The sequence below is a fragment of the Tamandua tetradactyla genome, chromosome 23, assembly GCF_023851605.1.
Source record: "Tamandua tetradactyla isolate mTamTet1 chromosome 23, mTamTet1.pri, whole genome shotgun sequence".
NCBI classification, from domain to species: Eukaryota; Metazoa; Chordata; class Mammalia; order Pilosa; family Myrmecophagidae; genus Tamandua; species Tamandua tetradactyla.
The window spans coordinates 3,620,930-3,692,106 of record NC_135349.1 but is presented as its reverse complement, the minus strand read 5'-3'; the positions used below and the strand labels follow the sequence as shown (position 1 = coordinate 3,692,106).

The following is a 71,177-nucleotide window of genomic DNA, read 5'->3' as shown; positions in this document are numbered from 1 at the left end:
CCACAGGAGAGAGTGTATGAGATGGAGAAAGGTGCTTCACACAACCATGGAATGTAAGATTCCAAAATCCGCAGGGCAGGCCATGGAGCTGGCGGCTCCGATGCGGGGTCTGGGCGAACCCCACAGGGGAGGCTCTCTGGCTGAGGAAGCAGGGGAAGGGTCTCCTCCTCCCGTAAAAGCCTTCAGCCGAGTGCATCAGCTCACTGTGGGAGACCTGTGTTAGCTGAGTTCAGATGGAATCAGCCACAGACTCAATCAACGACTGATGACTGTGCCAGTTTGAAAGGATTTATGTACCCTAGAAAAGCGATGTTTTAATCCTAATGAATCTTGTGGAGCTACCATTTCTTCTAATCCCTACTCAGTTCCATAGGTTGGAAACTTGATTAGGTTATCTCCATGGAGATGTGACTCAATCAATTGTGGGCATTAAACTTGATGAGATGGAGACATGTCTCCATTCTATGTGGGTTTTGATTAGTTTACTGGAATCCTATAAAAGAAGAGGTAATTTGGAGAAAGTTTCAGAATGTCGCAGAATCACAAAACAGAAAGTCCACTAGCCAGTGACCTTTGGAGATGAAGAAGGAAAATGCCTCCCAGGAAGTTTCATGGACCTAGAGGCCTGGAGAGAAAGCTAGCAGACACCGTCATGTTCGCCACGTGCCTTTCCAGCTGAGACAGAAACGCTGAACGTCATCGGCCTTCCTGAACCAAGGTATCTTTCCCTGGATGCCTTAGATTGGGCATTTCCATAGACTTGTTTTAATTGGGACATTTTCTCGGCCTCAGAACTGTAAACTAGCAACTTATTAAATCCCATTTTTTAATTCCATTTCAGATATGTTGCATTCCAGCAGTAGCAAACTAGAACAATGACTTAGTGCACCAGCCTTCTAGTTTATCAACCAGCTGTGAAATAACCTTGCAGCACCAGTCAGGCCAGTGCCTGCCTGACCAGACCCCTGGGCACATCACCTGGCCAGGCTGACACCAGACCCCAACCACACAACAGTCGCATTGCTCATTGTCACTGGCAGGTTGTTCTCTCTGCAGGTGTGGCCATGTGCGCTTGATCCCAGAGGGCCAAGTTCAGGGAAGGGGCTGAGAGCTGGCTGAGGGATGCCTCATTGTCATCATTTCCCATAGAAGCCACATGCAGTCTTAGGGCATTAGAACTCACTCTCTACTTAGTTTTATAAAACACACTTCTTTTGTTTGGGGCACCTCGAGGCTGGTGCCTGGGGCCAGCCTGCAGGATGACCAGCAGGCGCCACGTCCCGTGACAGCCGAAAACGTCTGCAGACGCTGCCAAATCATCCCTCGGGGACGGAGCAAAACCGCCCCTGGTGGAGAGCCGCTGCCCAAGTCCAATCTGGAAATAATGTTGCCGGCAGTCAGCAGAGTGACATAAATTAAAACGAGAATTAAATGCCATTTCTCCCATCGGGTCTGTGAAAATATCAGCCGGATAATGTGGAGTATTGGCAAAAGTGCAGGGCCACAGTCTGGTGCTTGAGGGAGGATGGGGACAGGTATTTTGGGGGCAACTGGTAGTTTCTGCTAAAATGAAAAATGCACATGCCCACTGACAGAAAAAGGGACGCTTTTACACAAGGGAGCATTTGAACGATGTTCGTTGCAAAGTTACTTGTGGTGGGAAATGGAAAATCTCCGCACAGCCACCAGCGAGGACGAGCCAATCACAGGGTCCTGCCCGGCACGAGGGCACTCTGCAGCAGCTGAAAACGTATGCTGGAGCTGCAGGTACTAGCATGAACGGAAGGCCAAGACGCAGTGTGAAAAATAAAAAGCAAATTGCAGCGTGCCGCATGCAGCCTGCTAGCATCTAGGCTGACCACCCCCCACCCCAGCCCCATCGCCAAGGTGTTCCCTTCAGGTGCATGCATCCAGGGAAATAGGAGGATGTTGGGAATGTCCAGAGGCACTTCCTAGAGTGGCAGCCCAGTGGCCCTGTCTCCTTCCAGGGTGGGGAAGAGGCTTGGAACTGTGCCAGGAGTCTGGGGGGATCAGATAGGAGAAGGTGGGGACTAGGCTGGGGGGAGAGTGGAGACCTTGAGACCACCCCCCCACCTTTCACAGTCATTGCAGACATTTGAGAAGGAGAAGGAGAAGGACTCTGGGGAAGGAAGGGGGGAGTGAGGGGTGTGGGGCGAGGGGGGACCAAAGGCCTGTGTTTGTTCAAAAGTGGGACACACCTCCGTGACAGCTGGGTTCCGTGACTGCCCAGACAATGTCCTGCACTGGGGACACAGACACGCCCACTGGAAGTTCCTTCGACTTCCCCACCCATGTCTCTGGTCTCCCTACATCTGCACCGTCCTCTCCCCTCCCACCCACAGCAGTGGGGTGGGTGTACCCAGCTACGGCCCGGCCGTCCCCTGTGCCTTGGAGGCCTGACATCCCCAGGGCCTCTCCTCCCCTCTGTGCCACCGCCAGCTGCAGCCTCCTTACAGCACGTCAACACGGGCAAGTCGGGGCACTGCATTCCCTTCCCCTGCGCCCCTTTCCCTCCTTCTGCCTCTATTCCTTCTCCCCCTGCCCCCTGCTCACTTTCCAGCTCGATCCTACCTTGCTGCTGCCCTGAGTGCACCAGGACTGTGGTTCTCAAAGTGTGTTCCCTGGGTTGCCCCCCTGGGAACCCCTTAGGAAGCAAACTCTCGGCAGCCCCCAGACCGACTGGACCCGGCGATGCCGACACACTTTCGAGTCTGAGGCCCACAGCGCTGGAGAAACAGCTCTGGACAGGCTCAACCCACTCAAGGGCAGTGAGAAGCCCCTTCCTGCTCCCCAGGAAGGCTGAAACCAAACCGTTGGGTGAGAATAGGTGCTGGTGAGGAGGTGGGAGCCCCAACCCCTCAGACACTGCTGGCAGGAATGTAAAACAGTGCAAGACAGCCTGGCAGTCCCCAAGTGGTTAAAGGCAGAGCTACCTGAGACCCAGCCACTGCATTCCTAGGCATCTACCCGGGAAAATGAAAACAAGCGTCCACAAAAAACCTCCTACCCGACTGTTTATGGCAGTGTATCCACTATAGCCAGATGTCCTTCCACTGAGCAATGGAGGAACATCACGTGTCTGTCCTCCCCACAGAAGACAGTTTGGCTGTGAAAGGGCGTGAAGCTTTGACCACACCACGACACAGGGGACCCTGAAGGCATTCTGCAGGGAGAAAGAAGACCTCACGATTCCACGCGTGTGCTTCCATGCATGTGAAAAATCCAGGGAAGGGAAGCCCACAGCCACACAGGGCTCGGGGAGGGGATGCAGAGGCAGCTGAAGGAAATGGGGCTTTGTTCTGAGATGATGAAAATGTCCTAAAATTGACGGCAGGGACATTGGCATGCAGCTGTGAGCCTGCCGAAGCCTGTCGAATCGTCCCTCAATAAAGTAGTCTTTAAAAAAAACACCCAAAGGCTTCTCCTTTTTTTTTTTTCCTTCTCCAGGACTTGTGACCTGCTTATTTTTCAAACAGTTTCATTCACACACCATGTACTCCATCCCAAATGTACAATCAATGGCTCTCAGTATAATCCCAAAGTTATGCATTCACCACAACAATCTGTCTGAGGGCATTTCCATTTCTCCCACAAAGAAAGAAGAGGAAAAGAAAAAGAAAAGAAAAATGGCATCAATGATCCCATACCCCTCCTATTTAGCCCCTTTTATTGCTGTTGAGCTTTGGTATATTGCTTTTGACACACTTAATGACAGATTATTTCAGTGTTACTATTAACAATAGATTGTAGTTTGCATTCCCTGTATTTTTTTCCTTATTCCATCCCATTTTGTGAAAATATTTTTATTCAGAAATCTTCACACCCACAGTCCATACATGGTGTCTAATCAATGGGTTATAATATCATCACATAGTTGTGTATTCATCATCATGATCATTTATAGAATACTTGCATCACCTTAGAAAAAGAAATTTAAAAAAAAAGAAAATTAAAAAATCCCAGACCCTTAGCCTTCCCTCTTACTGACCACTAGTATTTCAATCTGCCCGATTTTTTTAGCCTTTGTCCTCCCCTATTATTTGTTTATTTTTATCCACCCCCCCCCCCTTTCTAAACCATCTTTCTATACCCTGGATAAAAGGAACATTAGATACAAGGTTTTCACAACGGTTAAAGCTATATAGCTATATAGACTTCTTCAAGAATCAAGGCTACTAGAACACAGCTCAACAGTTTCAGATACTTCCTCCAGCCACTCCAACACACCAAAACTAAAAAGGGACATCTCTATAATGCATCAAGATAACCTCCAGGACAACCTCTGGACTCTGAAATCTCTCAGCCACTGAGATGTTATTTTGTCTCATTTTTCTCTTCCCTTTTTCGGTCAAGAAGTCTTTCTCAATCCCATGATGCCAGGTCCTGGCTCATCTCAGAATTTCTGTCCCACGTTGCAAGGGAGGTTTACACCCCTGGGAGTCATGTCCCATGTCCCATGGAGGGGGAGGGCAGTGAGTTCACCGGCCGAGTTGGCTGAGAAAGAGAGAGGCCACATCTGAGCAACAAAAGAGGTTCTCTGGAGTGACTCTGAGGCCTAATTTTAAGTAGGCTTAGCCTGTCCTCTCAGGAATAAGTTTCATAGGGCCAAACCCCAAGATCGAGGGCTTAGCCTATTGAATTTCTTGTCCTCACTGCTTGCGAGAATATCAGGAATTCCCCAAATGGGGAAGTTGAATATTTCCTCCTTCTCCCCATTCCCCCAAGGGGACTTTGCAAATACTTTTTTGTTCTCTGCCCAAATTACTTGGGGATGTATCATACACTAACCTGTACAAACCAACAAGATCTCAGGCCCTATTCAATATTCCATGTACTTTTGGTGTTCAATTAAATTGGCCATACAAGTTAAATTAGGAAACGTGCTACCCAAAATATAAATTTTGCACCAGATAAACATCTCTCCTTTTGGTCTCACATAGAATATGGAGCTTTGAAATATGGGCATCTCATCCTTCACCCTGTGTTCTGATTTGTCCTAGTCCTATCCAGATCAGCTTCATTCGCATCTGTAGTCGAAGTTTGATCACTTTTTCAACTTTTTTAGCAGTTGCTGTACCATCCATCTTTAATGCCTTGCAAAGGTGACTTCACATTGCTTTGGAATGCCAAGTTGGGAATCTCTCAAGTGGCCTACAGACCCAGTGGTTAGAGCCCACCTGAGCTCTTCTCCTCCTGGACCTCCTCTCCTCCCCCTCCAGGCCCTGGGGAGGGGTGTGTGGGGGGGGGGGGGTGAGGTAGGCATCCCAGGGGGGGAGTTTCTCAGCCCATGGGTATTCTCAGATGCCTTAGATCCCTGTTCTGACCTCAGGCACTGCCTTTCCCTTCTTTACAATTGTCAGAGTTTGGGAGGCATCTTTGTGTTTGTCTCTTCAGTGTGTGGTTCTCCCACTAGACTCCAGCTCCACTGGGCCAGTCCCCAAATCTCTTCTGCTGACTTTCTTTCTGCAGCACTATACCTGAGAAATCAGGATTTAAGGGATGATTTTGAAGGATGAATTAATATATAGATATTCCTTTTTGCTTTCTGGTATATTAGAGAAGAGGGAAATTCCTGAAATCTCTACATTGCGATCCAGCTGCCTTGATGTCAGGTAATGATGGCATCGCCCTTGACTTCTGCCCCTGTGATGGGAAGTACCTTGTGACTAACCTTCATTTGAACCCAGTTATCCAGTTCTTCAACTTTGGAGTCTCATGATCACCAAAGACAGCCCTGAATTTATTAATGAAGGGTCTTGGGTCAGCCCAGAACTAACCCACCCCAAGTCCAAAGTTATGATGATAACCGAGACGGGACCTAACCAAACTGGGCTGCCTGACAAGCGCAGTGGCTTAGACTGTACCCTACAAGTCACCTCTACCTCTTTCCTCCACTTTCTTACACACGCTCTGTGACTAAGCGTGTAATCAACCTGTGCACACTCAATAATCAGATCGCCTCCAATTCCATTATCTGGGGCTGCTGTGCTCATTATCCTAGACCCTGCCTACCTTTTCTCTAACAAAACCATCAGAATTAGTGCAGTTCAGGAGACAGATTTTGGGCTGCTAGGCCATGCACTCTCCTACTATGCACCTAGTAATAAACTCTTTCTTTGAAACCCAGGTGTCTCAGGAATTGGTCATTGAGCACAGCCTTTGCCCTGTAGCAGCACCAAGCACAGTGCCAGGAGAAGCTGCTCGATGAATATTAAGACTTTAACGGATAGGAATAGAAATCCTAATTTGTTCCCACACACCTGCGGGCAATGCATTCATATTCTCTAAATGAGCATGAAGATCTTCATGGCAGCTTTCCTTTTCCTTAGCTGAAAATAATTTTCATATACTCTCCGACCTGAAATAAACTTGGAGAAGGCATTGTCATTGGTGGCATTATGCTAAAAGTCCAAAACACAACTGACCTTTTCATCTATAAAAGCTTGATGTTGGGGGAAGGGAGAGGAGATGTAAATATGTGCTGGCTTTAAAGACCTGCAAGACAGAAAGTGGCAGTAATGACCGTCCCTTTCCTGTCTGAAATGCAGGGTCTGTCAGAATCCTGACAAACATTTGTCAAGGCTGTCCACTTATATTGGTCTTAAGCTTCAAGATATTTCTTATTTCCTGAGGGTTTGTTACATGAAGGTCAAAGAGAAGCACAGAGATGGGAGACTGATGTGAGGAAAACAAGATTTTCCAAGGATAAGCTGAGTCAATGCTCATCAGTGACGCTCTCTGAAGAACTCTTCAGTCCAACCACCAGCAGATAACCAGCTTCAGACCGTGCCCCTAAGTGACAGGGGCACAGAGAGCAGGGCTATGGGGCTCTCCACAGAGAAACAGAACTGTGCCTTGAGTGATGAATGGCCCGTGTGACACATGCCCTCTTATAGGTACAACAGTTTTACTTATTATCTAAATAAGCTGGAGTCCCTCACCATTTCAGTAAATATGACAACCCACAAGTTCAATAAATGTTTCAAGAAGGTGTCAAAGCTGTTTCCATTGGTGGTTGGTTCACATGTTACAACCAGCCTGTGATTCATCCAAGGGGAGAGATGGATTCGGTCCTTGCGTTTTGTTCTGGCATCTTCACATGCCTTTTGGAGGCAATCCCTCCACTTTGCTTTTCAGCTCCTGAGGGGTGGGGGTTTCCTAGCCCTGAAGATGGCTGTAAGAGATGTGTTTGGGTGAAAGGAGCCTTTGGACTCTGGCTTGGCCCTATTTTCACCGGGGATTTTAAAGAGCTGCCTTAGTAAATGGGCTGTGGCCAAACTACCCTACTTGACATCTTTGGTTTTTTTCTATTTTAACATACAAATTACACTTTGCCTTCCCGATTCTTCTCAGTGGTAGGCTCAGGAGAAGACCTTTCTTTTCCGCTCTGCATCCTTCTGGAGTGTAGATGTTTGCTAAGCATAACGGAAGGTGCTAGTTTTCCTGGAACCCTTGTCCTTATCTTTGATTTGGGGCCAAATCTCTCCTTTCATTGATGAAAAATTTCTAGATATTTTTCAGAGTATGACTCGTAGACCTCTTTTGGCCAGTGGGGACACTTAAGTGTGCAGATTAGAGTTCTCTTATGAATATAATGCGAAACTAAGAATTCTCCCCAAAATAAGAAAGAATAATTTAGAAATGCAAATGTCATTTCCAGCAAATGGAGATAGAATCCAAAATATAGGCAAATGCTGCCCTGCTGAAAGCCACTGAGTTCCTTCTTGAGCTGTCGGAAGGAAGGGAGAGATGATGAGGAGAGAACTAAGTGGAATAGTCCAGATGCAGCAAATCTCAGAAGACACCAGCAGAAGAGACAGTCCCGTAAGTAGGAGACACACCCTGACGGGGCCACGCTGTCGTCTGCTGCTGCCACGGAGCAAGAGGCAGCGAGACCAACGCTCCCGCTGAAACATTCCAGCTTAGGGAAGTCTTTCCACAGAAGTTTTAAATAAGGGCAGCCTGTTGCTTACAGGAAGCAGCCTGTCCTGATCACAGCTGGGAAGAACAGGGACTTTGCATCACGAAACCCTGCGAGCCTGGATGCAACCCACACCCCATCCTCACCGCAGGAACATCTTGAAATGGTTATGTCAAAACCCGAACTCATTCAGTAATAAGTAATAACAAGGAGAACTAGCACAGCATCTGCACAATACAAGAAAAAAAAATGAGAACGCAGCCAAACATATCACAAAGAACATTGAGCGGATATTTTGTAACGTGTGTTAATTTCCTAACTGCTACTGTAGCAAATCATCCCAAACTTAGTGTCTGAAAGCAACACAGATGTAGGGTTCTATAGTACTGGAGGGTGGATGTCTGAAATGAGACCTGCATTGGGAGAGAACCTGTTTTCTCGCATTTCCCAGCTTCTAGGGGCTGCCCACATTCCTCGACTCACGGACCCCTCCATCCTCCAAGCTGGCATTGCCCAGTGTAATCTTGTGCATGTGGCGTCACTCTGGGGCCGATGCCCCTCTGCCTTCCTCTTCCACTGTTAAGGATGCTCATGATTATGCAGGACCACCCAGATGATTCGGCTCATCTCCCAGTGCCGATGGGCACCATGTCCCTCTTACGGGCATCAGCACAGCCACAGGGTCTGGACAGCAGCCTGGGGGACACTGGGCTGGGTGACGTCATCTGCCTACCACCCCGTGATGCAAAGATGAAAACAGCAAACAAACGTTTCACCATGTTTTTTTAATCAATGAAACAACAGTCAAATGAAAAAGATAAAAAAAATTTATATTTCACATGAGAAAACAGATGATAAAAAAATTGTAAAAATCAGGAAAAAAGTAGAAGAAAACAGTGAAACCATCTCAGAAGTGTAGATGGAGGTGGAAAGAGAGGAAGGGCTAACAGACAATGCCAAAGATAAAACATTTTATAAAATACTGATTTTAAAATATCTGTCGCCTACAGGTGACATAGAGGAGATAAACGGAAAAACAAACAAACAAATAAAAACACAAAGAGAAAAGAGAAACAGCTTTAAAGGGGAGTATACAGCTAACGATTCAGAAGTCATACAAGGAGGTCCTACAAACAAGCAATTGGAACCCCTTTAGAAAAAATCCAAATGGGATTGAACAAATATTTGAAGATACAATTCAAGAAAGCTTCCTTTAAAAAGAAAGACTTGAACCGACATAACAAACCAAAGCCCACACTATGTGACTCGCCACGGTCAGTGCCAAAACATTCCTGGTTGGTTGCTGCACTTCAAAGCTGAAGACAAAACCAAAATCCCTTTGGGCATCCAGGCAAAAAAAAGCAGGACACTGAGAGGGGAAAAAAACAACACTGACCTCAGATTTCTTCACAGCAACATTCAAAGCAAAAAGAAAACGGAGAAGAAGCCCTAAAAGACTCTTAAGGAAAGAGAGAATGAGCCTGGATTTTATATCCAACCGAACTGTCCTTGGAGTATAAAGGCTGCCCGCAAACGCTTTTGATGTGAAAGATCTAGGAGAGCACATCCTGCCTGGGGCTCTAGAGAGAGTTCTGGAAACATCCAGTCTCTGCTACTTTTTAGGAGTGTATTTGTCTGCAATTAAAAGAAAATTTGAATAAGACGGGTTTTTAGAAAAGGGATTATTTTTTCTCACAGAAATACAGAGGTAGAAATGGGTTGGCATTGTTTTAGCTGCTTAATCACATCATCAGGGACCCAGGCTGTGTTAGCGCTGAGGTTCATGATTTTTCTTTTTAATATTTTTATTGAGAATCTTCAGCAAAAGATGCTTGAGCAGGTTCCCCAAATCCAATGGAATAGAGTAAAAATACCATGAAACAAGGTCAGGAGCAACAAGGGTGACAATTCTGAGTCCCACGTTGCTGGGCCAGAGTGACGTGAGAGCTTCTGTCCAAGGCCTCGCTCGGCCCTGGCGAGCAGGTGGACGGCGAGGCTGAGCCTGCCCACCTGGGGGTGGGGTGGGGGCAGGACATGCGGCGTCAGCTGGGGTATGCGGCACAAACATGCCCTAACACAGAGCTTGGAATCAGTCCCCGCTCTACTACATAGAGAATTTCCCAGGGAGCCATCCCTTCTCCACACTCAGCCCACAAGATCCGGGCAGCTGGGTTTGCTCCCTAGCTCATGGGGGGGTGGCATGGGACCCAGGTCTGGTCAAGCTGTATACTCCCTTGTTCTGGGTACATGTGCTGGTTTTAATCTGTTCTGCACCTCAGAAAAGCCAAGTTCTTTAATTTTCATTCAGTATTGCTGGGTGGGACAAAAATCTTTTGCCAAGGAGGTACAACGGTCAAGTGGAAACCACAAAGATTTAAGATTTTTTTTTTGGCCTCATGATCACAAAATGGCTGCTGTAGCATCAGATATCATATCTGCTAACAAGGTGGTGAGAAGGAAGAAGGATGAGTCATGCTAGTCACATTCTTCCTTTTAGCACAAAAGAAGCAAAACTTTCTCAGAGTGCCCTCCTCTTTCCTTAGGTCTCATAGGCCAAGAGTGGATCACAGGGCTTCCCGTCTCTTCAGGAGAGGCTGGGGAATCAGGAAACTGCTTTGTCATGAGTGCCTCGAACAAATCGTAAGTCATCACTTGGGGCTTGGTACATCACAGCCCTAAACACACTCAAATTCCTCTCAAGGAGAAAGAAGGGGGTGGCAGCTTGTAGGCCTGCAATTAGCAGTATCTACCCTCGCCACTCACCTGGCTTAATGGCTCAATGGTTCGTGCAACCTCACCTGAGCCCTGTGAGTCTCCATTACCTTATCTGTAAAATGGGATGACAGTGTGTCCTCAGTCCTAGCAGAGCTCAATAAATAGGTACTGAATGAAGGATGCCATGGAGGAAAGCAGGGCTGCTTCATTTTTTTCAGATCCTTTGCAAACACGTCTATAATTCACCTTCTGTGGGGCCCATAGAGGGACACAGGGGCAGTCACAGTTCCGGTGCTGAGACCACAAGCTGCTTCAAAAGGAGCAAAATGTGGACGCTTGGCGCAGCATGCCATAACGATGCAAGGAAAATGAAACGGTGCTGAGCTCTTGCGTCTTTATTGGGTTATAGTTGCCAGGTGGGGGCAGGGTTAGGGCCGTCTCTGCAGCTCATCTCCTGCCTCAGAGGTGGGTCTGAGCCATGCCCATGTTGATACCAGCTTACGCTGTGCCTCAGGCAGTGTCATCAGGTGTCCAATGTGGCCCAGGAAGACCCTGCCTTCCTCCCCAAACTAGATGCTTTCCCTCCATCCCTCCCGACTGACCTCGTTGAAGTTAATCAAGGGGATTTCCTGCCACTGGCCTAGATCGGCACTTGCTGCCATTTCTTCATCCTGCAGAGAAATCCTTTTTACCAGTTATCCCAAGAGTAAAGTGACTCATTAAAACATCGCATCGGCTTTCGGAATGAACACGGCCGCCTACGAGCGTTTTTCTACTTCAGCCCTGGCAATGGTACATAAGGAACAAGGAGAATTTTTAAACCCCATAAATTCTATTCTTAGGGAACCCAGAAAATAGAGAGGGTCCGGAGTCTTTCAAGCACGAGTACAAACTGACAAGGCCGCAGAGGCTGAGCAGAACTGCACAGCGGACAGGGAGGGAGGGAGGGCTGTGAGTCTCGCTTCACACAAGGGGACCCAGGGTAAACAGCATTAAAAGAGGTTAAAAAGGACACTTCACGTGCTGATGGATGTATCTGCAACCACGATACACGGCTACGTGTACTTCTTCAAACACTCACTAGGATAAAACTATAGGAATACCAGAGGATGCCCACAGAAACGGTAAGTGATGGGATTTTATTCACCTCTCTCAGTACACAACAGATAAGATAAGAATTAAATGATAAAGAAGAGGTGGTAACTATAAGAAATAATAGAAGATCTAATTCATGCATGGCAGACAGTGTACCCTAGAAATTAGATATGTGTGCATATATATGTGAAGACACTTACACACATATGTGTACATATATCCATGTATACCCATATAATATTAACATTCACTAATTCATATGTGTATATGCACACACCTTATTTTAAAATCTCCAGTCATAAAATATAAGTAGTACTAATCACATTGTTATAAAACTAAAAATTTGCAACAAGGTCAGAAAACTTGGCAAGCGAAAAACTTCTCTGTTAGAACTTGGGTCAAAGAGAGTTAAATCTCAGAAGACAAAGCAGGAGGAGGTAAAACAAAAGTCAACAAAAATTCAGGAAAAAGCAGAAGAAAAGTGAGACCATCTCAGAAAGATGGAAATATGAATCCAATTGCAATAGATCTAGGAAATAATGATAATGAAACACTATATGTCAAAACTCATGTGATAGAGTTGAAGCAGCATTCATAGGGAAATTTATGGTTTTAGGTATTTCCAGCAATAAAAAGGAAATAATGAAAACATATGCATTCAGCATCTGTCTTAAGAAATCAGAAAAGGAAAAGCAAATAAATCAAACAAAAGCAGAGGGAATGATAAAATAAAGACATCACCAGAAAATAAAGAAGAAAAACTTGTAAATAAATAAAAAACTGGTTCTGTGGAGGAAAACACTAAATAGGTAGAGTGCTACCTTACTGAATTAAATCAAAGGGAAAAACACAGATACAAGAAATGACAAGACAGACCTAGCCAGAATTAACAAAAATTAAAAGAATCAGCTCTGTAAAAAAAATAAAATAAAATAAAGAAAAGAAAACCTGGAGGAACTGTAAAATTATCTAAAACATATAATTTAGTAAAACTGATCCCGAAAGAGACAGAAATATTTGAATCAATTTTCATAAAATAAAATAAGTTGCCCCGGAGCTACCTTCATGAAAAGCACCAGACCCAGATATTTTCACAGGGAAATCCTATCAAACAATTTACGAACAGATCGCTGGAAAGCTGACAACAGAAAGGAGAAAAAGTTTAGATTTGTTTTATGAAAAGGCTATAACCCTGATACAGATTGCAGCAGCAGAAGCTGTGATAAAAATACTCTTTTTACTTCTAGTGATAAAAATAATGAACTGCAATCTATTCTCATTCATGAATGTAGATACAAAAACCTAAACAGGGTATCAGTGAATGCATCTTCTAACATATTCAAATGCATCATGACCAATCACATTATTATGTGAGAAATATGAGAACAATTCCATTTTAGGAAACCTAATAACGTTGTAATTCACTGGAAAATTAAAACACACATCCCCATTTCATTGTAAAACGGCATTTGAAAAATTTCAATCTCCACCTAAAAATTTTAAAAGAAAACACTCAAAGAAACAAAAATAGCTACTACAGATACCTGATAAAACATATCTATCCCAGCTCAAAATCCAGCTTCATTCCTGATGGTAATGCCCAGGGGCATTTTGGCAGTGGGCCCCAGCCACTGTGGTTATTTAAGATTTCAGTGGCAATTCTAGCCCATGTAGACTGACAGGAGCTAACACCTCGAGTCCCATGAGGCCTGGGTCTCATCAGGCCCTGGATCCAGCTGCCAATTTCAGGAAATGCGGAAACCAGAGGAACAGGCTGAACAGCACATGGGGATGCAACCAGCAAAACACAACCCTGTTTTTTTTAAACAGGTAAATCACAAGAAAAAAGAAAGGGAAGAAGGGGGACCTCTAGAATAAAAGAGATGTTAAAAGGCATCGCATGCATTAAAACAACAACACATATATATATGCGGGTGGGGAGAGAATGAGAGAAAGAGAGAGAGAGAGACTAAACTATAGTGTCCTAGGGATATACACTGGGTATTACATTTATTAAGAAATACAAAGAGGTGATGGCCATTAAGTCAGGAGATTGGTCACTTCTGGGAGGAGAGAAGGGGCTGAGGTTGAAATCGACAGATGAAGGAGTTTTGGGGAAGCTGAAAGGGTTCATTTCTGACCTGGTATGTTTGCAAGTGTGCTTGCCTTACAAGAATCATTAAGTTTTTCAGCTATTTTGTGTGTTTTCCTGTACCTATGCTTTATTTTACAATAAAAATGTTTTAAAAAGTGTTACATTCCATATGGTATAAAATACCATAAAAAGACAGAAGGCAAATTGCAACACAATATTTGCAACTTTTAGTAGAGGCAATGGGTTTACTCCTATGTAATATGCACTTAGAAATCAATAAGAAAAAAAAGCAACAATTTGCTTGGTGAAAGATAGGAACAAACATATGGTGGCATACATCAAGCTGTCCACCAGTATTTTTGGTTTTCCTCCTTGCTGGCCTTTGGGTAATGTCTTTTCCCCATCCCTTGAGGTCAGGATGGCTGTGTGACTTGCCTTGGCCAATGAAGTGAAGCAGAAGTGAAACAAGTTAATTTGCAGGTGGGAGCATTTGAGTGCCTTGGAAGAGGCTCTGGTACTCTCTCCCTGCCCTTGCAGTGGTGATCATGGTAGCACGTTTTACAGAGAGGAGCAAAGATGAGCCATTACGTGGTCAGCAGCTGCCAGAGTATCACGGAGCTTCACAGGGGACTGTGAAGCAACAAGCCTGTGCTGTTCAAGCCACTGAAATCTCAGGGTTGGTTGTTACTGCAGCTCTAACCTAGCCTGTCCTTGAGAATGTGCGCTGAGAGATTGCAAATGTTCTCGGGCTGTCCTTTCACAATTACTATCTTGGTTCAGACCAGTAAGCAAAATGCTGCTGTTCTAGCTAGCAAGTGAACAAATGTGTTCTGCAAAGCGGGAGGAATTCCAAATGTAGCTGATAAGATGAAACAATGACTACTGTTTTTAGCAAAGCTGGACATCATATTTCAAAATGTTATGCTGCAGGCAATCAGGTTTGATGACCACACAATTTCATTTATTTTGCGGTCTCAACAAATGTACTATATTAGGACAAAAATAATATCCACTCTTACGTCACTTATTTATTCAACAAATACTAAGTGCCTCTCTGTGCTAGGTAATAAATAACAGGGAAAAGCAGGCAAAAATTCCTGGTGGCCTCAAGTTTACAATGTGTTAGTGAGGCACAGAGACTAAATAACAGAGTACATAACTAAAGAGAAAATATGATACGTGTGTGGAAAAAAATAGAGTAGGGCAAGCAAGGTCTGAAAAATGGGGGGGAGGTGTTGCAAGTTTAAATGGATGCTTTGGACAGACCTCACTGAGACAGTGACTTTGGAGCAAACATTTAAAGGGAAAGAGAGGGAGAGATATTGGAGGAATCTGGGAGATAAAATAGCCTGTGCAAAGGCCCTGAGGCAGGGGCAAGCGTGTGGTATTAGAGGGGCAGGGAGGAGCCTTGTGTGGCTGGAAGGAAATGAGTAAGTAAGAAGAGAGGGCAGAGAGAGAGAGAGAGGTCACAGGCAGCCATGCAGAGCATGTAAAGACATAGGAGAGAGACAGAGCCAAAAGGAGGGGGTTTCATGCGGAGATGTCACGTCATCTGATTAACATTTTAATAGGTCACTTTGCCTCTGTGGTGAATAGACATAAGGGCGCAATGGAGAAAGCTGGAGACCAGGGAGAGGACCTGCCAAGGACAGGCTGGCCTGCATGGGAGAAGCAGAGCAGGTGAGGGGAGAGGCCGGGTTCTGGGTACACGCTCGACGTGGGGGCTACGAGATTTCCTGAAGTTTGACTGAAGGGGGGCATCAGGGATATCACCAAGGTTTTGGCCTGAGCCCCTGGAAGGCTGGAATCACTGCCAGTTGGTATGGAAGATGCCAGGAGCTCGGAGAGGAGGCAGGACCTCTGCTCTGGACATGTTAAGCTCGAGATGACAATTAGCCGTGGCGTTTGCTTCCCGGGGCTGCTGCAACGAAGCACCACAAACTGGGTGCCTTCAAACAACAGAAATGTCCTCTTGCACGGTTCTGGAGTCCAAAGCTGGAGATCAAGGTTTCGGCTGAGACTCGCTCCCCCGGGGGCTCAAGGAGGGACCCCGTCCTTTGCCCCCGGGCTCGTGGCCCCACCCCGCCAGTCTGTGGCTCCGTGCTCACCAGGCTTCCTCGTCCTCTGCTGCCTCCTCACTGCGTGTCTTAGAAGCCCACCCGTCATCGGTCGCAGGGACTGTTGGGGATCGAAGCACGCACCCCACAAAGGGCACCTCCAAATCTCAACCTGCTTCCTGGAGCTGTGACCTCTGGAGAGCCTCACACTGAGGCTTGAAGGTGGGGAAAAGGGAGCCCCGCTGGAGGAGGAGGGCCTTACCCAGGGGCTCAGGTCCCTGACAGCAAAGGGCTCTGGACGCGGAAGGAGAGGCCAGAGGATGAGGCAGAGGCTGTGGGGCAGGCAGGGCGTTCATCCGACCAGGCCCCAGGACCTTGGCAGGCCGTGCTGGGCGCTGGAGGAGCCACGGCCTGCCACACCTGGACGCCGGACCTCTGGCCTCCAGGACCGAGAGCCAATAGGCTTCTGCTGCCTCAGCCGCGGGGCTCAGAGCCCAGGAGGGATTGAGCACACAGGCTCACAAGGGGTCACAAAGGGAAACGTTTAAGGCAACGGTGGTGGTGGCTCAACTGAGTGCATCTGGCCAGCCCCTAGAGACAGGCGCTAAAAAGAGGAAAATAAAATGGTGGAAGATGTCTTAAAGGAACGAGAAAAACAGGACAACCTAAGAAAATAGTTGGAAAGTATGGATTAAGGATCATTCTCCAAATAGGGAAGAGGCTGGCTCTCCTCGGAATGCAGACGCGTTGGTCTCTCTGTCCTCGTGAGCACCCCAAAACTTGGTCAACGTGACTTGGAGACCCTGGACTGAAAATGCCTCTTTCCGCACAGCTTACAGCGGATGGCTACTGCTTGGTGGAGCTCACCTCCATTTACGGTCTTTTGCTAACAGCAGCAAGGATTAGCCAGACTTCACAAACATTCTGAGATTTTCCAGCCGGTTTCCCTAGAGTGGCAGGCCCAGAGGCAGACAGTGTGCCTGCTGGGTCATCACGGGCAGCTGCTTTTGCAAATAGCACGTCTCATGCCTTCCAGAGGTAAAGCTCCTTTCTCTGGCAGCCTAGCTACCTGGCTGGTCAGCCGAAGACACTATTTTAGGTCTTGATTCTGACCCTACCCACTTCCTAGTGCAGGTTTCCAAGAAGGGGGTGGAATGCAGGCTGCAGGGCTGGTGGCTGAGACGAGAGAGCAGCTCAGCTCCTCCACAGCCCTGCAGTTCCCGGCTCAGGCGCTGGGGAGGCTTCCACCATGCCCGGTTCCCAAACTCAGGGTCGCTGACCTTAGGGAAGCCGTTGTTTGTCCACTGCGGGGAACCCCTCATCTCTCGGAGGGCATGTGGGTCCCCGGGCTCTGCAGCCACAGCTGGGCCCTTCATCCTCCCTCCCTCCCTGCCCGCTGTGCAGTTCTGCTCAGCTCTGTGGCCTTGACAGTCTATACTCGTGCTTGAAAGACTCCGGACCCTCTCTATTTTCCCGGTTCCCTGAAATGGAATTTATGGGGTTTAAAAATTCTCCTTGTTCCTTATGTACCATTGCCAGGGCAGAAGTAGAAAAACGCTTGTAGGCGGCCGTGTTCATTCCGAAAGCCGATGCGATGTTTTAATGAGTCACTTTACTCTGGTTAGGACACGGCCTCATGGGATAACTGGTAAAAAGGAATTCTCTGCAGGATGAAGAAACGGCAGCAAGGGCCAATCTAGGCCAGCGGCAGGAAATCCCCTTGATTAACTCCAACGAGGTCAGTCGGGAGGGATGGAGGGAAAGCATCTACTTTGGGGAGGAAGGCAGGGTCTTCCTGGGTCACATCGGATGCCTGGTGGCACTGCCTGGGGCACAGCGTAAGCTGGTATCAACACGGGCATGGCTCAGACCCACCTCTGAGGCAGGAGATGAGCTGCAGAGACGGCCAGGCTCCGAGAGAAATTAGTGTGTGAATGCAAAGAGGATTCTCGGTGGGCACTGGTGCTGCCTACAGGGCACAGCCGCCCTGGCCACAGAGCAAAGGGCAGTGGAGGCTGGCGGGCACGCAGGCACGGCCCTAACCCTGCCCCCACCTGGCAACTACAACCCAATAAAGACGCAAGAGCTCAGCACCGTTTCATTTTCCTTGCATCGTTATGGCATGCTGCGCCAAGCGTCCACGTTTTGCTCCTTTTGAAGCAGCTTGTGGTCTCAGCACCGGAACTGTGACTGCCCCTGTGTCCCTCTATGGGCCCCACAGAAGGTGAATTATAGACGTGTTTGCAAAGGATCTAAAAAGATGAAGCAGCCCTGCTTTCCTCCATGGCATCCTTCATTCAGTACCTATTTATTGAGCTCTGCTAGGACTGAGGACACACTGTCATCCCATTTTACAGATAAGGTAATGGAGACTCGCAGGGCTCAGGTGAGGTTGCACGAACCATTGAGCCATTAAGCCAGGTGAGTGGCGAGGGTAGATACTGCTAATTGCAGGCCTACAAGCTGCCACCCCCTTCTTTCTCCTTGAGAGGAATTTGAGTGTGTTTAGGGCTGTGATGTACCAAGCCCCAAGTGATGACTTACGATTTGTTCAAGACACTCATGACAAAGCAATTTCCTGATTCCCCAGGCTCTCCTGCAGAGACGGGAAGCCCTGTGATCCATCCTTGGCCTATGAGACCTAAGGAAAGAGGAGGGCACTCTGAGAAAGTTTTGCTTCTTTTGTGCTAAAAGGAAGAATGTGACTAGCATGACTCAGCCTTCTTCCTTCTCACCACCTTGTTAGCAGATATGATATCTGGTGCTACAGCAGCCATTTTGTGATCATGAGGCCAAAAAAAAAAATCATGAACCTCAGCGCTAACACAGCCTGGGTCCCTGATGATGTGATTAAGCAGCTAAAACAATGCCAACAAATTTCTATTTCTGTGAGAAAAAATAATCCCTTTTCTAAAAACCTGTGTCATTCAAGCTTTCTTTTAATTGCAACCAAATACGCTCCTAATAAAGTAGCAGAGCTAGGATGTTTTCAGAACTATCTCAAGCTAAAGTCCTTGTGGTTCCCACTTGACCATTGCACCTCCTTGGCAAAATATTTTTTTTTAATATTTTTATTGAGAAATCTTCAGCAAAAGGTCCTTGAGCAGGTTCCCCAAAGTCAATGGAATAGAGTAAAAATACCATGAAACAAGGTCAGGAACAACAAGGGTGACAATTCTGAGTCCCACGTTGCTGGGCCAGAGTGATGTGAGAGCTTCTGTGAGAGCTTCTGTGTGCTGAGGTGGACGGCAAGGCCGAGCCTGCCCGCCTGGGGGTGGGGTGGGGGCAGGACATGCGGCACAAACACGCCCTAACACAGAGCTTGGAATCAGTCCCCACTCTACTACATAGAGAATTTCCCAGGAGCCATCCCTTCTCCACTCTCAGCCCACAAGATCCCGGCAGCTGGGTTTGCTCCCTAGCTCGTGGGGGGGTGGCATGGGACCCAGGTCTGGTCAAGCTGTATACTCCCTTGTTCTGGGTACATGTGCTGGTGTGAATCTGTTCTGCACCTCAGAAAAGCCAAGTTCTTTAAATCTCATTAAATATTGCTGGGTGGGAACCTTTTGTTTCTATGGAGATGTGACCCACACAATTTTGGGTGGTAACTTTTGTTTAGATGGTTTGCATGGAGATGTCCTCCACTCATTCAAAGTGGGGTCACTTACTGGAGCCTTTTAAGAGGGAACACTTGGAAAAAGCTCAGAGCCCACGCAGCCAGAGACCTTTGGAGATACAGAAGGAAAATGCCCCCAGGATCTTCATGAAAGAAGAAGCCTGGAGAGAAAGCTAGCAGGTGTCACCACGTCTACCACATGGCTTTCCAGCTGAGAGAGAAACCCTGAATGTCATCGGCCTTCTTGAACCAGGTATCTTTCCCTGGATGCCTTAGAATGGACATTTCTATAGCCTTAGAACTGCAAACCTGCAACTTAATAAATTCCCTTTTTAAAAGCCATTCCGTTTCTGGCACATTCCAGTCCGATAGCTACCAAACTAGAACAGTGCAGAATTTGGTTCAGGGATGGGCTTGAGATCCAAGGAAGTTCAGTAGTGCTCACTCCATGATGTGTGGACCCACCGGGGAGGAGACATTCTCCTTTGACGAGGGCTGCCACCAGGGCTGAGGACCTTCCTGTTGCTGGGAGCGGTTTTGCCACCATGGGGGGTTGAGGGGGAAGTATACAGAGAACAGAGAAGACCCAGGGAAGCCAGAGCCCAGAGACGGAGGGAGTGCGGCTGCAGCAAGCTGGGTCATCTGCCCCTGGATCCAGCAGTACCTGAAGTCAATGCACGTTGACGTTTTTGGTTGCATGAGCTATCAATTCATTTTATAGTTATATAAAAAGGCAAATATTCCAAGGCTGGAAACTGAGCAGGATCTAGTCTCCCCCACTATCCTACCTCGTCCTGTGGTTTCATTTCTCGGTTCTGGTCACCACGGGAGGCCCACCCTGTCGTTAATGAGTGGGAGTCACTAACAGGCCTTCTGAACCCACCAGGGAGCCCCTCTCCATGTCTCAGTGAAGAGCTACTGCTCCAGCTTCGGCAGAACACATGCCCCTGGGCCCAGTGCCATAAACTGACTATCACTGCATTCTGCGCGGGCTGAGAAGCGTGTGGGTCTCTCGTGCTCATGCTTTGGTCCCTGAGACCTGGCTGGGCTGGAAACCCAAGACGGCGCCCCCCCAGGGCTGGCGGTCAATGGGGTGGACACTGCGGCACCCGCACAGGGTGACCTCAGAGCCCTTCTTCCTCCAGATGCTTCGGAGCAGGCGCCAAGGACAGAGGCGGCAGCGCTTTCTGACCTGGCCTTGGGAGAACTCGGTTTCACTCCTGCTTCGTTATGCCTTTACGAGCACATCAGCCAGTCTGCCCTCTTCCAGGTGCATGCAGGATCAAAGAGTCCAGGGGTAGGCTTTAACACCGCCACAACCATCCATCAGGGGACTTCCCTAAAGGCATGGGTGCCAGGAAGCCATTACTCATTTTCTGAGCAGCTACTGCGTCTTCTCTGATGAGCAGATAATCCGTGCCAGTTGTAGAAACTGCAAGGCAGAAGGAGAGTTAAAATCTTCTCATACACAATCTCATCAGAGGTGTGACTGTTGTCGCCATCTCAGTGGCTCTTCACTGAGACATGGAGAGGGGCTCCCTGGTGGGTTCAGAAGGCCTGTTAGTGACTCCCACGCATTAAGATGGGGTGGGTATGGGCAAAGTCTTGACTGTGCATGGCAAAGAGTGCAGGTTTCATCCGAAGGTGGCGGCGAGCTTCACGTGAGGAGAAGGGGCCTGATGGTGAAAGGGTGCCCCAGGCGGAGTGTGGACAGGACTGCGGGAGAAAGAGTGGAAGACAGAGGCCTGGCTCGGTTCATCCTGTTGCAGATGGCGACAACAGGATGTCTTTATGTTGCAGGATGGCGCATGACATAAAGAAGACACTACAAGAGCATTAGCAGGAATTTGAAATCATAAATAGAAAAACAGCAGATATCACAGAGATTAAACTCACCGGAGACCAAATAAAAGATAAACCTGAGACACACAGAGCAGATTTGAAGAGGCTGAAGAAAGAATAAGCAAACTAGAGGACAGGACAACTGATTTCGAACACTCAAAACAGCAAATGAAAAAAGATGGAAAACTTTCAGTTGGATCGCAGGGAAATGATGAATGAAACAAAGCGCAGTAGAAGGATCATTGGTGTCCCAGAAGGAGAAGAAAAGGGTAAAAGGGTAGGAAGACTAGTTGAGAAAAACAAGAAATACAGATTTCCAGAAGTCTAGGGAACCAGGGGAAAAGGGAGAGGCATTGCCACGTGATGGGAGGCGGCGAGAACTCAGGAGCCCCAAACTCGCCAGCAGCCAGCTCCAGAAGGCTCCGACTTTGGGAGGAAGCTTTGTCTTTCTGATGCCTCAATTTTGGACTTGCCCTAGCCTTGAAACTCCAAGCCCATAAATTGTCATCGCTTAAGCCAGCCCACTGTGTGTAGTGTTTCTCTGCACAGCTTGGAAATCTAAGCCGGACCTCTGAGGGGTGACCCCTTAAGGTCCTGACACCCTAAGTTGTGACAGAAGTCAGCTGCTCAGCGGGTCGGGCTACGGGGCTGGGAAACCGAGGGATGGAGAGATCCGGCAGGTGTGGTGTGAGCAGGCTCAGAAGGCAGAAGCTGGTCGGGGGGAGGTGCTAGAGCTGAGGGTGGTTTTTGCCATGGTGAGTCCCCAAGATGGAGCTGCGATGATAAAAGGGAAAGGGGCTGCGAGGAAAGCTCTGGCGCCACGGGTGAGACTGGCTGGCACACGGTGTGACTCTCACAAACCCATCCTTTCCCAACGCGCAGACCGGAGACACCGGCTTAACCTGCCGCCCCCTCCCCTGAGTGCGCTCAGCAGGACTCGGCCCCCCAAGGGCCTTTATTTCATAGTCACGACCACCGCTACGGATTACAGCGGGGGCGGGCTGGGAGCCGGCCCTTTTCCTCTCTGCAGCTCCATAAGCCCACAGCCCGCCAAAGCGACTGGCCGGGTTTGCAGGCGCAGTGCCTGAAAGCCTGGTCCAGTCCCGCGGGAGACAGACACAAACCATCATTGCTCTTTGAGACGACATTTTGTTGAAATAATTTGTTTGAACTTTGCTTTTATTTGTAGTCACCTGGAAGCAGAGATGTCTTTCTGTAAAATGAACCGTCTACATTCCCAGAAGACAGAAGAGAGAACTTGAGCAGATTTCCGGAAAGGAGAACTCTCTTAACAAAAGAGGCCAAGACTGCATTTCCCTGGGAGGGGAAGGAGAAAGTTCTTTTACCTCCACATTCACTCTGGGTTCTGAAGTCTGGATAGAAAGTGCCACCAACACCCCCCCACCCCCCCACCCCCACCCCCACCCCCACCCCCGCTTCTCCCAAATAAAGGGCCCGCGTGACTAGGGATAACAGGCGGGGAGGGAGTCGGGACTCAAGATGAAGGACCAGTCAAATTGGGAGAAATATCCATTCTTCCGCTATTGAAATAAGCTCTGAATTTTAGCCCGGCACTCATTTGGAGAGAGAATCAACGTGGGAGGGGGAACAGGACAAATCGCAGCAAACTGATTCAGCGCAATCATATGGGAGCTGGTTACTGACCCCCGCAGGGGAGAGAAAACCACATCACGCAGGCATCAGCCCAGGTGAACCGGGCGCACCTGGGCGGCGCCGCCTCCGAGGCAGGAGCGATTGTAAAGCCGCGTGCGATCAAACAAGCGCGGCCCGTAAACAACACTCAGCGTCTTAAAAAAATGAAGCCATTAGTGTAACTGCATATGCTGCGCGTCCTTTCCCTGTGAAACGTGTGAGAAATTCCGTCACCGGGGCCAATTAGGACCCCCCACCCCCCGCTTGCGGGGGGAAGCGCTACTTATTATCGGTGACAACATAATGCGAAAAAGACGCTTAGAAATAAAACCCGAGCTGTAATCATTTGGCTGAATAAGACTCTCCGGCTTTGGCAGCCTCGTATATTTGGTAAAAAATTCTTCCTTCTGCAAGGTTTATGTCTCTGTTTACTATTTATTGTCGTGGGGGTGCGGCTGGGGGTGGGAGGGGGGTGTGGGACTCTCAGTCCCCGGTGTGGCCAGGTGGGGAATGTCATTAGAGCAAATTGGTTTTGTCTCTGAGCCCCCACCCCGCCGGGCTGGTGGGATTATGGCTCTGGGCATTTTTATGACCTTCCCGGGGTCGTCCTGAGGTCTCGGGGTCCCTGGGTCTCGAGGTCCCAGGCGGGGCGAGGCATCGGGGAGCCCCTTGGGGTGTAGGTGGCCCGGGCACGTTGGTGAGAAGTGGTCCGCTGCCCTCCCCCCCCCCCACCGTGGGTGCTGCAGGGGGCAGACCCTCTTTGCTGCTTCTCACCCAGGCTTGGGGTCCCTTCCAGAATCCTTGGCTCCACCTCTTTCGCCCGGGGGCAGCTCCTTTCTGATCTGGGAGGGCTCTCCTCCTCCACATCTTCCCCTTGAAGCTTGCGTCCCCTCTTCAAATGCTGTTTTCTCATCCAGCTTAAGTTTTCAAAACCAAACCAGGTAGCGATCGAGTCAGGCCAGCAGCTCCTGCCTCCCTCCCGGCCCAGGTGTCCTGAGCCCAGCGGTTCAGGACACGGAGAGCACAGAGGGATCGGGGGCCAAGGTCAAGTCTAGGGAAGTCTCATCGGTTGCTCCACGCTGCCCCCTACCCCGGGCCTCTGCCGTGTCCTGCTGGCATCAACTTGGCACACCAGACCTGGGGCTCAGGCCAAGAGCATCCATCCCTCCTGATTCATGCTCTCTGAAGCTGGTGTTGCCGGAACTTTCTCGGCAGTTACAGAGGTCGACTGAGTCCCAGCCATGCCTGCAGAGCCTCGGCTGCAGATGCCAGGTGACCTTGAGAGCACGCAGCTGCTGAGGCGGAAGCGGGGAAGTGCCCAGGAGCCACGCCGCTCAGCCTAACTGGGGGGCAGCCGGACATGGCAGCGAATCTGAGCGATGCCTTCCAATGAAGCAAAATCAGGGGAAGTCATGCTCGGCGCATAAAATGCAGACTCTGGCAATGAGGTGGTCCTTTGCAGGTGGAGACGCCTTTGCTAACCTCACGCCAGGAGAATCTGGCTGTGATTATCATTCCAGGAAACAATATTGGATTTGCATTACCCTGTGTTCCTTTTTAAACTAGTTTTGTTTTGTTGAATTTTTTTTTATTACAGACGTTGCAGGTTTACAGAACAATCTTGTTACAGAACAAGCAGAAAGTACAGAGCTCCCGTCTACCCCCTCCCATGCACACTTTCCCCTTTTATTAACACTTTGCCTTAGTGTGGAAACGGGCGCAAATGAGGACACAATATTATGTCACTTATTCTAATAACTATAGTCTGTAGCTCACCTCAGGGCTCATTCTTCGTGTTGTATTGTCCTACTTAAAAAATAATTATTCTAATAACACATATACAACCTAAAATGTCCCCTTCTATCCACATTCTAATATATTATTCACTGGAGTTAATTACATCCAGAATGTTGTGTTGCCATCATCACCATTTATCACCAAAAGTTTTCCATCATCCCAAACAGAAATTCTACACCAACACAGCATCAACTCCCATTTCCTACCCTCACCCCAGCCCTTGGTAAAATATATTCTGATCTCCTACTCTATGAATTTGTCTATTCGATTTATTTTATAGCCATGAGATCACACAATATTTATCCTTTCGTGTCTGGCTAATTTCACTCAACATTATGTCTTCAAGGTTCAGCCACGTTGTTGCATGGATCAGAACTTCGTTTCTTTTCAGGCTAAATAATGTTTCATTGTTTGCATAGACCACATTTTGTTAATGGACACGGGCTGCTTCCATCGTTTGGAAACTGTGAATAATGGCACTATGAACCTCGGGGTACAAATATCTGTTCGAGTTTTGGGGGTATTTAGCGAGAAGTAGGATTTCCTGGTCATATGGTAACTCTGTACTTGAATTTCTGAGGAATTGTTAAAAATATTTTCCACAATGGCTGCACCATTTTACCTTCCCATCAACAATGAACATGGGTTCCTGTTTCTCCCCGTCCTCAAACACTTGCTATTTTCTGGTTTTTTAACCAGTGGCATTTTAGTGGGTGTGAAATGGTCTCTCATCATGGTTTAGATTGGCATTTCCCTAGTGGCCAATGATGTTGAGCATCTGTTCACATGCTTTTTTGGCCCTTGGACTTATCTTCTTTGGAGAACTATCTCTTCAAGTCTTGCCCATTTTTAGAATTCGGTTGCTTGTCATTTTGTTGTTTAATTGTAGGATTTCTCTCTATATTAGGATATTAAAACCTTTTTGGATATGTGGTTTCCAAATATCTTCTCCCGTTCTGTAGGTTTTCAATTTCTTCTCATGACTGTGAAGCACAGCACTCTTTAATTTTGATGAGGTCCCACGTATCTATTTTTTTCTTTTGTGGCTCATACTTTGGGTGTAAAGTCTAAGAAGCCACTACCTTATGCAAGGCCCTGAAGATGCTTTCCTGTGCCTTCTTCTAGGGGTTTATAGTTCTGGTTCTTATACTTAGGTCTTTGGTCCAGTGCGAGTTAAGTTTTGTGTTTGCTTTTGTTTTCTAAAAGCCAGCTCAGGCCCCGTTCTGCGTGAGATGGAATAAGCACACGCTGCTTAAGACTGTAAAACCTGGACAGATGCACAGAGAAGCGACTTAAGAACTCTGAAAAGTAAATAGCAGGCAGATTGGGCAAGGGAAACCCACCAGAATTCTAAGTAGGAGCAAATGGGCAGTGTGTTTGCCATTTTCTCCTCCAGCCTGAGCTTTAAGCACCTGGGAGCCCAGAAGTGCCCACAGAGCCCAGACAGAGCTCCAGGAAAGCCCCCCAGCTCTGGCTCAAAGAAAAATCTCCAAGTGCTCAGCAAGAGCTGGAGACCCCAGGGTGTTCCTTTCCTTTTCTTTCTTCTCGATTCCTCTGTCCTCTCATGACCAAGCTCTCAGGCAATTCCGGGGTGGTGGTGCTGGCAGGAGCCAACCCCGCAGGGAGAGGAATCTCCCCACACAGCCAGAGGAGCTGTGACCGCAAAGGCTGGCACCAGCCCTGGTGGTCCTGTCTCCCTCTCTTCCTCCCTCTGCCTGAGCCCAGATGTGGGCCTTCCACAGAAGGACACAGCAGGATGAGTAGCCAGAGTCGTAGGCATTGGCCTGTGGACTGGATGGGGGAGCCCAGGGAATTGGAAAGGACCAGAGGATGGTGGAGAGAGGAACTCATGAAGACAACGCATGGACTCCAGGGCTGCCCACCGAGCCTGCCTTGTATGAACCTGATCTTAACTGCACACCAAGGATCTCCAGTATCAAACTGAGGGCGAAACCACTTCCCAGGGCCCAGGACCTGACCACCGGCCGGCACACGGCCAGGGCAGAGCGGCAGGGCTCTGCTAAGGCTTTGAAAACTGAGCTGGCACTGGAGGTGAGACCCACAGAGGACAAGGTGGGATGCGTGGCTTGAATCTAATGAGGTCATCTGCTCATTAAATATCAACACTCTCCGTAGAATTTATTCAGGACCTGGAGTCTCATAAAATAACATTCAAGTGTCCAAGATAGAATCCAAACTATCTTTGGAAGAAAGAAACATGAACATTTCAACTCACATGACAACCAAGAGGTGCCTTTACCAGGATGGCACAGATGTGGGAATTCTCTGACAAAGGCTCTACTCTGAAGCAGCTACTGTAAAAATGCTGAAATGAGCAATTGTGTACACTATTAGGACATGTATTGAAATAGAAACGCTCAGTAAAGAAAGAGAAGCTGTTAAAAAATGGAAACTTCAAAATTGAAAATTACACTAATTGAAATTTTAGAAATGCACTGGATGAACCCAATAGCGGAATATAGAGGGCAGAGGAAAGAGTCACTGAAGTTGAAGATTTATCGGTAGAAATCATCCAATCTGAACAATAGAGAGAAAAAAGATGGAAGAAAATGAACAGAGAACCCGGGACCCATAGGGCAAGAACCAGGAAGAAAAAAAGAGTATGGTGCTGAGAAAATTTGAAGAAATCATGGTTGAAAACTTCCCAAGTGTGGAGAAAGGGAAAAACCTTCAGATTCAGGAAGTCACGTGATCCTCAAACAGCAAAATCTAAAGAAATCCATACTCAGACACTGCATAATCAAGATGCGTGTGCTGGTTTGAAAGAATGTCCCCTAGAAAAGCCATGTTTTAATCTAAATCCCATCTCATAAAGGCAGAATAATCCCTATTCAATACTGTTATGTTTGAAACTGTAATCAGATCATCTCCCTGGAGATGTGATTTAATCAAGAGTGGTTGTTAAATTGGATTAGGTGATGATATGTCTCCACCCATTTGGGTGGGTCTTGATAAGTTTACTAGAGTTCTATAAAAGAGGAAACATATTAGAGAATGAGAAAGATTCGGAGAGAGCAGAGAATGCTACAGCACCATGGAGCAGAGAGTCCACGAGCCAGCAACCTTTGGAGATGAAGAAGGAAAACGCCTCTCAGGGAGCTTCATGAAACAGGAAGCCAGGAGAGAAAGCTAGCAGATGACACTGTGCTCACCATGTACCCTTCCAGCTGAGAGAGAAGCCCTGACTGTGTTCGCCATGTGCCTTCTCATTTGACAGAGAAACTCTAAACTTCATCAGCCTTCTTGAACCAAGGTATCTCTCCTTAGATGCCTTTAATTGGACATTTCTATAGACTTGTTTTAATTCGAACATTTTCTTGGCCTTAGGACTGTAAACTAGTAACTTATTAAATTCCCCTTTTTGAAAGCCATTCCGTTCCTGGTATATTGGATTCTGGCAGCTAGCAAACTAGAACTCTGAAAACAGAGAAGACCCATCGGAAGCAGCTAGAAAACAAAATGCGTTAACCATAAGGTGACAGTGACTCAAATGACAGTGGATTTCTCCCAAGAAGCCACAGAAGCCAGAAGGAAAAGGCGCAGCATTTTTAAAGCTTTGAATATAAAAACAGATACTCAGAATTCTATGTCCTACAGAAGTACCCTTCAGGATGGAAGGTGACATAAACACAATTTCAGATGAAGGAAAACTGAAATAATTCATAACCAGAAGACTTCTAGAAGAGTCACTGAAGTTAAAAATACAAATTAATTTAGTGCTTAAAACAACTGTTTTCTCCATTTCAGGGATGGGAAGCCACAGCATGGCAGCCAGCAGCCCAACTCCAGACTCGCTTGTCATTATTTCTGCATCCGCATGAGCTTTTTACACTCCCACCAGCAAGATAATTGGTAAGTAATGCGACACTAATAAAGTTAGTTCCTTCCTTGCATCGTACATCCAAAGAAATCCCAGCTGCTTTAAAGGGTTAACTATAAAAACCAAGCCCCAGTAGAATTCCCACCTGCCAGGGGGGTAATCTGGGTTTGATTCCTGGCCCATGCACTTCCACAAAAAACAAAACAAACAAACAAACATTCAACAAATGGTGCTGCCATAATGGAATACTCACATGGAAAAAGAATGAAATGTGGCCTCACCATAGAGCATACAAAAAAACCCACCAAGCCCCCAAATCCATAACCAGGAAAATATCAGATGGTTTCAAGGTAGAAAGGACTTTCTGGGCATAAAAATATGAAAGAAATGGCAACAGGACAGAGACTAAATGAAATTATACTGATAACCAGAAAAGGGGAAAAATGAACAAAATGAACAAAACAAAAAGGGGAAAGACAAACCAGGGAGAACTATCTACAGTATCTATGACAGATGATGGCAAGTTCTAAGAAAAAATACATAAAATACTAACAAACATATAAAATATCAGTTAATAGAAAATAGAGAATAATGCAAAATGTGGTATTTTTGAAAATAAAATTGTCGAGGCTTTTAAAAAAAGATAGCATGCAGTGTGAGAGCAATTATTATGAAATGGACACTCATTCATAGAAGAGAAAAATCCATGGGATATATCTGGAGCACAACTTCTAAACTAACATCCAAAGTTTAAATAATGTTGACACTTTTGACTTAGGAATTCAATTTGAAAATTCACCCTCAACTAGCAATTAAATCAACACACCAGAATTTATATACAGACATTAATTTAGAACAGCCAGACATGGGAACCCCCCCAAAAAGGTAAAAAATAAGTAAACAATTAAAGAACATATGATTCATTGGTAGTCACACTATATGCATAATCTTATTCTATGCATATAATATTAACAAATTATATTTATTAACTACAAAGTTACTCAGTGGCATGGGATAAGCAAGCAATAAAACATTAGGTGGAAGGGTGCGTGGGCAGTTCAGGGGTAGAATGCCCACCTTCCATGTGGGATATCCAGATTCAATTTCTGGACCATGCACCCCCCCAAAAAAAAATTAGGTGGAGAAAAAGCAAGATATGAAATTGAAAATGTGGTAAGTCCTCATTCTGAAATAAATAACCACATAGACACTTTTGTGCAGAAAAAACTACTGAAAGGAACAGTGCCTGACGAGTCCAAGGCAGTTGGTAATATTCATGGAAAGTTTGAAAAAGGGAATGCAAGAAATACACCAAAATAGGAACACTGGTTTTTATGGAGGATGATTTGTAGTCATATTTATTTTGTCCGTGATTTTGTGCCTTTTCCAACTTTCTATAATCAACGTGGAGTATTTTTATACAATCAGAAAATAACATGAATTTTTAAATGCTGTAGAGATGGCAAGTAAAAGAGAGACCGAGAGACATCATCATATTTATTTTGTACTTAAATTTTTTTTTTAATTAGAGACCTTGTGGGTTTACAGAAAAATCATACCTGAAATATAGGGTTCCCCTAAATCCCCTATTATTAGCCCCTTGCATTAGTGTGGTACATTTGTTACAACTGGGGCGTCTGCCATATTTAACAAGCAGTTTAAAACAAACAACCTCTAACGGCTCTGATGAAGAAAAAAAATCAAATAAAAATATCCAAGAGAAGCAGAAGCTGAACAAATTGATATTGGGAAACTGGCCAAGGAAACAAAATCTTTGCACCTTTGCCCTTTAGTTTAAAACTAATAGTTTTAGGGTTACTTTTCAGTAGCTGTCCCTAAGTGAAATATCAGCCAAAACTGTTAACAACAAAAGCATTTTAAGGAGTATTCTTTTTTTTTTTTATTCCCAATAAACAATTTGCCACTCCTTTCATCAGAACAGGTTATCACCATGGATTCGTAGCAGGTGGAAAATTCCAGTTTGCTTGTCACAAGCCACGAGAAACCTGGAACAGGTGGGGTCCTTCGAGGGCACGCGCCTTCCACAGAGACCCTCCCCTGCCCCTCTGGGTTTGGCTGTGCAAGCCCAGGCTTAACTGTCCACCCTTCGGCTGTCAGGATGGTCACAACAGATGAGCACGGACAGTAGAAGTCCTTAATAGTGCACAAAATGACCCACATTTCGTGGAGTGGGGATATAAAAGTGTAACATTGAAATCCTCAAACTCTCTTAGTCAGGAGAGCCAGGCTGTCCCATAAGCCATCAGAAAGCATAGCTGCAGTGACACTTCTAGAGAGCAGCTGAGGCGCAGATAATAAAGAAGATTGGGGATCATCTTCTGAGCCAAGCCAGATCACGGGGTCCATCTTCACAGCTGCATGACGAACTTGCTGCCGTGCCATCTGCTTTGTCCCCACGCTGACTCCAGAAGATCCTTCCCCCCTCGGATTTATATTTATGGTCCTAAAATGATGGTTTTCAATTCTAGATAGTTGGGGGAAATGTAAAACAGTGGCACAACCTGAGCCCTCTTCCCAGGGTGTGGCAGGTCAGAGCTATTTGCATGACCCACTTTTCAGGTGGAAGCCTAAAGTTGAGCTGCAAAGAGGTGGTGGCTGAGATCCAATCACCATATCGTTTCACCCTCTCCACCCTCTCTCTGTAACTCCCAGAGCGCCTGGTCCACGGGCTGTGACCTCTCTGCAAGACGGCGTTTTCAGAGCCACCCCTGAGATGTCTGCTCACGCCCCAGAGCCCGGAGCGCTAGGACCTTCAACCAGGTCTGATGCAAACACAACGGCTGGTGCAGAAGTGGGAGTTCTCACCTTCCCTTTGTGCACGCCCCCTGGAAGAGTCCAGGAATCTGAAGTGGGGCATTGCACGGGGGTGGTCTGAGGCTCACGTGGAGCAGGTATTAGAGGGGAGGCTCCAAGTCTCGTCCTGGTCTCACCTCTGACAGCCTCCCATGGGCCCGTTACCTGTGCAGCCCCAAAGGCACCTGAGGGAGACACCAGACAGAAACCCGTGGAATGCCGTACTCTTCACACGCTCTCCGTGCTGCATGGAGGTGAGGCGCCTTCACGCCGGGGCCAGGAGATATGGAGATGCGGGGATCCTCTATCTGGAGAGGCTCCATGACCTAAAATGTGGTATCCTGCCTCCCTTTTCTCGGCTTGGAAATGGCCACAGGGGCATGTGAGATAGCTCCAAATGGCAATCGCCTGCGAGGTCAATTCACGGATGGTGCCAGGACACAGCTCCTTAGCGTCTGCGCCCTGCTCTGCTCTGGGTGGGATTACAATCTTCCCCGGGAGCCGTTAACCCCACCCCACGCCCCCGGCCTTGCTGTTCACCAGCCCGCAGTGCATTCTTGAGTGGCCTCTGAGCCCAGCGCTCTGGAAATGCTCTTGTCCAGGCACCCTCAGCCTCCCAGGTGTCGGCTGCACAACACCACTCACCTCCACGCACCGGCTGTCCAGCTGACCCCCATGATCTCTGGCCTTCATGACCCACTTCTCCCTCCCTCTTCCTCTCCGCCCACCTTCTCCCATTCTTGAGTTTCTTCATGGTCTCAGTCTGTTCCTCCAAGTCCTCCTCAGCCCCAAGTCTGAATGTTGAAGAACTCGCTTCTCCAACTACACCCCTCCTTGTGCCGCCAGCTCTCAGAATCCATCCTGACTCCTGTAGGGAATGATCTGCCTGGAGCCACCTTCCAGATGGAGCTCGCCAACATCATGTGGCTGAAGCAGGGTGCTGATTTCCCCCACGCCTGTGCCTCCTGGTCTCCCCATCTCAATAGACGACCCCACCATGTTTACAACCAGGTCTTGAGGCCAGCTCATGCTGGAGCCGAACTTGAGGCTCGCTCTTCCCATCCCTACAGAACCAAGTTCTGTTGGCTCTCCCTCCACGCTTTCCTGTTCAATTCTTTCTATCTCTACTGCCCTCCTCTCCAGCCCAGCTCAACATCCTCTCTCAGCTGCATTCCCAAGAGAACCCTTCTCAAAGCTCTCCATGTTTCCACCTTGTCCCTGTGGCAGACACAAATCACAGAGAACCTTCCAGCGTGCAAACAAGACGGCCACATCCCTCAACTTAGAACGCTATAATGACTTTATCCAGAACTCAGCACAAATCCAAAGTCCTTAGACCCATTCTCTAATCTGCCCCCCACAGGATCTCTAGATTTAAAGACTCTTCCTTCCCTCTCTATTTCCAGCTTTACCAGCTTTCTGCTCTTCAACCATGCCAAGCGATTTCATACCTCAGGTCTTTTGCACTGGCAGTTTCCTCTACCTGCAATCTGGAGTGCTCTCCTTCTGAGTTCTTGGTATGACTCAAACCATGTTATAAATTTTCCGAGGAAAAGGTCACCTCCTAATAAAGGCCCTTCCTGACCTTGAGAGAGGGCAAACTTTCCCACATCTCACCTCATCACCTCTCTGTCTTCCTTCACTGCATTTATCTCGGTCTGCAGCCATCCCACTTACTCACTATTGGTCTCCTGCTACCAGAAGCTGAGCTGCTCCTGGTCAGGGGATTTGTCAGTGTCGCTCGAAGCTATGACCCTCGCATGACCCAGGGATGGAGCTCGACACCAGGGGCTGGCTGAGTCAATAAATAAATTCTTCCAGCTGGACTGGCATCGGGGAAGCCTGCGCATCACTGAGAGTCACACGCTTTCCTCCCCACTTAGCCATGCCGGATTCTTTTTTTTTTTTTTTTTTTTGCATGGGCAGGAACCGGGAATCGAACCTGGGTCTCCAGCATGGCCTGTGAGAACTCTGCCACTGAGCAAACATGGCCTGCCCAATGCCAGATTCTTTTCAAGGCCCAGTTCTTGGGTTCAATAAATGTCCTCCACGTATGGAGACGGAATCTTTCCCTCACATCCTAGGTCGTACTGCACTAGTCGTGAATCAGCGAGACGGACGGGATTGGAGGTCTGGGACCAAAGGCCCTCAGTGGCCTTTACTCACCCTCAGGGAACGGCCTGAGGCAGACGGGCCTTTGGCGTGGGACGGTTTCCATGGGAGGCCGCAGGGACGTCAGCACTTTCCCTGGGGAATCGATTTTATCCATCTCTTTGTCCAGCTGGGTCGCAAGACTTTTTTGCTTTCCAGGGATCAGGCTCTGCACTGGCTTGTTTGCTTCTCTCCCAGCTCTTGTGGGGATCCTCACTTAGTCCTTTCTTAACATCTCCTCCAGCCCAATTTTGTTAGCATTCTCTTTCTCACTTCTCCTTTTTGGAACAAGTCTGAAAAATGGAGCCTGGTTCTGTTTGCTGATTTGTTTCTCTAGGCTGCTTTCCTTTCAGAGCAGAATTGAGGGGTATCCTAGTTTGCTAGCTGCCGGAATGCAATACACCAGAAACGGAATGGCTTTTAAAAAGGGGAATTTAATAAGTTGCTAGCTCATAGTTCTAAGGCCGAGAAAATGTCCCAATTAAAACAAGTCTACAGAAATGTCCAATCAAAGACATCCAGGGAAAGATACCTTGGTTCAAGAAGGCCGATGAAGTTCAGAGTTTCTCCCACAGGTGGGAAGGCCCGTGGCGAACACAGCATCACCGGCTAGCTTCCTCTCCAGCTCCCCAGGAGGCATTTTCCTTCTTCATCTCCAAAAGTCACTGGCTGAGGATTCTGTTTCGTGGTTCTGTGGCCTTCTGAATCTACTTCTTTCATAGAACCCCAGTAAACTAATCAAGGCCCACAGAGAATGGATGGAGGCACATCTCTACCTAATCAAATTTAACACCCACACTCGATTGAGTCATGTCTCCGTGGAGATAACCTAATCAAATTTCCAACCTATAGTGCTGAATAGGGATTAGAAGAACCCATTGCTCCCACAAGGTTGACTAGGATTAAAACATGACTTTTCTAGGGTGTAAATCCGTCCAAACTGGCACCGGGGTAATCCCTCAATCCACCTGTGGGGATCACCCAGCAGACCTTCCCCTCGACGAGCCCACCATGGCGGGCAGAGGGAAGGTGTAGAAGCAGACAGAAAAGCTGCCCGCTGCTGTGGGCCCCACGGGATGGGGGCGTCGCATTCTGGTGAACTCGGAATGACTCATAAAGCACTGGGCGCCTGCGCCCAGGCCGTTACCGTCCGGGAATTCCCTTGCGAGAGCCGAGCACCTCCGGGGTCACCACAAGACATGCAAGGACAGGTGCCCTAGGCAGGTGCTGGGCCCTTCAAACCTCCCACATTTAAGAAAACCACCAGATCCTTAGGGGCGAGGGGCGATAGGCGCCGAATTCCCAGGACCCACCCTTGCCCTCGGTCAGCGAGACGAGCAGGAGCCCAAAGCCCTCCGGCCTGCCCGCAGGGCTGACATGCTACGCCTTAGCACTAAGCACCTGCAACCTTAATCCCTGCTGGAAGGTTTATCTGCACCTCTAAGGAGGGGCAGTTAGGAGCTAAGGTCAGTGGAAATCCCCTGAAGGGCCAGGGACGGCAGGGGCAGCAGGGGCAGCAGGGACGGCAGGGCTGGGCCCCGTTGCCTTTTCTTCTCCCTGGGCGAAGTTCATTCCTGCTTATCAGCCCACTCCATGCTCCCCGGTGCTTCTGCTCCCACGCGCAGGTAGAAGGACAGGGCACAGGGGAAACAAAGGTTGCGGCATCACACCGGCGAGCGCCGACTGTGGGGAACAGCCAAGAATTTATTGCACTGGGCAACAGGACACACATGATGGGAAACTCTACACGAAGGGGTTGGGTTTTCACGTTGCACGTGCATTGCTGGGCTGGGGGGCAGGGCCTGGCCTGCTAGAAGAGCCTTGGAATTGCAGGTCAAACTTTCTTTTTACGTAGTGGCTGCAGGGCTGAGGTGGTCCGGGAGATGACAGGGTGCTGGGCAGACCCCACAGTGCAGAGCAGGAGCTCTTCCTCCATGGGGCCCAGGGCCTCTCCGTCCCCCTCCTGAGTGCTGAGGGTGGGGGGCTGTCCCCTCGCGCTTCACGCCCGGGACTCGGTGTCCGCTCTGGCCCTGAGCTTCAGCACGATGGGTTTCTTGGGCTGCATGAAGCCCTTGGTGCCCAGTTCTAGGGGAATCTGTGCGGGAAAGCAGACGGGACTTTGAGGAAGACAGAACGAACCATGTGCTACTGGAGGCTGCAGGGTGCCCGGTGCTCAGTCCTCTCAGCCAGGGACGCGGACCTTCCGCTCTGCATCCCCACCGGGCACACGCTTACCACGCTGGCACAGGACACAGAGCATTTAATTGTTCCAAGGTGTACTTTCTTTTTTTTTTTTTTTTTTAAATATCCCTGGACAGTCTCTATATTTTATTGATTTTTTTTTCACAATTTTTTTTATTAATTAAAGAAAAAAAAAGAAATTAACCTAACATTTAGAAATCATTCCATTCTACATATGCAATCAGTAATTCTTAACATCATCACACGGATGCATGATCATCATTTCTTAGTACATTTGCATCAATTTAGAAGAAGAACTAGCAAAACAACAGAAAAAAATATAGAATGTTAATATAGAGAAAAAAATAAAAATAATAATAATAGTACAAAAGAAAAAAAAAACAAACAAACAGACAAAAAAAAACCTATAGCTCAGATGCAGCTTCATTCAGTGTTTTAACATGATTACTTTACAATTAGGTATTATTATGCTGTCCATTTTTGAGCTTTTGTATCTAGTCCCAAGGTGTACTTTCAAGTGAGTCTCACCTTCTAAATGGTTTCTAAAGTTCTCCCCAAATTCGCAGTCCTACAGTGTGAGGCATGATGCATTTAGTTTCCAGACCGTTCTTCTAACGGGTTTCCCTGTGACTCAGAGCATGAAATGTGGCCTCTGGGTTACTCTCTAGGACACAGGTCCGGACCCCTCACTGCGGAGTAAGAATCTAACCTTGTCCAGAGGCCTGGCCTTGGTGCTGCCTTCCGGGAGGAGGTGGCCTGCAGACCCTCGGAAGTTCACGCCTACGGGAATGATTTTATCGTCCAGGAGCCTCGAGTTGCTCCTGAAAGTCTAACAGTGATTTAGGCTGGGGACTTTGGGTCACAGGGAATCAGCCTGACCTCCAGGGGACCTAGGGATGGTGGCTGGCCACCGGGGCCCTTGATCGTGCTCTCTGACCCCCCGGGGAGGGGACAGCTGGAGGCTCCCTGGACTCTGCCCCATGCCCCGCCTCCTTCCGCCGAGCTGACCCGGCATCCTTCGCTGTAATAAACCCAGCCAGGAGCAGAGCCCACTGCCCGGAGCTCAGTGAGTCCTTCTGGTGAATTACTGAAACCAACGGTGGTCTCGGGGACCCCCAAACCTGCCAGTGGTGTTGGGATGGAGGGAGGTTTTGTGGCTGTTCCCTGACCTCGCACTCGCCTCACTTCCCCGGCTTCTGACAGGTCCAACCCGAAGACCACCCCTGCTCTGGGAGCAAACAAATTCGGTGCAGAGTAGAGAGAATGCCGACTCACCGGGGTCTCTTTGCAAGTCTCCAGGGAGAAATTCTGCAGGAGCACGACAAGGGCGGCCTTCAAGGAGAGGAGGGCGAATCTCATCCCAACGCAGTTGCGGGGTCCCGCGCCGAAGGGGAGGAACACGTAGGGGTCCAGCGTTGTCTTCGCAGCCTTGCTGAACCTGCTCGCAGCCGCGGAGCGCCCAGGAGAGAAACACAGGCCCCTTGGGTTTTGGAGATTCCCATGAATGCAAATGATTGCAGCAAATTATCTGGTGCTTTGTTCACTGCTTTCTCTTAGTCTAGCACATAGTAGGTGCTCAATAAAGATGTGCTGAATGAGTGAATGGGTGAATGGATTCAACGAATGTTTGTTTGGGCCCTAGAACGTGTCAGGCATTGTTTTCTGCTTTGTGAGGAACAGAGATGAATGAGACAGAGCGTTCCTTTGAGAAGCCCATAGTGGGTGTCCTGTGCTTGACTGTGAAATTCTAACCCCCGGCACCTGGAAACTTGACCATCTGTGGGGCTCAGGTCTTTGCAGGTGTGACTAGCTGGGACGAGGCAAAGCGCGCCACCCGTCCGCGGCTCTTGGTTACGACCCCTGGAGACTAAGGCGCTGTGAGAGAGTTGTTGGGGCCAGCAGAGAGCAGTGCAAAGGACCGAAGGAGCTGCCAGGAGCCCGGCAGCTGGCCAGGGAAATGCAGAGGAGGTGGATCTTGAAGGACGGCGGTGCCTGGGCAGCTGGGGAGGGACGGGAGGACGGCAGGGAGCAAAGAAGCCCAGGGGTGAAGTGTGGGAGTGTCTTGAGAAGGTGGCTGGGCCTGGGCAGTCGGCCCCCAAGGGGAGATGGCCGGACACCCTAAGCCTGGGATTTTGCCCAAAAGGCCGGGCCCCTCCCATGCAATGGCCGCAGAATGAATTCCTGCTGCGCCTGCCCGGCTGTGCCCAGCACTTAGTTCCCTGGGTTCCAGGTGACTTTCTGCCCCAGCCCACGGGGATGAGCGCCAGAGGGGACGCAGGGTGGAGGCCTTTTACAAGGACCACAGGAGGAGCTGCAGCGTCCTTGGGGTGCTCCTCAGGCCAGCCCGGACCCCTCCCTGAAACCAGAATAGGACTTGCTCATCACCGCAGCCAGAAAATTAAATTTTATTCTCACACCCCATCCGCATGTTGGCTGCTGATCCGTCTGGCCCCGAGCCAGTGCCCGGTGGCTTCGGTTTTAATGTCTGGCCATAAACCCCTCACTGCCGCAGCTGCTGTAAGTCGGGCCCCGGGTCCCTCTCCTCAGTGCAGTTCATTAAATTCCGAGCACAGCGAGCCCGCGGAGATTGTAAAGCTCCTCGGCCGCAGAGGCGAGCAGGGGCTGGGGCCAGCATCTGAGTGAGCGCCTGTGTAGTTTTTATGATGGCCAAGGTGGCACTTCTGAGGCCTTTTAAAAATTCTACGGTGCCTCCGCTGTATTTATCTACGAGGATTGAAAACCTACATCCACCAAAGGCTCGGGCAAGGAGGGACACTGCAGCATTATTCGGTTTAGTTCTCAAACTGCAGGCAACCCAGATGGACAAACAGACTGTGGTACATCCACGCAACAGCCTTCTGTTGGCCGATAACAAGGGGTACGCTACACAAAGGACACACCGTATGATGTCATTTTAGGAAATTCAGGAAGATTCGCCTTTGGTCCCAGAAATCTGAACAGCCGTCTCCTGTCGGGGAGCAGAAGGGAGTTCCCTAGGGTAATGAAAGGATGCCATCTGTGGGTCGGCGTGATGTGGTTAATTTTGTATCTCAGTTTGGCTAGGTTGTACTGTCCCGTTAATGAAATATCGTGGAGGTCTCCACAGGTGGATCGCCAGCTATGACCATTGACTCTGAGTAAAGGTGACGGTCCTGAACAGCGTGGGTGGGCCTCCTCCGGCCAGCTGGCATCTCCCACGTGAGAACTAGGGGCTCCAGGGACCAGACGCAATTCCATCCCCCCACCTACCTCTCAGGACGGAACTCCTCGGGCTCAGGCCAGTGCTCTGGGTCCCGGTGCAGGGCGTACGTGGGGATCATCACCACCATCCCCTTGGGGATGACCTGCCCTCTGATCTCTGTGCTCTTCTTACAGACCCTCTCCAGACGGGGCCCCGGGGGGAAGAGCCTGAGGGTCTCGCTGACCACCATGTCCAGGTACTCCATCTGGAAGAGGATGTCGTAGGTGGGGTCTGCCTGCAGGAGAGGAGGACGGCATTCAGAAGCGGCAACCAGATGTGCTGGATGCCAAGGAAGGTAAAAAATCAGCAACGCCCAAAGAGCCAACTGAATAATCTTCTCTAGAGGAGACACTGTAAGTTTTAGGTGAGATGGGGTTAAAGAGTCCCATAGTTCACTGGATATCCCAGTGACTCTCTCCCACTTGGTAAGGGATGGCTTGGATGCAAGATGGCGGCCCAACGATTAGTGCTTTTTAGGACTGGAGTATCCTTTCCTTTCTCACTGCTTCAATAGTATGTGTGTCTGTAGTATGTGGACATCCAGCGTCTACTCAGTATCTCCACGATGGCTAACTCAACATGGACACATAAGATTCCCTTTCCACCTCCCCCAAATCGCTCCCTGCTGGGCTCCCCTAACTTTAGCTAATGGCTCCACCATTCAGCAAGAGGTTGTCCTTGACCCTATTTTTAGCACATCTTGCCCCATCAGGCTGACCTCCCAAATTGCCCTTAAATCCATCCACATTTCTCAGCCTCCACTCTTCTCATCACTCCCTGCTTAGAGGCCCTCCGTGGCTCCTCAGTGAGATGAGGTCAAAAGGCCAGCTCCATTCCACGGTCTACAAGGCCCACTGTGACCTGCCCCCTGCCCACCCCTCCCTTCTCTTCCTCCCATTTGCTATTCTCATCTACCTGGCCTTCTCCCAGGTCACTCCTGCCCCAGTGCCTTTGCACCTCCCGTCCCCTCATCCTGGAACTCTCTGATGCAAGGCTGCTTCTCATTCAGATCTCAGCTCACATCTCCCCTTCTCAGAGAGGTCTTCCATGAACACCCTGGCCTCAGCTGTGTCCTCCACCCCACTTGCTCTACCCTCTGATCACCTCATTGAACTTATCACCAGCTCTATTTATCTTGCTCATTTATTGGTTCACTTGTTTATTTGCTGTCTGCCTCTTCCCTACCCAGGAGCAGTTACGTAATTTTCAGGACTCAATGCAAAACAAAAATCAGGAACCCATATTAAAAAATTAAGAATTTCAAGACAGCAACCACAGAGAATCATGCCAAGAGCCCTTCTGAGCACAGGGCCGGTGAAGCCAGCCCTGCTCCCAAATATCACGACTGCAGCGAGACCTCCATGAAGCCGAGCCCTGGTCCAGCTCTTCCGTCACTCTACCCTCAAGCCCTGGCCCACCTCTAGTTTTCTCTATTCTGCTGTTCAACAAAGATTGGGTGAGTGTCAGGACACTTTGCACACACTATTTAATTTCAAGTTACTTTTAACTCTTCCACGTTGTCCTTCCCACCTCTGGAATTAACTCTTGTGTGTCAGGGTTCCCATTTTGTCTTGTTCCTGTGGGACCCTGGAGTCAGCACCAGGAAACCCGTTCCTGACGCATCAGCACCTCCCTTCCTGGGACAGGCTCGAATTCAGACTCAGGCTTAAGATGTGAGATTTAAGTAGTTGGGGCTGCCAGCCCCACGGAGAGGCCCTGCCACTCACCTTGTTGGGAAAGGCACGGTCTATCTCCCCTTGAAGTCTCTCCTGCACCTCTGGGTGGGTGGCCAGGTGGTAAGCTATGAAGCTGAGGGTTGAGCTTGTGGTTTCATATCCAGCAAAAATAAAGGTGATGGCTTGAGCGGAAATCTCCATGTCGGTCAAAGCTGGGAGGGAACAAAAGCAGCACATGCACAGGTGCACAGACAACGCACGGGGCTCTGGATTTCCCCCCAGACTGTTGGCACAGAGAGATGCGTCCTTCTGGCCTGGTTCTGACTGTTTGGCCACAGGACATGAACTGCCCCTCTTTAGTTTTTGTCAAACACCCATCTGACAAAGCAGGAACAGCTGGGAAAGAGAAGCTCTCAGGAGCACATGGCGGGCTGTGAACAACTGTCCCGCGGAGTTTAGCTGAAAGACTGGAGAAAGTTCCTGCCAGGGGACGGTCGGGGAAAAGAGCAAAGGCTCATAAGATGGTATGGGCTGGAGACTAGAGATCATACAAGCCAACACCCTCATTTATAGATAAGAAGGGGCCAGAGATGAGGAGCAACTGAGCTAAGGGAACGGTAAAGTAAAAGCAGGATGTTTTGAACAGAGAAGTTCGGTGCTTGTCGACCATCGGGTGACACCACGTCTGAAAATTACGGGTGGTATTTGGCACACAGGCTTTGAGACTGGCCTCAGGTCAACGGGAAACGAACCCCCAAGGGCCTCTGCGAGTTACCTTGAGGGGACTGGTTTGCCCTGCTGGATTCCAGGTTGGCTGAGGCCTGGGAATCAATCATGAGCTGTAGAAAATCCACACGGTCCTGGAACAGAGGGTCAGCGAGGGGAGGGAGTGAGGAGGCAGCCTGAGAGCGCCGTGAGCCACGGGCTTTACTCACGGGCCACCCGGGAGCCAGGCCTCGGCTGCACTTCCCATGCACGGTCCACCAGGGGACATGTCACACAGGGGACCTCGTCCAAGCAAAGCCAAAAGCCTCCTGCTCTGGTGCGTTACCCGTCTTCATTCTATCATGCCGCCACCCCCTGCCTCCCACAACAGTCATTCATTTGCACATCTGGCCTCGAGCAAAAACACTAAGGTAAAACATCTCTAAACTTATTTTTGTGTCAAAATTATTTTTTTGATAAATGCATATTTTTGAGAAGTTATAAAGATGATTCATAATCCAACACCTAAAGAGCATGCTATTGTGCTATCGAATTTTTATGCCTCTCTTTCTAGTCTTTTTTTGCAGGCATAGTTTACACAGATGAGCTCACACTCCATGCGCGACTTTGGGTTTGGGTATTATCACCTAACAGTGTGAGTTTGGGATTGTCTACTGCCGTTACTATTTCTTCAGCATTTTATGATGCTGTATAAGATTCCGTTATATGAGAACAACTTTCATCATTTATCTCTACCTTTGTTTCTAATATTTTTATTTTGCAAATAATGCTCCAGTGGACACATCTGCTCGAGGACCAGTTTATGCATATTTCTAATTATTACATGGGAATAGATTTCTAGCTTTTTGGAAGCAGAACTAATGGATCACAGAACGGGAATCATTTTAAGACTTTTGATACATATTGCCAAATGGTTTTCTAGAGAGTCTGCACTGTATATATATATACAGACCCGCCATAGGTACCTCCGGCTCTTACCAACATTACATATTATTCTAAGTTGTAACTCAGTATAAAATAAAGCATAGTATCTTTTAGTCTGCATATTTTGGGTTGCTAATGAGGTTGAATATTTTTCCATATGTTCATTAGCATTTGTATTTCTTCTTTTACGACTGTTCTTTGAACATGTATCACTGGAGTCTTGGTCTTTTCCTTCTCGAGCTGCACAAGATTCTTATAAATGAAGTCTAGAAACACTTCATTCGTCATATTTCTACCAAACATTTTGCCCAGCCTGACAGCTGCACTTTCAATAAAGCAGATGAACGCTGTCCTAGGTTTCCTTCGCTTCCCCGCTCTGATCCCCTGCTCTCTCCATCAGCCTCTCCCTTTCCAGGGAGGGTCACGTCTGAATGGGCCAGCAACGAAATCGGGGGGGGGGGGGCAGCCTGGGAAGGGGGAGACACCACAGAGTCGGGGGCCCAGAGCTTAGACTCAAACGTGGCTGCTCACCCACCCACTGGGCAGCGGGTAAACCTGCAACGTCAGTCTGAAGATGAAACGAGATGAACACACACGTAAAAATGCCTCACTCCCTCCTTGGCACGGGTGAGAACCCAGCAGAAGTGACCTCTCATGGCGAAGCACAAATGACTGACAACGGCTCGGGGAGAGCGCCCTCACAGGCCATTCGCCCTTTAGCAGCGGACAAGGTCGCGGGTTGAGTTGTGTCCCTAAAATGATAGGCCGAAGCCCCAGGTCCTGGCCCCTGGGAACGCAGCATTACCTGGGGGAGGGCGCTGGGAGGTGTGATGCGTTACGATGAGCTCAGGCTGGGGCGGGGTGGGGGGTCTGGACCCAGAGAAGGCCAGACACAGGAAGCAGCAGCAGAGCCTGGAGGACACAGCTCCAGGCCCAGGGACAGCACGGCCGGCCGGCCATGGCCAGTGGCTGGCAGAGGCCAGGGGGGATTCTCCCTGCAGACTTCAGAGGGACCCAGGCTGCCCAGGCCCCAACTTCGAGAACAGAGAGCGAATAAACTCTGTTGTGTGCAGTCCCCCCGGGCGTGGAGCTTTGTAAGGATGGTCCCGGGAACTAGGACAGACGATAAACTGAGTTGAAGGACTGACTCCCCAGCAGCAAGTGGGGAGAACCCGGGACAGGCTGGGGTGCGGGAATCGTGCAGGCAGGTCCTGGGCCACGGGCTGACTTCCATCCAGGCCCCGTGTCACCAGCGGTCTTCGCTCTTCTCCGCATCACACCCCCACCTCCTACTCTGGGTCAACAATGGGCAAATGAGAGAGGTTAGGGCCCTAGCATGTGCCCACTTCTGTCTGCCGACACGATGCCTGCTCAGGAAAGCAGGTATCGAGCAGGGCTGAGAAGCCAGGGCCCTACACTGCCAGCACCCAGCCTTACTGGGCTTTGGGAAAGTCTGAAGCTGAACCCCTGTCGGCTCAACCCTCTGCTTTGACTGCTTTCATCTCTGTTTCCAGCTGGGGCCAGCAGAGGGGCTGGAGCCACCTGCCACCTTCATGCTCCCATCCTTGTTTACAGCCACCGTTCCCTTTTAGAGGGCAGGGTTGTGTCCATTTGGGTTTTGCTTCATCTTACATCCCAACAACCCATCTTCAGCTTTAGCCAGCCCGTCCGTGTGCCCCGCTACCTCCTCCACTTGCTGGCCTGCGACCCAGGGACCTGGACTGCTCAGGCCATCTGAATGCTGCCCGGCTCAGTCACGGTTACATTTGGTTCTGGAGATTGGGGCAGCTCCAGGAGAAGCCCCCAGCCAGGTCTTCAGGCACATTCTTGGAGCTGAGTGGAGAGGCAGGTATGCCTCCGTGGCTCTAAGCTAGCACAGGGATAATGCCGGCAGGGCCCAGCGGTGGGGAGCCCTGGTCTTACCCTGCGGCCACTTGCTTGTCGTTCCTTCTTAAGACGCTGGGTTATGTTCACAAAGAAGTCCAGCTCCTCTCTGGGCATTGCGGTCACCTTCATTCTTTCCAAGAGTGGCACAAGGAAAGGGAACAGCACTAGAAGGAAAGGGGATGAGGCAAACTCATTGGGCTGCCAGCATGTTATGGCGACCGGAGCAGAAGCTAACCCTGGATGGATGGCACAGGGCCTTGGAGAGTGGGGAAGCAGGACATGGGGATTCGGGAACGACCCCGCCTTTTCCACGACTGGTGGCATGGCGGCCGACGGGTTGGCGCTGACCAGGCACCAAGGTCGTCACGTGCATGACCCCATTCCGGCCTCCCGAGAGCCCCACTGGGCATTTCCCATTTCACTGACAGGAAAGCGGAGGTGAGAAAACTCCAAGGGCACATGACAAGTGGCAGGACTGGAACTCAAGCCCACGCTGGTCTTAGCCCAGAGCCCTCAAACCCGCTCCCTCTCAGCCTCCCCGTGGCCTTGGCTTCTAGCATAGTTTCAAACCGACCAGCATGACGAGATATCTGGGCTTGAATAGGGTGCTGGTGAGGCGAGGATGGAGCCGACACACAAAAGCACCCAACAGACAGGTCTGTCAAGGTGAAAACGCAGTGGGCGAAATGCTTTCCTGGGCCTCTTCCCGTCAGACAGGATGTGCCGCTCCTGGGGGCACGTTGGACGGCCTGTGGTGCAGCTTTTACTTCATCCTTTAAAATTTCTACAGCAATGTACGCTTTCTTATGTACATGATATATTAGGACAGTAGTACATTCGCATGCTCCATAGATTAAGTATCATGTGGTGTGGTGCATGCTCAGAAAGCTGGCTCTCCTCTGGGTGTGCCACCAAAAGACCCTGGAGCTCTTTGAATTATGTGGCTTATGCATGAAGGGGTTGCTTTATTTTAAAGATAATTTTAATCTTCCTGCAGAACCACATTACAATCAATGAGATGTGGAGGAAGAGGGGAGGGTCTTTGTACCTATGAGGACGAGCAGTGGGTTCAAAAAGCTGAACGAGACCAACTTCTTAATGTGGCAAAGGAGGGCGTCATTGGGGTTGTTGATGGAATCGGTGTCCACGCCAAAGGAGGTGCTGGTTATGACATCTAGGCTGTAGGCCCCAAAAATCCTGCGTTGGAAAAGAAGACTTAAAATCCAAAGACAGAGAACAGAGCCAGCACAGGGTTCAAGAGGCTCTGGGACCCTCAGAGCCCACCCACTGCCAACTCCAGAGTCGCATGCCCCTTCTCGAGCCTGTCCTGACGTCACGTGAACCAAACTTTCTGAGCCTCCTGTGCACCTGTGACTCTGCGGCGCACAGTCTGCTGGGTACACTGAGGTACGAGGGCAATATTATAAAACGGACATTGGAAAGTCAGCTAGAGAACAGTGAGGTTCCTATCTGCAGTGTGTTGGCCACCTGATTTTCCAACAGAGAGCTGAAGAAAGAATGAGTCATGAAGCCCAGGAAAGGGTCCATGGAAGAGGTTAGATCTGAGAAGTAGGGGAGATGTTAGATAATGGAAAGAACATCATTAGTCATTAGGAGAATGCAAATTAAAACCACAAGACACCCCATGCACCCACAAGAATGGCTAAAATTAAAATACCTGACAATAATAAGTGTTGACAAGGAAGAGGAGCAACTGGCACTCTCATACAGCAGAGTGGAATGCAAAATGGCACTGTTACTTCAGAGAACACTTACAGAGTTTCCAGTAAAGCTAAAATTAAGTACACTCTTTTGACCTAGTAATTGCACTCCTGAGTATATACCCAAGAGTAAAATGAGTGCTTGAGTTCACCAAGATATTTATAAGAACATTCATTGCAGCTTTAACCACAGCAATCCAAAACTAGAAACTCTCAGATATTCACAACGGTAGAATGGATAAATATGTTCTGGGGTATTTATATAATGAAATACTTTAACAACAGTGAAGAGGAATAAACTACAACTGCCCATAACATGGAGGAAACTCATAGATAAAATGTTCAGCAAAGGAGGCCAGAAGCAAAAGACTCCTACTCTACAGTTACATGTGCATAAAGCTGAGGAGGGGAAAGCCTATCTGTAAGCACAGGTGGGAGGTGGGTGGGGGGGAGGACAGACCCTCCTGATATGTGGGGCATATTCTACACACACAGTTGGGTATTGTGTAAAAATTCACCAAACTATGCACTAAAGACCTGTGCAAATTCTTGTATGCGCTATGCCACAATAAAAGGGGTTGTAAAAATAAGCAACAATAATCAATATCTTCTAAAAGAAGAAAGAAAAGAAAAAGAAATGGATAGTTCAGATGAAAGGAAGAATCATGTTCCCGTTCCCTGGGGAAACATCTCCCACCTTTCTGGAGTAACCAAAGTCTTTGAATTTTGCTTGTTCTCATATCATCTTCCCGAAGCAGAAAGGCACATCTTTGCAAAAACATTTGCCCACGTGCTGTCAGCCCCCTGCCCCCTATGCATCAGTACTGCAAAGCCAGTGTGTGATTTTCCTGAACTTCACTGAACAGGATGTGTTTTACAGATTGGAAATATGCAGATTTATTTGCTTTCCAAAAGCAACCCCTAGATTCAAGAGCCATCAAGTGAGTCTGCCTGTGAAAACGTGCAAGGCTGGTTTAACGTTCAGAAAACCATGGGCAGGGCCCCACTGGACACAGTCTCCTGTCGGCGGGCACAGAGGCGGGGTAGGGGAGACGGCTCCCCCATGGGGGCCATACCTTCCCGCTGCCAGTTTTTCAGAATAGTTGGTTTGAGGGGGGCTGGGAAGGTGGGAAACTCTGAGGCCTGCAGATGAGACTCAGGTGCTGCAGGAGGGAAAGGAGACTGAGCAGGGTCCTGAGAGAGTCTTTAGGTTTTCTACTCTTTTCTGAACCTCTGAGCAGCGCGAGCTGATGCTGGTTCCCAGCTGGAAGGCTTGCTGCCCCAGCATCCTTGTCCTGTCCCCTCGACCTCCAGGGAGGACACCCCACACTTCCCAGCAGTGCCACCTTCCAGGGACGTACAGCAGTGGGTCACACTGCGTCGCTCAGCCTGCCTGGGGAGGGTAGCCTGGGGGGCAGGGGAGGGTATGTGCTTTGGGGGGACAGGCCTCTTGCCCAGGGGCTGGAAGGCCAGGAGTCTGTCCCGGGACCCACAGCAGCTTCTTAGCACAGCCCGACCCTCCTCGGCCCCATGGCCCAGCCTGGGGACTCGCCATCATTTCCAGTTCTCGTAAAATCCTCTCCTAGATTTTCACATCTGCTCTAAATTCATTTAGGCTTAGGGCCTTTTTGCCCTGCTGGCCAGGGAGGGCACCGGGGAAAGGCAGCTGCGCCTCGTCTCACTTTGCACTATCTCCTATAGAAAGGGGAAGGAGAATCAGGATATTTATTGCCCAGACTCATGGACCGAGGCCTGTCCACCTGCAGCTGGCCCCTCCGGGGCTGCTGCTTTCCCGGGTCTCGTACTCACGTCTTCATGTCCACAGGCTCGCCCCGGGCCGCTGTCCGCCTGACGTTGTCCATGAGGACGGTGCAGTGGTGTCTGATGAGGGGGAACATCTGGGGAACAGCGGGCGGTCGTGTTCAGTCAGGGGTTCCCCAGGGTCGCCCGTGCCCATGTGGACGTTTGGGGGTCTCTAATCGAGAACCTCCATTGGCCGGAAAGGCTGAAGCAAGGAGGATTTGGGGTAACTGAGGGGAGCGAGGAATTCTGATTGGTGCCAGTGACCAAGGAAAGGACCCTGGCTCTGCCCCAGTGCCTGTGATGCTTCTGAAGTGGGAACGGACTTCCCTGCTTTTGTAGGTCTAGTCTGTGAACACGGAGCGCCCCGCTACGAGAGGAGACGGGTCTACCGGTAAACTAACAACAGCTCCCCCGAGCTGGCGCCTCTACCGATTGCCCTGGTGTAAACCCAGCCTGCATGGCTCGGGTGAAGCTCCGGCCTCAGGACAAGAGCTGCCCAGGCTGCTCTCCTGGCTGGCACTGGGTCACCTCTGGGTCACAAAAATCTACAACTGGATTTTTGTTTTAAAAATCCAGTTACAGGGTGGTGTGACAGTGGTTCAGTGGCAGAACTCTCGCCTGACATGCCCGAGACCTGGGTTTGATTCCCAGTGCCTGGCCATGTGGGAAAAATAATAATAAAAAAAAATCCAGTTACAAATTTATGCTGCTATCATCTGGCCCCTTTTGCCTAAAGTGAGTACAGATATAAAAATCTGGGTTTGAGCTTGTTTCTGGTTGACGAGAACCTGAGACAGAACAAACTGTGCCTTCCTTCCAGAAGCTGGCGATTTAATAAGTACTAGACTGACAAAGCTGATCGCGGAGCTTGGGGCTCGGCGTTCATCCCTGAGAGGCGTGTTTGCACCGGAGAGTGCTGCTCGCAGGAGGAGAAGGAAAGAGAAGGGGCCAAAAGAGGCGGGGAAGGAGGGAGGAATGGAACGCTGGAAAACGCACAGGGCCTCAGGCCCCCAGACCCTGGGGTGTCCCCGCCCCGCTCCCCGCACCCCCAGGGCCTGCGCCCCGCTTTACCTCCCTGAGCTTCCCGCTGGTGAAGGCTGGGGAGGTGACAGCCCTGATGTACTTCCACTTCCCGTCCTCGGCAGTGGTGAGGCTCGACTCCAAACCCCCATTCAGACCGAAGTTCTAGGGCGGATGAGGTGGAGGAAAGAGGCTTGGGCTACAGAACCTGCGGGGAGACGGGGCGCACCTGCGGGGAGATGGGCGCACCTGCGGGGAGACGGGAGCACCTGCGGGAGACAGGATGCACCTGCGGGAGACAGGGCGCACCTGCGGGGAGACGGGGCGCACCTGCGGGGAGATGGGGCGCACCTGCGGGGAGACGGGCGCACCTGCGGGAGACAGGATGCACCTGCGGGAGACGGGGCGCACCTGCGGGGAGACGGGGCGCACCTGCGGGGAGATGGGCGCACCTGTGGGGAGACGGGCGCACCTGCGGGGAGACGGGCGCACCTGCAGGAGACGGCTGCACCTGCAGGAGACGGGGGCACTTGCGGGGAGACAGGGCGCACCTGGGGAGACGGGTGCACCTGTGGGGATGAGGGGACAGGACCACCAGTGCCACCACCGTCCTCTCTGAAAGGTGAAGAAACTCAGGTGCCTAAAGGGACGGTGGTTTTCCAGGATCATGAGGCCAATCTGAGGCAAAACTGGGACTGCAAGTCAGGTTTGAAACAAATAGGAGAGAGGAGAGGAAGGAAGGAACATTCCAGAAAATAAATTGATGCTCAGCAGGTTTCAAAACTGTCTAATGTTTTATTTCCGTGTTGGGGGCCGGGGGAAGGGAGACCATGAAATGACTGAAACGTGATCTCGGCCCCAAAGACACCAAAGCCTTAATCTCCAGTGGGAGGATTTTAGTTATCACACCAGGTAGAAGTGGGGGCCGGGGTTTGGACAGGAGCCCCCCCCCCCCCAGAGCTTTCCCATGCCTCTGCGTGGGGGTCGCCAGCTGGCACCGCCTGCCACTGCCCTCACATGTGGCTATCTCAGCTTCAGCAAAAGGATAAACAACAGAACTTTGGACGCCACCACTGGACGTGGCCATCTCCACACTAACCTGCCTCTATTTTCCAGAAGTTATTGCCAATTCATAGGCAACTGCCCAGGCTCTTAGAGACTGGCATGATTTTAAGGTGACAGACCACACTTGCAAAGCTGCCGAAACAGGAATGAAAATACAGGTCGGGACGTGGACCTTGAGTGGTCAGCTGATGACCCGTCCTGACCTCGGGGGCAGCCGGAGCAGAAAAGCCCGACTTCAATCCGCCTCCTGTCTAGAAGATGAAAGGGAGTGGGCACCTCGCGCTGGCACCTACCCGGCGGTTGGTGAAAAGGTTGTGAAACTCCTTCACCAGGATCACTTTGATGAGTTCGGGGTCCAGGACGGCCAGGGCGGGCTGTCTGCCATCGTAGATGCTGTCACAAGTGCCGAGACCCCAAACAAAACAAAACACAACTTAAAAACCTTCCCTAGGCCCAGATTTTCTGATCCAGCAAGCTTGGCCTTTTGGTTATTTTCTAGGAACTTGATTATCAAGCAACACTTCCTCCCATACCAATTTCCCCTTTTGGTATTAATCAAACATCTGAGTATTTAATTTCCAGGATCTAGCCTGTACTAGTTAATTTCATGGGTGCACTTGACTGAGTTATGGTGTCCAGGATTTGGTCAAGCAAGCTCTGGCCGGACTGGTATGGTGAGGGTATTTCATAGATGGATTTGCTTCCATAGCCACTTGATTGCATCTACAATTAACAGAGGAGAGTGCCTTCAGCCATCTGGGATTTTCCTCATTCAATCAGTTTGGTGGTCTTACAACCAGAACTGAGAATTTCAGAAATCAGGAAGAATTCCTGCCTCGACTTCAGTCAGCTAACTTCTGGGGAATCCAATCTCACCTTCATCAGAGTTTCCAACTTGCACTTGCCTTACGCACTTTGGATTTGCCAATCCCCACAGCTGAACAAGCCCATTCCTATAACGCATCTCTTTACAAATACCCTCAGTTCTGCTTCTCTGGAGAACCCTAGAACAAAGCTGAACACAATTTATTTTACTGTCCTGCTCTTAGCCACTTCTCCAGCTTTTTTAAAATCAGGTATCCTACACTCCAGCCATGTTGAATTTTTACTGCACCCAGAACATTCCGGGACATTTTTGCCTCATCCTTCTTTGGGATGTGGAAGCTTAAGTGTTTGGCTTGCCGCGTTGTGACAACTGTGTACGCTACCGACCCAAACAAGATGCAGGGCAGTCACAGAAGCGGCCACCCGCAACCCCTCTGGGGCAGCCACCACCATGGCGAGGTGGCCCGGGGCCCCCACGGGCCCGGCATCCCGCGTGCACCCCGGAGCGTGTCGCGTGTGTGAGCCCCTGCAGCCCCTCCTCAGGGCGGGCGTGCCCCACTGCTCCACTCCCCCTGCTCACGAACACTCTCATTAAACAAGGCTGCCCAGAAGATTCTTGTTCAAGTCTCTTTGTGGACATGTTTCTGTTTCTCTCGGGTATGGAACCGTGGGTTAGGGGGTCAATGCACGTCCAGCTTCGTAAGAAACTGAAAAGCCCCCCCTTCTAGGCTGTTCTCCACGCCCGCCAGCCCCGCTGCGGGTCCCAGCTGCCCCGCCGCCTTGCCCCACTCGGTCTCGCGAGTCTTTTATACTTTTAGCTACTCCAGTGTGCGTGAAGTGGGTTCTTCCTCCTATAAATGACCGACCCCTATTGTTCCTTCCAGACTGCTGGGACCCCGCCTTCCCACGGGGAGGCTGCACTCTGCGCCCCCTGTAACCGGCCACGCAGCCCTCGCCTGGGCTTTCTGAGTGTGAAGGAGCTGCCCAGCTGCCAGCTTCTGCCCCCCAGGCCTGTCACCGCTGGAAGCCCCAAGAGGGTCTGGCGAGAGGAAGGACAGGGACGGACGCTGGAAGCAGGCTTCTGGCTTTGAAATCTTGGCATCTCTGATTTTTAAAAATGCATTTACCCAAAACCCCGAAAGAAAGGGATGGAAAGATCAAAGGTGCTGGTGGAGTTATGCAGAGAAGTCACCGTTTAATGAATGTGAGTGCTGAATCGCTGAAGTGATATCTCTTTTAGATTCCAGTGTCTTAGAGCAGCTAGAAGTAAAAACCTAACACTGTGGAATTGTAACCCACACCAAAGTATGAAATCTGTTCTACAACTAATTGTGGTACTGCGCTTTGAAATTTATAGCTTTTCTGTGTATATGTTATTGTTCACAAAAAAAAAAAAAGAAGCAAAAAAGTCAATTGTGATGATAAAAAAATATTTAAGCCCCCTAGCCTCCTGTATTCTGGAGCAGCTCTAGAAGGAAAAATCCGAGAGGATGGTAGGTAGCCCATGGCAAACTCAGATCTGTCCTGTAACTGCTTGTGGACGAGTGCTTTGAAAACAATCGCTTTTTTATTTCTTTGCTTTGTATATATGTTATACTATACAAGAAAAAAAAGTCAAAAATAAGAAAAATGTATTTACCAACAGTTGGTTTGTTAGCTTGTGAATTTCAAAGGCATTTAGGTTAAGCTGTGTAAAACTGACATCAGTGCAGTGATTGGTGGCGTCCGCCTGGCCCACCTCTTATACTCATCCTGGTGCCCGGATGTCTCAGCATTAAACTTTGTTTTGTTTTAATCCTGATAAGAAGAGAGGGGAAAGTGGAACTCCGGGAGTAACGACCCCAGCCCATAAAAGCAGATTGTTTTGTGGCTCTCACTTGGAACCACTTTTTAAAGCGGAACCCAACCTTCGTAATGACACTGGAGAAGGGGTCTCCTCAGCTGCCAGGTACCCCAACTTCTGCCTCAGACTCACGGTGACCCCTGGCTTTCCTGAGGTCACCTGGGACCCACTGGTTTCCCACCTCACTCGGTGCCCCCCACATCCTGCCTCGGACATGTCACATCAGTCGACGTCCTTCTCACTGGGTTCTAAGATTCTCCTGTTTGGCCAACTTCTACTCACTCCTGTGCATACGTCAAGACCCCACTCAGATATTGCCCACTTCCCGAGGGACGAATCCTTCTCTTGTGCCTGAGTCAGGGCCCTACACACAGCTGTGGCCCAAATATTGGCCACTTCACGTCCAAGTTGAGTTGGGTATTGCAGTACCTGTCAGCTCCCTCTACACAGAAGACGAGCTTAGGAGGTGCTGGGGGGTTGACAGCAAAGGCTGCTGACGGGCCTGGACCTTTCTATAGCCTGGGACTGGGCAGAGAAGACCCCTCCTGCCTCCTCTTGCAGCAGTGGTGGGAGGGGAGCCAGGTGTGTGAGCCTTACCCCCATGTTTTTCCATACTTCTTAAAACACTCCAGGTCGAACTGCAAAAACCCCTGCAAAAGAAGCAAGACCCCTCAGACAGTCCACACAGAAGCTGCTGTTTCATCGAGCCTTGGCACCCAGAAGCTCCTCTCCACCTCCCAGGCCACTGCTTTTCCAAAGTGGCACCCAAGATGATGACAGTGTGTGATGAACATCTGTTCCGTTAATGTTAACTATTCCCGCCCAGGCCTTGGGAAAGGAAGCCCTCAGGCAGGGGTTGGCTCCAGAGGCCTGGCGGCACTCAGCCACTTCTCAACCTGGAAAATGGGCCCTGGTTTCCATCTGCATTTCTGGATTAGTCCAAGAAGCGGCCCTTAGTGTCAATGGAAGGATTTATTAAAGAGACACTCTCCAAGCCACTGGCTGCTCCTCTAGATACCCGGTGCTGTGAGAGCTCTCTTTGGTAGAGGGAATGAAATTTCATCTCCCCAGAGAGCAGGGCATAGACATTTCACCTCCCCAGAGCACAAAGGATAGAGTTCAGGGAACAGAAAGAAGAATTCCGTGGCATGACTCCACCTGGGCCAGGGACACCGTTATGTCCACCTCCAGCTGGCCAAACCTTTTTTTTTTTTTTGCCTATGGAGAGAGCAGTGACGAGGTCTCCCCACTTCGGACTGGGTCTGGGTTGGAGCCTTTTCGCCTCCCTGCCTTCCTAACTCCATCTACGAATTTCCAGGTGGTTCAGGGCTGAAGAGGCAGAATCAGAATTGGGTGAACTGGCCACAGCGTCCCAAGCCCTGCGCAGAAATGACTGACACACACTCACCTTCCGATATTCCAAAAACGTCCCAAAGAACGGCAGAGGCCTGGGCCCCGGAATACCCAGTGTCGTAAACACGCTGTATGGCCATATTCCATACCTGGGGTGGACAGAGAGGCTGTAAGTAAAGACGCTCCATCTCACAGAATTTTCTGACATGCTGAAAATGTTCTATAATCTGTGCCAGCCAGGATGATAGCCACTAAGCACGCATGGCTGGAGAACACGTGTACGGCGGCCAGTGCAAGCGGGGAAAGGGATTCTTAGCGTTAACTAGTTTAGATTTATACACATGCACGCAGCTAGGGCACCGTTAGTGGGGAACACAGCTCTCGACTGAGTCTATTTAAAGGCCAGTTACACGGTCACATGAGCCAAAATGCCTCTGCCGTCCATCTGTCTCCTTTCTTCTTTTGCAGGGAATAATTACAGAAGGACTGGGGGAAATGGTGGTGTCACATGGCTCCTGAGCAGTAAGTAGGGCTTGAATAAGAAAAGCCATGGCCATCTGGAGGCGGGAGGGGGAGCTAAGTGAAATGAACGGCGGGGATGTGGCTGTGGTCTCTCCACAAGCCTGCGTGCTGGTCAGGACACCGGGCAACGAGGTCCACTCGCGGCCCTCTGCTCAGCAGAACTCGGGAAGTTCCAGGCAGCATGAAAAGTAAAGAAGAGGAAATGAAAAGCATACAAGACAGAAATGAAGAAATAAAACTGCCCCTAAATGCACGTGACATGATCATCTACCATAAGGTCGACAAAACTCATAACAGAGGTCAGCAAGGCTGCCTTGTACAAGGCAAACACAAAAAATTAATTTTTTCTATATTTTAAATGTGAGCACATGGAAATTGACGTTTACATTACAATGCCATTTACAATGACTCAATAAAAGAGCATGAGTTAGGTGAAAAATGTAACCAAACGTACGCCTGACTTGTATGCCAAAACTTCAAAACACTAATGAAAGAAGTCAAAGAAAGTCATAATGAATGGCGGGATATTCAATGTTCACGGGTTTTGTTCTAGTTTGCTAGCTGCCAGGATGCAATATACCAGAAATGGAATGGCTTTTAAGAAGAGGAATTTAATGAGTTGCCAGTTTATAGTTCTAAGGCTAAGAAAATGTCCCAATTACAAGTCTATAGAAATGTCCCATCAAAGGCATCCAGGGAAAGATACCTTGGTTCAAGAAGGCCGATGAAGTTCAGGGTCTCTCTCTCAAGTGAGATGGCACATGGCGAACACAGTCACGGTTTCTCTCTAGGCTGGAAGGGCACATGGCAAACATGGTGTCATCTGTCACTTTCTCTCCTGGTTTCCTGTTTGACGAAGCTCCCCAGAAGGCATTTTCCTTCAACTCCAAAGCACTGGCTGATGGACTCTCTGCTTCATGGTTCTGCCACATTCTCTGTTCTCTCCGAATCTCCTTCATTTTCCAAAATGTTTCCTCTTCTATAGAACTCCAGTAAACCAATCAAGACCCACCCAAATGGGTGGAGACACATCTCCCCTAATCCAGCTTAACAACCACTCTTGACTGGGTCACATCTCCAGGGAGATGGTCTAATTACTTACAGTATTAGATGGGGATCACCGTGCCTTTATGAAATGGGATTTAGATTAAAACATGGCTTTTCTAGGAGACATACATCCTCTCAAACCAGCACAGGTTGGAAGACTCAACATGGGAAAGATGTCAGTTCTACCCAAATTGATAAATAGGTTTAATGCATTTCCTATAAAAATCCCAGCAAGGTTTTTTTTTGGACATACAGGCGAGAGCATTCTAAAATGTATATGACAAGAGCCATTATAACCCATGCTCCCACCAGCATCCAAGTGAGATGGCTAACGCGTGTTGCTTGATGACAGATGAGTAATGTCTGGTCCTTCCTGATGGATGACGGGACGAGGCAAAGCCCCATATGCAACTTAGCCAAGAGGACTTGTGATGGATCTCTCCAGAGACTCAGACATGACACTGTCCTGAAGATGGGCAACAAGTGCCCAGGCACATTTCACAGTCAGCTCTCAGGAGGCCAACCCCGGATCTTCCTCCTTGTGGTCGCTGTTCTCCAGACCTTCTCTGTCTCCAGGAGAGGGACTCAGAGAAAAGCAAGGAATGGTGGCTGGGTGGCTGACACGTTGTTTTCAGGACTCAAAGACCTCTGAGGATGTGGCATGGGCTTTACCCAGGAGGAACGGCCGTTGCAGGATCAAACTCAAAGAAACGTCCATGGGGAAGGGATGCTGGAGAACAAGACTCCAGAGCACCAGATGGGGTCCACCCTTTTGGGCGGGAGAAAGGAAAGAGCTGAGGACAGTGGAGGAGAGAGTCTGTGTCTTTGGATTGTTCTTGCACCAGCTGAGCCCTAAAGCCTGGCAGGTGTGGTCAGCAACCTCTCCCCAGTTCTTCGGGCTGCCCTGGACAACTAACAAAATGATGACGATGCATCAGCCCCATCCCGAGGGCAGGGAGCATGTTCAACAGAAAGCAAAACAATTCCATATCTCTGCCCCGTGATGTCTGCACCCACCTCAGCCCGAGCAGCCAAAGCGGCCGACGTCCCCAATCCCTCAAGACCAAGGAATGACCAAATATAAGGGTGGACTGCAACAGTAACTACAGGGGATTTATTGATATTGCAGTTATTAACTTGCATTACCTGAGGAGTTTGTGACATTGTACTAAATAAAAAGATACAGGGCAGTGCGACGTGGCTCAGTGGCAGAGTTCTTGCCTGCCATGCTGGAGACCCGGGTTCAATTCCCGGTGCCTGCCCATGCAAAAAATAAAGACATAAAAGGACATGATGCATGCAAAATATTCTTAGAAGAGTCAGGGGACAGGTGAGCATGTGCACATGCTGAATTTGAGAATTTAAAAGAGTTCTTTGTAATATCCTTACAACTTCTCTGTATATTTGGAGTAATTTCAAAATGAAACATTAAAAAAATTTGCAGGGCAAGGCAAAAGAATTAGAATTCTTAAAATAACTCTGAAACAGAATAATAAAGTGGGGTTATTATTATTCAGTCTGATTCACTGTTAGGCTAGCTCTGAAAAAGGATAATAAGGTGGGATTATTATTACTAAATCTGATTTAAAGATGTATTTATATAGCTACAGTAATCAAGACTGTGGAATTGGCAAATGGATGGCGATCTAGATTAATGGCATCAAATCAAGAGCCTAGGAGTGCCACGGTTTTAAAAAATGTGTTTTTCAATTTTATTGAGATATAGTCACACACCACCCAAAGCATCTGGAGTATCCAATCACTGACCCACGGTGTCATCGCACGGCTGTGCCTACATCCCAGTGATCAATTTCAGAACATTTTCATTACTCCAGAACAGAAATAAGAATAAAAAATAAAACCTAAATCCTCCCATACCCCTTAGCCCCCCATACTGTCGACCCACAGCATTTACGTAAATCTGTTACTGTTGATGAAAGAATATTAAAATATTTTACTGTTAACTATGGTCCATAATTTGCAATAGCTACGTTTTTTCCATATGCCCCTCTACTTCTATTCTTTTACATGTTTGTGGTAGTTCACGGAGTAAGTTATTTACTTATATGACCTTAAAACAATCGTTAACCGTCACATCCACCTACTATATGTCCCTATTACTTAATGGCCCCAATAAGGAGCTCCCATCACCTCTCTCCATTCCCAAACATTCACATTAAACCCTGCTAACAATTCTGTGCATATTAGGGTAGCTGCTTCCTCTTCTCTAGCGTCCATCTCTAGATATCCTGTTCTACACTGCAAGCCTCTGAGTTTACATGTTCTAGTTCATATTAGGGAAATCACATGGTATCTGTCCTTTGTGTCTGGCTTATTTCACTCAGCATTGTGTCCTCAGGATTCATCCACGTTCTCGCGTGCATCAGGACCTCATTCCTCCTCACCACTGCATAACAGAATAGCCATATACATACACGGACATACCACGTGTTATTTGTGGTATATCCATTCATCTATCAGCGGACACTTGATTGCTTCCATCTTTAGTCAATTGTGTATGGTGCTGCTGGGAACACTGAGGGGCACATGTCTGTCCGGTCCCTGCTTCCAGCTCTTCTGGATGTGCACAGAGAGAGCAGAAGAATTGCTGGGTCACAGCAACTCAATGTTCAGTGTTCTGAGGAATTGCCAAACTGTTTCCCACAGCAGCTGCACCATTAGACATTCGCACCAGCAGTGAGTGAGTGTCCCAATTTCTCCACATCCTCCCCAACATTTGTAGCTTCCTGCTTGTTAAACAGCGGCCATTCTTACAGGTGAGTAGCTCGTTTTTTGACAAAAGTGCAAAGGCAATTCAATGGAAAAAGAATAGCCTTTCAACAAATTGTGCTGGAGCAAATGGATACCCGCAGGCAAACAAATGAACTTCTACCTAAATGCTATACTTACACAAACAGTAAGTATAATGGATTGGAGGCTTAAATGGATTGGAGGCTTAAATGTAAATGCAAAGCTATGAAACCTTCAGAAGACAGCACGGGAGAGTATATTGGAGACCAAGGGCTTGGTGAAGATTTCTTACACCAAATGCACTATTAATTTTTTTCAAAAAAAAAAAAACCAAACAAATTAGACATCATCAAAATTAAAAATGTTTGCTTCATGAAAGAGCCTGTGAAGAGGATGAAATGACAAACTGCAAATTGGGAGAAAACATTTGCAAACCACAAAACTGACAGAGCATTCATGTCTAGATTATATATTTTTTTAAATTCTCAAACTCAACAGCAAAACCAAACGATCTGTTTAGAAAATGGGCCAAACCCTGGAGACCTTTTACTAAAGCACATGGAAGATGTGCAAAAGCATTAGCCATTAGGAAAATGCAAAGGCTGTAGTGAGAGAGGACAGGACATCTGTCAGGAGGGCTAAAAAATTAAAAGTGGACAAATGACTCAGCAGTTTACACCAACAACAAACACTCCTGATAGCATCGTCTGCTGGTGAGGATGTGGGAAAACTGGACCTTTCAGACACTGACAGTGGGGGTGTAAAATGGCAAGGCCACTCTCAAAAACAGTTTGGCCGCATCGTAGAAATCAAACCTACACTTGGCCATAGGACCCAACAACGAGGCCTGGGATGCTTATCCCAGAGAAAGGAAACTTAGGTCCTCACAAAAACCTGTGCGTGGACCTTGCCAAACCCCAACCAAAGCCATTCCAGACAACCTGAAAGAACCTGAGGCGTTATATAAGATTCTACAAAAGTTCCAGGCACGAGGGTAACTTTCCAGAAAACTACAACCTTCAGACAAGTCCTGAAACCCAGAGGGCCCAGCCTCCCCTCGACAGCCTTTCCAACGTGAAAAAGTTAGAATGGCCATAGCCCAAATACCCCAAAGAGAGGGATAGAAAGATCAAAGGTGATGGTGGAGGGATACAGAGGTTGGGTTTAACAGATGAGTACGATTGCTGAATCACATTGATATTTCTTTTAGCCTCCAGTATCTTAGAGCACCTAGAAGTAAAAACCTAACATTATGGAATTGTGGCCCACACCAAACTCCGAAATCTGTTCTACAACTAATTGTTGTGCTGTGTGTTGAGATTTATTGTTTTTGTATATATGCTATTTCTCACAAAAAAGAAAAAGAAAAGGTTGATTGTGATGATAAATACACAACTATATGATGATGCCGTGAACCACTGATTATACACTTTGGATGATTACATGGCATGTGACTATATAGTATATATCAACATAAAAATTGCATTTGAAAATAAACACCTGTGCGTGACTGCTCAGAGCAGCTTTACTAGGAACAGTGCATTCCGGCAATGATGGAACCGTGCCCCCCCCCGGCCCATGGACGTGTGGTTAGCTGGATGGTGCTAGCTCCAGGCCATGGACACTGCCATGGCAAGGAACTGACCACTTATCCACGCGACAATGAAGATGGAGCTCAAGGGCATTCGGCTGAGTGAAAAAAGCCAATCTCAAAAGGCTGCCTACTGGGGGACTCCACTCCTATGCTGGAACGGCCTAGATCAGAGGTTGTGCGGGGACAGGGTATTGGGGCGGTGTCATGGGGGAGCAGGCGGGACACCTCTGCATCTTGAGCGTGGTGGTGTTTGCACAAACCCACACCCATGATAAAATGACACAACTGCACACATGCACTGTGACAATGTCACACGCGACATCTGATGTTCCGATGTCGCACTACAGGTACGTAAGACATTACTGGTGTGGGGGGGCTGGTGAACGTGTGCCCAGGAATGGACCAGTTTCCCTTGCAGCCTTGACTGTCATTGCCAATAGCTGAAAACGTAAATGCTCATTTATTAGACGCTGGATAAATAAACCACACGACAATCAAACTGGAAATCTATGCAGCAACTCAAAAAACAAAGCTACTCCCTGACATGCTGTATGGCCAAAGCGTTGCAAATTCCAATTCGCATATTATAAATTGGAAGATCAAGTTGCAGATAACAACACAGACGATTTCATCAAGTTTTCTTAGAGAGCCACCACAGGAGAGTGGAGGGAAACGCCAGTTATTTCACTGTAACTGTTCCACGCTTGAATGTACTTGGTCCTGGGAATCCACATCCCGGGCCCCAATGCCAGTGTCAGAGAGACTCCTCCTCATCCAGTTGTGGGGAGAGCCAGGCTCTAGACTCAGAAAGGCTTTCACTGCTCATGTGGCTTTCTATAAATTAGGCCAGTTTTTGTCTCAGGACCAAATGCAATTGCCGTGGAAGGAAAGGGCTTTGTGGGGTTTTCAAATGTTCTTTTCCCAAGCCCCTGTGCAGAGACCAGTTCCCCTCTTGATGGAGCTGTGCCTGTGCAAGGGGAGAGGGGAGGGCTGGAGTGTACTGGAGCCCCCAGTGTGTAGAGGATGCGTTGGGGGGAGCCATGGCAGCCCAAGTCGGCTGCAGCCTTGGGGCGAGGCACGTAGCTCCGGGCGTGCTGTCTTCACGCACTGGAGTGGTTCGTTCAGAGTGAGTGAGCTACAGGGAGGGCTGCTGGCTCCATCAGGACAGGAAACCAGCCCAGTGGCCACATCACGAAAGCTGGATGGTAGGAGTCATCAGTCAGCCCTCTGGAGCAATGTAACTCACATTCGCCTAAAGCCCTCCACGGCAGTTTGGAGCTGCTGTGCACCCCAGAAAAGGCTGCGCTCTTTTAATCCACCCCAGTGGGTGCAGACCTGTTGCAGGTGGGACCTTTTGGTTAGGTTGCTTCCAGGGAGATGCGACTCAGCCTGTTGTATAAGAGGACACCCAGAACACCCAGAGAACCCAGAGAAGCCAGAGACAAAGGGCACAGCCAGAGAAACTGAGAGAGACAAATGCTGAGAGGGAGAAGCATGCAGCCAGAAGCAGGAAGCAACAGAACTCAGGAGAGAGGGCCCAGCAGGCACAGCCACGTGACGGGGAGCCCCGGGGGCCGGCAGCTATTCTGCAGGGACACGGTACATCCTGCTGATGACCTAACCTGGACATTTGCATGGCCTTGGAACTGTGAACCCATAAGCCAATAAATCCCCACTGTTAAAAAGCACACTGCCTTTTGTCAGCAAACCTCTGAATCCCAATCCCTCTTGGGAGTAGGACTCACGTGTAGGCATCGTCCTTAGCCCTGTCACGTGTCCCCCTGGAGGCATGCTCACAGCCTGTCCCCCAGTCCTGAATGTGGCCTTATTTGGGTTCTTGCAGGTGTGATTAGTTAAAATGAGTTTATACAGGATGAGAGGGCGCTAATCCCTAAGGCTGGTGTCCTGGGGAGAGGAAACATGGCACAGAAATTGGCCTGGGGAGAAGGCCATGCGGCGATGGAGGCAGAGCTGGCAGAGCCACGGGTGCGAGTCAAGGGGCCACGGGGATGGCTGGCACCCCCAGAAGCTGGAGGAGGCCGGAAGGAGCCCCCCGCGGGGTCCAGAAGGGGTGCAGCCTGCCACACCTGGACTCTGGCCTTCTGGCCTCCACGACCACAAGAGAACCAACGGGTCTTGTTTTCAGCCGGCTGGTTCGTGGTCCTCTGTTCCGGCAGCCCCACAGCTGACCCCAGTCTACACGGACCCTGAGGTCGGAAACGCTCCTTTTGCGGTTTCCTGCCCACGTGCCCCCGAGGACGCCGTGTCACCTGGCGGCTTCGCTTCTCTGTCCCAGCCTGTAGTAGCTGCTCAGTAAACACACATCAGCTCAGCGAGGATGGTCCTGGCTGAGGTTGGTCCTGGCTGAGGTTTTCCCCCAGGGAGTGCAAACATCATTGAGGCTCGTTATTCCCAGTTGTTCCTGTTTTATTCAAGCAAAGCTCACATTTCCTGATGTAAATGAAATCCACAGCTGCCCCTACAGTTACCCAGCTGCCCCCAGGAGAAGCAATGTTTAAAAATCATGGTGATGTACACGCAGCATTATCTGCTCTCTCAGCCGTTTGTGTGAATTCAGCAGCATTAAGTTAATTCCCCACCTTCTATCTCCAAATCCTCTCCACCTCCCAAACACAAACTCTGCCCCCAGTAAGCAATAACTCTCCTTCCCCCCAGCCCCTGGAAACTTCTAGTGTACCATCTGTCCCTGCGAATTTGCCACCCGGGGAGGTGTGCTGTCAGTAGAATCACAAATCTGTCCTTTTGTGCTGCCACAGGGAGGGGGCAGCAGACACCCCCGCAGGGCTCATCCCTCCCCGTGACTCCTGCTGGCAGGGAAGGCTGAGCTGAGCTCCGACTCGGCCAGTCCGCCTTAGATTTCCCCTTCCTACCCGTTCTAGTTCAAGCTGCCAGAGTGTAACATACCAGACAGGGACTGGCTTTTATAAAGGGGGTTTATTAAGCACAAGTTTCCAATTCTAAGGCCATAAAATGTCTAAACTAAGGAGTCCAGGGAAGAGCACTTGATTCCGAAGAAGGGCCGATGGTGCCTAGGATTCCTTGGGCAGCTGGGAAGGCACGTAGCCGGCATCTGCTGGTCCTTACTCCCAGTTCATTGCTTCTTGCTTCTGATTCCGTGGCTCCCTAAGTCTCTGTTGGCCCTCGGGTGGCCTCTGTGCACCAGCCCCCTCTGGGTTCTGGCTCGCTTAGCATCTCCTGGGAATGCACATGGTGGGCTCTGGCTTCCAACGGCCCTCTACGCATCTCCTTCCTCTACAACGTCTCCCCCTTTAAAGGACTCCAGTAAACCAAGACCTACCTTGGACAGGCAGAGTCACATCTCCACCCACAACTGAGTGTGTCACACCTGTGTGGGGACACCCACGACTGAGCATGTCACACCTGTGTGGGGACACCCACGACTGAGCGTGTCACACCTGTGTGGGGACACCCACGACTGAGCATGTCACACCTGTGTGGGGACACCCATCTGAGGCCCACCCGCAGTGCTGGGTCAGGATTGAGAGGACAGCGGGTGCATGGCAGCTTCAACCCGGCACACCCGTTGCCAGGCCTGCCTCCATCTCATGGCAAATTGACCCTTCCTCATCCCTGAAACTCTGACCTCTGTCCATCAGGAGTCCTGTTTCCTCCAGAAGTTTATAAAAACAGCAGTTCTGCCTGGCCTCTGTGGAGGGATGAGAGCCTGCAGCCTCCTGGCCTGCATTACCTTCATCTCAGGCACCTGCGCCTATACCTGTGCCTGCACCTGTGCCAGCACCTGTGCCAGCACCTGTGCCTGTGCCAGCACCATCACCTGTACCTGCGCCTGCACCTGTGCCTGTACCTGCGTCTGCACCTGCGCCTGCACCTGCTCCCTGGCCCAGGCGCCACCCAGGGTCTGACACTTGCGGTATCAGTTTTCCCTGGGCAAGTCTTATCTCCACAATTACATTCTGCTCCTGCCTGCAAGCCCAGCCGGAGCCTTACTCCTCTTTGCACCAGCGCCCTGCCCGCTCCCTGGCCCACCCCAGTCTGGTTCTGGAAACCCTGAGTGACCCCCTGATGAGAGGCCCAGGGGACTCTCCTGACCGCCTTCCTGAGGCCCAGTCCTGCCGGGCTGCCCAGCACAGCTGCCAGGCCAGGCAGCGCCCACCTGCGTGGGGTTGGTGTCCAGATGCCCTCTGCCCCCCAGGGTGGGGCAGCCTCGAGACCCGGGCTTCCTCCACCACGGTGGTACACCCTGTGTCAGGCTGCCCCCCGCATACAGCCGTGGGAGCCCCTCCCCAGCCCCCCTTCCTCCTGGCAGGGGGCTACCCGCCCACAGGCAGCCCTGGGGCCGGGGGGTGCGCTTGGAGGAAAGGAAGGGGACTCACAGCAGCAGGAGGGCACCCCAGGCCGCCAGGAGGGCCCAGGTGCTGGCCGAGAGGTCCGGGAAGGGGCTCATGGCAGCCGAGCAGCCGAGTGCGCAGCGGGCTCCGCGGGCTCCCGGGTCTGCGCCCGCCCCGGTCACGCGGCCCCGGCGGGTCTTGCACAATCGCCCTTTGGCTTCCTGCCAGGGACGCCAAGTGCTGCGGCTTAAGAACACGGGGCGCGGCGACCTCAGGGCCAGCGGCCTGGGGCGGGCGGGGTCACAGCGCAGGGCGGCGCGAGGCCCGCTGCTCCCATCGCCCCCGCCGCCCCGCCGCTCCCCCCGGGCCCCACGGGGCGGGACGAGGGTTTACACCTGCGCGCGCTCCGCCCTCTTCCCCTTTCTACAGTCACAAGAGCCAGGTGGGCAGAAACGAGGGCGGGGTGGGGGCAGGAGGCAGTGCTGGGCAGTCGGAGCCCCCCCACCCCCGCCTGCCGCACCCCGGGCGCAGGCGTTTCCCTCGGCCCTAGAGGGATGACATCCGTGGCTGCGGCCCTGAAGTTGCTCTCTGCACCCAAACTTGCCGCGTGTCTGCGAGACACTGCCATGGCGGGGGCGTGACGGTCCCACCCTGAGCCCCTCCCCCAGCATCAGCGCCCACCTGAAAGTGTTTTTCAGTTTGTGGATGATTGTACGACAATCCATGGATACACTTTCTTTTCGATATTTGACAGCTTTTCCCAAGTGTGAGCAGCGTACAACCCTGCACATATTGAAAGTATACGATCGGATATAATGAGAACAAGGGACATACACCCACCGCCCTGGGAAGCTTTCTCCTGCCCCCTTGTGAGGGCTTCCTCCTGCCCACGCCCCCTGCCCCCCAACCCAGGCTCTGCTTTCTGTCTTTCTAGATTGCCTTGCATTTCCTAGAATTTTACATCAAATGAAATCACTGGCTTCTCTTGCTCAGCTTAATTATTTTGAGATTCAGCCCCAAGTTGGCACGGGCAGTTCATCCTTTTTATGGCTGAGCAGCATATTCCACTGAGCGAACCAACCAGGGTTTGCTCATGGGCTCACCTGCTGATGGACGACGCGTGGGCTGCTTCCAGCTCTGGAAACTGCAGATAAAGCTGTGATGAGCATTTCTACACGTCTTTGTATAGACACGTGCTTTTATTTCTCTGGAATAAATGCCACAGTGCAACACGGTAGGTGTATAGTTAACTTTTTAAGAAACTACCAAATTGTTTTCCAAAGTCATTGCGCCATTTTCCATGGCACCACCCAGAGATTCCCTCCTGCACCCACTCTGCAGTCATCCAGACCCCTCACCCCCACCCCCTGCCCTAAGCCCGGGCAACTACCAACCTGTTTTCCATCTCGATAAATGCCATTTTGAATGTTATATAAATGGAACCACACGGTATTTGATCTTCAGAGTTTGGCTTTTCTCACTCTGGGCCACGCCCTCGAGCTCTATCCAGGTCTTTGAACACCAGTATTTGTCCCTTTGCGTGGGGAGCGGGGCTCCATCGTAGGGAAGCCACAGTTTACGTGGCCGTTCGCCTGGGGGGCACGTTTTGGTTGTTTCAGTTTTGGGCGACCACAGTAAAGCTGCTGTGACAGTTGTTTACAGGTTTTTGTTTCCTTGGGATATCCAGTTTTTCTTTTTTTCTCTTGGATCTGGTTTTTCACATCCTCGCCCAGCATTTGGTGTTGTCACTATTTTTAATTTTAGCCATTCTGATAGGTGTGTAAGCAGCGGCGAGGGCTTCGCGAGTCACAAATGTCTCACAACCATCGAACTGTTCACTTTAAACGGGCGAACTATGGGACGTCAAGTCACAGCTCGAAGTTTAAAAAAGCCAAGAGGCAGCAGTCTCCTGGCTTTGAGCTGCACCCCAGTCTTGAGCCCCTGTCCACACTGGCCGCTGGGCACTGGCCTGCCTGGGGCATCCTCCTGGGAGACCCCAGGGGCTTCCCCGCGAGACCACGAACCGGCTCGCCCTGGAGCGCTCAGGGCATTTGCGGCGTGGATTGCGCTTCCTCTGAAGCTCTTTCTACTTCTACTTTTCCCCTCCCCTTGAAATCCATATTTTAGAAGACTTTATTTGGCAAATTTTATTTTTCCCAAGATAACTGCAGAGTTAACGCCTCCAAGTTCTTGGTGGAAGGTCATTTTCTCACTAAGGCTTACCCTAAGACTTGGGTTAAAACGGCAACCGCCCCCCACTTTGCCCCACCTTACCCCTGAGCCCCCTTACCCCACCTGACTTCTGCTTCTGCACAATTATCACCCTTGAACACACTATAAAATATGCTTCTTAATTATGCTTACTGCTTAACGTCACCCCCTTAGTCGCGGGAAGGGGGCTGGCTTTGCTCATTGGCTCACCACACAGACCCGGCAAGCACGTGAGGGCACCACAGATGTTTGCTGATCGAATGAGTGACCACGTAATACTGTGCTGCCCTGTCTATGGTTTTTCTAAGCACTGGATGGAATGATGATAATACAAATAGTGCCCGTTTCCTGGACCAGGCAGGTATCTGCCTTTGCGGATGGGGGACTGGAGCTCAGCATTGTGTCAAGCCCCTGCCGTGTCGCTGAACAGGTGCTGGGGTGAGGCCAATGGTCTCGACCCGGGGCCCCCTCCCTGCCGGGCCGTCTGCTCGGGTCCACCCGAGCAGTGGCCACACCTGCCAGGTATTATTGATGTTTCCAGCAGCCAGCGAAGAAACTTGCCTAGTCTGATAAGGAAAATGAAGCAGTTTTTGGCCGGGCGTTTTGAAATATTGAAAATATGTGAACCCCCTGCTGGTCCTCTCTGAGCGCCTAAGGGAATGGGGTCTCTGGGTCAGAAGCCAGGGACGGAAAGTGAGAGCCAAGCCGTCTCCAGAAAACAGAAATTAGTACGTAGGTGCGTTTTGATTTAGAGAAATGCAAACGGATATTCTAAGTGACTACATAAGACAATTAGGGTCAGCTGCTGCAAGAGGGGGGGGGTGCACGGCCCCAGGATTTCCTTAGCATCCAGTGCACAGCTTTTGCTCCTGCAGTTGCATAAACTGGGGAAACAGCTGTGCAAAGGCTGCACGTGTGGGGACGGGGCTCCTGCACGGCCTTCTTTGGTCCCTGGTGTTTGCAGTGCCTCAGCCGCCGCTGCCTGCATCGCCTCTTTTTTAAGCCCTGGGAGGGGGCGAGCGCCTTTTTATTGGCCAGATAGGACAAGGGCGGCAAAGGGCAGCAGACAGATTGGCCAGTGGCAGGTTTGGCAAAACAACACAACTGAGAGCAGATACGGGCAACGCGAGTTGTAAATATCTTGACCTCGCCACGAATCTTCCTTTTTTTCCAAGTCTCTGATAGCCCCCGGGACCTCCGTGGCCTCGCTGAGATTCCAGTGTGTTTCCAGTTTTAGACTGAGCTGGGTTCTGATGCCCTCAGGAAGCAAAGGAAAGTCCAGATCCCAGAATTGGGTGGTGTGTGTCCCTGGCGTGATGAAAGATAATCAGAACAAGAGGGTCCTCGGGCAGAGGGGAAGGGGGACATCAGGTGGGAAGAGAGGCCACAGCCCTCACCGAATGAGCCTAGGTAAGTAGGTATTTCTACAACTTCAAGAATAAATGTTTTAAATGCATGAAGCTTTCCAGCACAGACAGAATTCTGAATGGAAGATGGGACTGACCCAAGGAACAGTTTTTTATCCGAAAACCCGTAAGTTGCCCTCAGTGGGGTTGCTGACCGAGTCCAGGTTCAAAGCAGGCTGGTGGGACTCAGCTGCGGGCCTGGGGCACGTACCCCGGAAAAGGGTGCTCTCCCCCTCAGCCCACACTGTGGGTGTGTGCCCCCGTAGCTGGGACCTTTTGTGGGTGACTGTGAAGGTGGGCCCCACGGGCTGGGGATGTGCCTTAATCCTTTGAGCTGGGGCTCAAAGAGAAGCTGCAGAGAGAAGCCACAGGAACCAGCAGAAAACGGGTCACTGGAACTGGGGCAGAAAAGAGCAGACGCGGCCAGGGGCGGGACCAAGTCATGGGAAAGCGCAGGACGGAGGAGCGCTGGCTGCCAGCCCCAAAGGCCTCAGTCTCTGGAGAGAAAGGGTCGCCCTGCTGATGCCTTGATTTTTAGAGTTTTCTAGCCTCAAAATTCTGAGCCAATAAATTCTCGTTGTCTAAGCCAGCCCATGGCATCGCATCTGTTTCAGCAGCCTGGACACGAAAACGCTGGGCTGTGAATTTTAGGAGGGGGTCTGGGCTGACCGTGGCGTCGCGTGTTAACTCATCTCCTGCCCACTCGGCAGCACAGGTGTGAGGTGCTTCTGCCTCTGATCCCTTCAGGCACCTGGGAGCCGCAGAGGGTGGCGGGCAGGGCTGGCGCTCAGACCCGCTGGCTGCTCACTGCTGTGGGTCACACCTGAGGGTCACACCTGTGGACACGCTTCTCACCTGGGGGGGTTCTGACCTCACGTGGGGTGTGTGACACAGCTGAGGTGCGAGGACTTTGTCGTGGCGACCTCAGGGATGGGGAGGGCCAGTTGGGGCAGTCGGGGGCTTCCTGAGGGAGAGGAGCAGGGGCTGAAGGTGAGGTAGGAACTGGATTTAATGAGGAGCAGGAGATGAAGACATAAGGGGCTGGAGGAAGTGTGAGGAGAGAAGGGGGAACGAAGAGGCTGAAGCGGGGATCCCTGGGAGCCTGCGGGAGGGTCTGAGCTGGTGCTGCAGGTGCAGGAGAGGGCGGGCGGCCTCCAGGCTGCATGGAGGGCTCGGCCGGGCCCCTGCTGTGTGGGGTCCCCTCTGTGGCCCCCGAGGTGGCCAGACGCCCCGACTCCATCCGAGATCCCCCGAGACCTTCTCCGCCGCCTCTCAGGTTTTTTCCCAGCTGGGCTTCCAGAACCCGCCTGCCTCTGGACCCCGCAGTATCTTCCCCAGCCCCCCGCGGCGCCACATCCTCCCGCACACTCGCCAGCACAGCGCCAGGCAGCGGGCGCGTCTGCAAACTCCGCGGCTCCAACAGCCAAGTGGGGTTCCTTCCCCTGGGGGACGCGAGAAGCCGTCTGGACCCCCGGCGTTGGCAGAGCAGCTGTGCCGACTGGCTGGAGAGCCCCGCGGCGACAGGGGCCTCTTTAGGGGTCTCAGGAATAGGAACTTGGTATTGACGTGGTCGTGGGTCAGATTCAACCCCATAATGCAGCCGTCTGCCTAGTGACTGCGGAATATTGTCTTATCTGAGGAGAAACAGGACATTTTAAGACCAGAGAGCACAAAATTAACAGCTTGGAACTTTCGCCAATGCTGCGAGTTAATTGACTGAAGCCATTAAAGGCAGAGGATTTTGGGCAAATCCTAAGGAACGTGGATCAGCAAAGCCGTGGACATGTTCACATCACTCAGAAAGAAGCATCTGATGAGCCAACCATTTTAGGAAAACAGGTTGTTTAATCAAAAGGTTTGCAAAAGCTTCGTGGCTCCCAAACAAACTGAAAATGGTTCCACTTCACGCAAAACCAGTGGTCGGGAGTTACTGGAAACTGACAACAACTGCGTCACCTTGCGGTTTTCCCCAGAAGTACCCGAGGTTGTCACCCACCTGGAAGGCGCCTCTTGCTCTGGCGTTTTCCAAAGCTCCAGGGCTCTCGTGCCCTCAGGGTATTCTCCAGGTAAATAAAACCACGGCAGCAGCGCCCAGAATCTCAGCGCAGAGGCTGGTGGCAGGGGTGGGTGAGCAGGGGTCTCCAAGCCCAATTCTGGGACGTACCCACTCAAGGTCACAGCTGCTTTCCGTGGTGGCCCCTCCCGCCTGTCCCTGGCCTCTGCTTTTCCCGGGGCTGCCCTGTAATGAAGTCACGACCCCACATGTTGGGGACAGCAGGGAGGAGCCACTGCCTCTGGCTCAGGGCTGGGGGATGCCCGGGGGGGGAGGGGGCCGGGGGGCTGGGTCACACACAGGCAGGGGTGCAGCTTTGCACTGTCACTTACCTGAGTTGACCCCAGTATTCCTGCTGGGCGGGGGAGGAGTGCTGACCTACAGAGGCGGGGCCCCACCCCGTCTGGGGCCATTTGAAAATAGTCCATGGTTTTTGCATAGCATGTTTGCCCTGGAAATGCTTCATTTTCTGGGAAACCTGTCAGGCTGGCCACTGGCTAAAGGCTGCACCCATGGGCATTGTGACCCAGGCGTTTCCCTGCGTCGCCGAATCTTAAGGCTGGAGACGTCCGTTTGGCTCAGCCACCCGACATGCTCACCCAGCAGCCACGTTTCCTCTCGAACCCGGAGAGCAGGGGCCACGGCTCGGGGTGGGAGCTGGCCTAGCACCCCCGTGGGTGCTCCTTCAGCTGTCCCGTCCACGGGCGAGCGCCGGTCTGTGCGGGAGGAGGGGGCTCCTGCAGGTGGAGAAGTGGGGTTCTCCAGTTGTAGGCACATCAATGGTCCCCGGTCAAGTAAAGCAAAAGGGATTTATTGAAAGGATGTGGAGAGAGCACTCCTGAATTGTCAGGAAGTGAGCTTGGAAGCTGGCAGGAAGGAGGCGGCCTTGGAAAGGCAGGCACTCTCTGAGGGCAGCTCCGGGAAGCCTCCCACCTGCTCTCCCTCTGCTTCCTGTTCACCTGCAGTGAGACAGCCCTGGGCCCACCTGCCTACCTGGGTCAGCTGTCGCCTCCCCAGTGTTCCCCCTCTCCGCATGGTACCCCTGGGAGACAAGGTGATTCCTCAGAGGCCATGAGGGTGCTGCAGGCAGGGAAGATGGGGTCCAGGCAGCCAAACCACAGAGGGGCTCCCCGATGAGCTTGGCCACACTTGCTTTGCAAAGTGCAGGTGAGAGTTGGTGTGAAAGTCTGGGGGAGGGCAGGGCTTCTCCCTGCAGTGGCTTTGGCTCCCTGTGAAGAAGGGGTCCAGGCTCCCCAGCTCCTTTTAGAGGAAACCTGAGCTCATGCAGATGCAGCTGGGGCGCTGGGGGCTGGCTGTAGGTGCTGCAGGGGTGTCTGAGGGCTGGGGACTGGCTGCAG

The 71,177-nt window shown here is 50.1% G+C and overlaps 1 protein-coding gene across 1 annotated transcript; it reads right to left on the bottom strand.

The window, feature by feature from the left end:
• Positions 1 to 35,302: 35,302 nt before the first annotated feature.
• LOC143666897 (cytochrome P450 3A4-like) lies at positions 35,303 to 64,381 on the bottom strand. Its single transcript, XM_077140488.1, has 13 exons — positions 64,195 to 64,381; positions 53,960 to 54,053; positions 53,149 to 53,201; positions 50,177 to 50,276; positions 48,870 to 48,983; positions 47,805 to 47,893; positions 45,323 to 45,471; positions 44,311 to 44,438; positions 41,513 to 41,597; positions 40,789 to 40,949; positions 39,070 to 39,296; positions 37,096 to 37,258; positions 35,303 to 35,713 (listed from the first exon to the last, which is right to left on the bottom strand). Exons 1-13 carry the CDS (start codon positions 64,263 to 64,265, stop codon positions 35,618 to 35,620), a joined length of 1,530 nt encoding a protein of 509 aa, XP_076996603.1. The 5' UTR covers positions 64,266 to 64,381; the 3' UTR covers positions 35,303 to 35,617.
• Between the last annotated feature and the right edge of the window lie 6,796 nt (positions 64,382 to 71,177).

Bases quoted from the DNA above. Each gene is read 5' to 3' on its own strand.
- LOC143666897 (XM_077140488.1), bottom strand. From the start codon at position 64,265: ATGAGCCCCTTCCCGGACCTCTCGGCCAGCACCTGGGCCCTCCTGGCG. The intron at 44,439-45,322 runs GTACAAAGACCC...CTTTCCTTCTAG, and splicing joins CCCACTGCTCGTCCTCATAG to TGCTGTTCCCTTTCCTTGTG. The intron at 41,598-44,310 runs GTAAGACCAGGG...CCTCTGTTCCAG, and splicing joins GACAAGCAAGTGGCCGCAGG to GACCGTGTGGATTTTCTACA.